Raw genomic sequence first — 64125 nt, 5'->3', positions numbered from 1 at the left:
CCCAAAGGTACAGCCCCACTTACCCCAGTACTGGTGTCAGTGTCCTAAGCACCAGAACCCACTTTTCCCACACTATACTTTGAGCCACGCATTCATTTCTGTAATCTTATTTGCCCATGGGGAATCATCATGGGTAATGATGGAGCAGAATCCTTGGAAATTAATCTTTAATTGTTCGAAACTCCAATGTGGAGTTGGGAGCAGAGAGATTCAACAAACACGATGCCTGTCTTCACAGTAGAAGACACAAGTGAGATAGAATACGAGATATAGAGGGTAACCTAGTGCTAAAAAGTGAGGATATTAAGGTAATTAATATCAGCAGAGAAAATGTACTGGAGAAAATTAAGTGGCTAACAGCTGACAAGTACCTGATGGCCTACAGCCTATGGTTCTAAAAGAGATAGCTATAGAAACAGTAGATGTGCTGGTTATGATTTTCCAAATTTCCCTAGATGGTGGAAAGGTCATAGCAGATTGGGAGTTAGAAAATGTAACATTGCTATTCAAGAAAGGAAGGAGAGAGAAAACCGGGAGTTACAGGCCAGTTAGCTTGACATCAATCATTGGGAAAGTACTGGAATCTATTATTAAGTACGTCTTAACAATGCACTTGGAAAACCATAGTATGAACAGAGTCATGGGCAGAAATTTCTGTGCCACTGGCAGCGGGTGTGATAAGTGGCATGCGCAAACAATATGGCACAATTGGTTTCACAATGGTGGGAAGGCAGGTCGTGATCATCTGATGGCAGGCCACATTTCCTGCCAACGGTCATCGGGGACCTCGTTGTAATACATCAGCATCTCATTAAAAGGCCATCCCGACAAGTTCAACCTCAGAGGCGACTGTTGTCGGGGTAGGGGGCAACTGCTGCCCAGGCTTGGAGGCAACTATTGCTATTGTCGGGGGGGAGAGGGGTTACTGCTGCCCTGGTGTTGGATCCCGCGCACATGAAATCAAGGCGGGGGGCAGGGCAGATGAGGGAAGTGACCACGCAGTAGGGGTACCTGTATATACTGACCATTCCTCTGCAACTAAGACAGATCAGGCGCAGCCACAGTGATATGATTGGGGTCGGGCTCCTAGTCTGCCCGCCCATGCAAGCAACATGGAGGCACCAAAGGGCCACCAACCGTGCCAAAACTTACCCGCGCCCCCCAACCCCCTGGGCACAGACTGCGAGTCCCTTGACAACGCTGGCCTTGTAGCAGTCACTGCTGGAGGTGCTCACAGCCCTTGCAATTTCAGCATCACGGTTAGGAGCTGTCTCCCCCATGTCGCAGGCTGACAGCGCACTCATCTGCGACCATCCGAGGGGTGGCTAGCACTCTCCGGGAAGCGTTAAGGGGCTGTCATACAGGTCTGGGAAAGATGCTAAGTACACCCAAGCTAACCACGTCTCTCTCTGTTTTATGCCGCAGGAGAACCATATCAAGGGCATGGAGCCTGGTGACCTAGCTGTACCTGATGGCCGACAGAAAGCGAAGAAGATGGAGGAGAGTGCGACTGAAGCATCTGGCCACGCAAAGGCAGGAGCAGCAACGTCAGGAAGAAGTAAAAAGGGTTGTCCAGGAGTGATAGCGAGCTGTGACTGGTCAGTGCTGCTAGATTTGTGGAGGATGATGACAACATGCATGAGGTGACCCCGTAGATCCTCACAGTGCACTTGTGAATGTTTGACTCCAGTCTGGCTTATGGCAGCACGAATACCCTCTGTGAAAATGCTCCTGTCATGGAGATGCAGTGGAGGCCCTAATAGTCGCTGGATTGCATGATGATGATGATGACACGCAATGAGGACACTCCATAAATCTTCACATAGCCTCTGAGAATGTCTGACTCCTGTCTGGCTGGAGGTAGCTCGCTTGCGCTCCGTGATCAGGGTCATATCATAGAGACGCAGTCATGAAACTTTAGAAGCATCTGAAGCTTTGTCTGCCTTCAGAACCTAGCCCTTCAAGAGCTGGAGCACAACATCAGTGGTCACAGATGCTGAAGATATAGGGGCCAGCCTCTCCTTAAAGGTGTAGAGCGCACATGGAGAGAATGAGAGACTTTATGGTGCCTGCCCATGACATTCTGGCAGCAATGACAAGCGCCGCTGAGGTGCAGGCATCAGTAACGTCTCCAGGGAATGTGAGGCCGGACCATCAATTTGGTTTGAAAGCTGCACACAGCACAGGAAAGAGGCCCTGGACTGAGACATCTGCCTTTATCTTGTGCAGGAACGTTTTACATCTGAGTGACAAAAACACTGCTCATCAGAACAAGGAACCATAGGCAGGGAGACATTCTTGAGAGTTTATTGACAATAGTGAACAATATGTACAGGTGATTAACACCTATGCACAGGCTGTGCAACTAATTCTCCTTTACTTTCCTAACACTGCACCTACATCTTGATGCTTCTGGACATCCACAGTGGAGGTGGAGGCAGCCTGCTGAGTGCGATGCCCTGTCTGTGACGACTTTGCTGTGTGTCCTCTGGAGGGCTGAGATTTGGTGGGCTCTGGCCTACTTTTGGGGTCCTGCTGTGTGGCAGTGGCACCCTCAGTGGCCTGTGAAGCTGGAGTTGTTGAGGTCACAGTAACAGGGGATCCAGGTGGGCCGGTCACTCCCGGAGTCACCTGGGTGGATGAGCCCAGAGTGTGTACCTGCTGATCCTCCTCCCAAAGGTGCCCACGGACCCCTGGCTGACTTCTTGAAGGGAAGGGGTAGCTGGAGTGAGATCGAGCTGCCCAGCACCCCTCTCACATACACAATGTTGTAGGCCAACTATGGCATTAGCGATGGAGTTGAGCCCGCGCAGCAGTGCAGGAGTGACGTCCTGAACCAAGGTTTTCATGGCGGCCGCCATTCTACTATTGTTGACCTCGGTGCGTTGGTGTGCCGGCGCTATCACCTCAGCCTGAATGTGGATGGACTCAGCCATCTTGCTTGCAATCTTAAGAGTGCAGCAGACATCCCTTCACGATGTTCCCTAGCTTGCCTTTGCAGCAGCAGCAACCGTAACATGACCGAGTCCAGAACTTATCATCTGACTCAGACTCTGGCTTCCAGCAGTCCTCCGAATGCTGGGGACCTGGGAAGTCCCTGCCGCTACCTGCAGTGGATAAGACAGTGTGATGTGCTCACCAAATTGTGGTCCCATGTCTATTCTAAAGCAAGGTCCCACCAAGGTGTGCGTCTTTGCGCTGGTGCAGGGTATGGGTGAGTGCTGTGACGGCACTTCGAAGAGGGTGCCTTGAGATTCCTCTTCAGAGGTTTCTTCAGGCACTGCACCTACATCTTGATGTTCCCGGACATCCACAGTGGAGGTGGAGACAGCCTGCTGAGTGCGATGCCCTGTCTGTGACGACTTTGCTGTGTGTCCTCTGGAGGGCTGAAATTTGGTGGGCTCTGGCCTACTTTTGGGGTCCTGCTGTGTGGTAGTGGCACCCTCTGTGGCCTGTGAAGCTGGAGTTGTTGAGGTCATAGTAATAGGGGATCCAGATGGGCCGTTCATTGGAGGCCCTGGGTCATGGACTCTGTCAGCTGTTTAGTAGATATGCCTGCAAAAGCAAAGAGAGATAATTAGTGAATGGCAATGGTCATTCACGGCATGGTTGTCTGATGAATGTTTCACTGCTGGATCCTGACTCGGTAGACCAGTGCCGAACTCACCTTTAGCACAGGACCGGTCTGGATTCTCGCCGGCCAGCTGGGTGACTGTTTTCAAAGTCCATGAAGACCTTGATTTTGGATATTCTGCCACCAGTCTGTGACCTCTTTCTTGTTGCGTGGCAGCTTGTCCTGCATGGATAGAGATGGAAAAAGTGTAAGCAGGATGCCTGCCGGGCCAGATGGATAAGTGTGCCTGGCCTGTGCGGTAGTGAGTTGTCCCATGGACGGGCTGAGGACAATGAAGGTGTATGTGAGAGAGTGAATGGTGATGTCCCTTGAACTGGCAGTGAGTGAGAGCCTTGTGCATGTGTGCTGGGTTTATGAGTATGTGAATTGAGACTGATGAAATGAGTGACTTACTCTGGGGGACCAGAGGAGGTCATAGACCCTCTTGTGGCACTGGATGACTGACTTTTCTGACCAATGCTGCCACTGCCTCCCAAGCCAGATTTGTCACATTGCTGCCCATTCTGTGGCCTGTGCGGGGGTACAGAACACCCCGGTGGTCCTCCATGATATCCAGCAGTCGCTCGAGGGACCCAGCATTAATCTGATGGGCTGTGGTGTTTTTTTCCTTTGCTGGCCATGTCACTCAAGCAGCGATGGTGAGCTGGTAGCAATGAGGGGTGTGCTGGTGGCTGCCTTTTAAACATGGTGGTCAGTGTGATGCAACAGTGGGATGATGGCGGGAGGGCAAATGCCAGCTCGCCTGCCATGGAAGCGGTGCGTTTCTCAGGAATGCATAAATAATGAGGTAGGTTTGGGATGATACGGCATGAAAAGCCCCCATCACAGCCGGTGCGTAAAACATCGTTTTACCTGCCTGCTACCGCACTTTGTACAAATCTGGGAAAATTCCCACCGTTATGGTTTTATGTAAAAAAAATGGTGTTTGACAAATATATTAAGAGTTTTTGCAGATATAACTAGTAGGGTAGATAAAGAGGAACTAGTGGATGTGGTATACTTGGATTTCCAAAAGGTATTCAATAAAGTGCTACATAAAAGGCTAATATGCAAGATAAGGGTTCATGGAGTTGGGGCTAATATATTAGCATGGATAGAGGATTAGTTAATGGACAGGAAACAAAGAGTAGGGACAAATGGAACATTTTCAAGTTGCAAGGCTGTGACTAGTGGAGTGACACAAGGATCAGTACTAGGACATGAGCTATTTGCAATCTATATTAGTGACTTAGGTGAAGAGTAATATATCTAAGCTTTCTGATGATACAAAGATAGATGGGAATGCAAGCTGTGACGTGGGCACAAAGACACTGCAAAGAGATATAGATAGTTTAACTGAATGGACGACAAGATGGCAGATGGAGTATAATGTGGCGAAGTATGAGGTCATTCACTTTGGTCATAAGAATAGAAAAGCAAAATATTTTTAAAAAGGAGTGAAACTTCTAAATGTTGATGTTCAGAGGAACTTGGGGGCACTTGTGCAAGGAACACAGAAAGTTAGCATGCACTTACAGCAAGCAATTAGGAAGGCAAATGACATGTTGGCCTTTATTACAAGGGGGTTTGGTGAGACCATACCTGAAAAAATCTGGCAGTTTGGTCTCCATACTTAAGGAAGGATATCTTGCATTGGAGGCAGTAGAGCAAATATAAAAACAAAAAAACTGCGGATGCTGGAAATCCAAAACAAAAACAAAAACAGAATTACCTGGAAAAACTCAGCAGGTCTGGCAGCATCGGCGGAGAAGAAAAGAGTTGACGTTTCGAGTCCTCATGACCCTTCGACAGAACTTGAGCAAATGTTCATTAGATTGGTCCCTGGGATGAGAAACTGAGTAAATTGGGTCTATAGTCTCTGGTGTTTAGAAGAATGAAAGGAGATCTCATTAAGACATACAAGATTCTGAAGGTGCTTGCCAGAGTAAAATTGGAGAGGTTGTTTCCCTAGGCTGGGGAATCTAGAACAAGGAGGCACTGTCTTAGGATGAGGGGACAATTGTTTAGGAATGAGATGAGAATTTTTTTCACTCAGAGGTTTGTGAATCTTTGGAACTCTCTACCCTGGAGGACTTGGTGTCCCATCATTGACCATATTTAAGGCTGAGATAGACAGATTTTTGCTCTTTTGGAGAATCAAGGGGTATGGGGATTGGCGGGAAAGTGGAGTTGAAGCCGAAGATTAGCCATGATCACATTAAATGGTCTACTCCAGCTCTTATTTCTTTGTTCTTTGTTCCACTTGGATGATAAAATGAGTAAACCATAGTTTATTTGGGAACTTCATCTTGGTAAAGTGTGCACTCAGCCTGTCTCGGCTTTACTACATTCGGCTGCAAGAGGATCATCCATTTTACCATCATCCAGCTGCAGAGTCAAGATGCTACTGTTTCGTGGCTGGCAAACGCATACTGTCATCTATCGTACACCTAAAATGTTTTAACTGAAGCAGATAGTTCATGAAAACTCAAGCTTATAATTTTTTTGAAATCGTACACGTTTTCTGTAAAAGCTTTATGTTTTGTGGTACGCAGTGACCTTAAATGCAGGAAAAAGCCTGTTTATGTGCAGTATTCTTTGTAAATACTTACATAAGACGATTTATTGCTCACATATTTAAAAATAAATACTCATCAATCAGACGCGCTCTATCAAGAAAGAAAAAGAGCTTGGAACCGTCACTAAGATTCCCGGATTCGGGTGTAAACCTGACCATTTCATCGATACAGCGTGAAGGGAGTGGGCGGGGCAAGGCAGCGGAGTGGGCGGGGCAAGGCAGCGGAGTGGGCGGAGTGGAGAGGGGGGTTGGATAGGGCGGGCCGATGACGTCACTGGCCAGGTTGCACGCATTGTGGAAGACCAGTAAGATGGAGGCGCGAGCTGGGCTTGGGGTGTCGGGGACGACGCGCGCTCTCACGCTCCTCTTCATCATCGTCACCGCCGTTGCTCTTGTCGTGCCCGAGACTGATCAGGGAGGCAACGGTGAGTGTGAGAGAGGGGAGGCTCGCGCTGCCAATTCAACGTCTTGGGGTTCGGACGTTAGACGGATGGTGGGGGTGGGGAGAGTTTGCTATGGTGTGGGTCGGGTCAGATCCTTTTTAAGGGCTGAATAGGTGGGGAAACCTGGACAATCACTTTTGCAGCCTGAAATCTCTGACTTGAAATGTTGAATCTTAAAAAGAAGAATTTTCTTTTTAACTCTTCCCAAACCGGATTATTTTGGGGGTTGTGTACATGTTAAATCAGTGCTGACTTTATGTGTTGACCCCCCGTTTGGTGGTAGAGGCAAATTATCTTTCAGTGAAATATGGGGTGAAAGCAAAATTCTGCAGATGCTGGAAATCTGAAATAAAAGCAGGAGATGGTGGAAATGTTCAGCAGGTCAGACAGTATCTGCGGAGAGAGAAACAGAGTTAACGTTCTGGGGATGTTCTGATGACGGGTCGTCAACCTAAAATGTCAGTTCTGTCCCACTGAGCATTTCCAGCATTTCTTGTTTTTATTATGGGGCGAAAGCAGATTGTTATGAGAACATTTGACAGCACATTGTTTCTTTCTTGTTTATGGGCACATTTACTGTGATGGTGTCACAATCAATCTTGTCAGCAATGACTGCAGGGAAAGAAATGAGACCAACAGCAAAAGATGGAGTGAAAACTGTGTGACCTCCACACAATATTGGAAAATAGCTCAAAGTCTACTCATTGAACCCTTGTCAACTTATGTATGTGCCAAAGCGCAAACAAGATTCAGGAGTGAAATTAATAACGTTTGTTCAGAAATGTTTTGTGCTGCAACATATGGTACTGCTAGAATTAAAATAATAGTCTTATTTGTATACAAGTGGAGTTGTTTCACATGTGGCCGCATGCTAATTTTGGCATACCAAAATTAATTGTTGACACTTCTTTAAAAGATAAAATAAACTGGGATGACTAATTACCGTCAGCATACCCAATTAAGAAAAAAGTATCTTGTTTTCAATGAGTGAACTGAGCTGGAGGATCCATTAATACAAAAGCAAAATACAGTGGATGCTGGAAATCGGAAATAAAAAAGATGCTGGCAATACTCGGGTCAGGCAGCATCTGTGGAGAGAGAAACACAGAGTTAACACTTTCATCGGAATAAGTCTGTAAATATTTGTCGTTTAAATGAAATAAAAAGATTTATAATGTTAACTATCTCAAATTTATTAGCGTATTTTAATTTTTTGATACCTATCAAATTCCAATTGGAGTTTTGTGTAGATGTGTTAATATATTGGTTTTTTAATATGACCTAAGCCAATAAGATTCTTTCTCCAAATTGTCTTTTTTAAAATCTGCTTACCATGTAGGGTAAATTGGCAGAACCAAGATTATTTTCCATCCTTACTCCCTTTTAAAAGGTGACAGTAGGTCAGTGTAAATCATTGTAACCATTGTGATGGTTTCTCCATAATAGTGTTGAATAGCACATTTTGGGATTTTGACCCAAGGCTGAAGAAGGAAGGTGATATATGTCTAACAATAGCTTGCATTTATAGAGTGCCTTTAATATAGTGAAACATTCCAAGGTATTTCACGGGGCAAAAATTGACACCGAGCCAAAGAAGGAAATGTTAGGATGGTTAATCATTCAAAACACTACTGCCTGTATCCTAACTCTCATTAATTAGAGTATGGCATCAAGGAGCCCTAGGAAAACTGGGGTCAGTGGGAATCAGGGGGAAAACACCCTGCTGGCTGGAGTCATACTTAGCACAAAGAGAGATGGTTGTGGTTGTTGGATGTCAATCATCTCAATTCCAGGACATCACTACAGGAGTTCCTCAGGTTAGTGTCCTAGGCCCAATCATCTTTAGCTGATTCAGCAATGACCTTCCTTCCATCATGAGGTAAGAAGTAGGGATGTTCGCTGATGGCTGCACAATGTTCAGCACCATTTGTGACTCCTCAGATACTGAAGCAGGTCATGCCCAAAAACAGCAAGACCTGGACAACATCCGGGCTTGGGCTGACAAGTGGCAAGTAACTTTTTGCTACACAAGTGCCAGACAATGACCATCTTCAATAAAAGAGAATCTAACCATCGCCCCTTGGCATTCAGTGACATTACCATCACTGAATCCCCCACTATCGGCGTCCTGGGGTTACCATTGACCAGAAACTGAACTGAACTAGCCATATAAATACCGTGGCTATAAGAGCAGGTCAGAGGCTAGGAATCCTGCGGCGAGTAACTCACCTCCTGACTCCCCAAAGTCTGTCCACCATCCACAAGGCACAAGTCAGGAGTGTGATGGAATACTCTCCACTTGCCTGGACGTGTGCAGCTCCAACAATACTCAAGAAGCTCGACACTGTCCAGGACATAGCCTGCTTGATTGGCACTCCCTCCACCACTGACACACTGGCAGCAGTGTGTACCATCTACAAGATGCACTGCAGGAATTCACCAAGGCTCCTTAGACAGCACCTTCCAAATCCATGACTGCTACCATCTAGTAGGACAAGGGCAGCATACATATTGGAACATCATCACCTGGCAGCTTGCCTCCAAGCCACTCGCCATCCTGACTTTGAAATATATTGCTGTTCCTTCTCTGTTGCTGGGTCAAAATCCTGGATCTCCCTCCTTAACCGTACTGTGGATGTACCTACACCATGTGGCCTGCAGCGGTTCAAGAAGGGAGCTCACTGCCATCTTCTCAAGGGCCATTAGGTATGGACAATAAATGCTGGCCTAGCCAGTGGCACCCACATCCCATGAATGAATTAAAAAAATTACGTCCCATCCACTCATCAACCTTGTGTTCGCTGATCTAGGTTATCTTCCAGATCAGCAAAGCCTCAATTTAAAATCCTCATCTTGTTTTTAAATCTTTCCATGGACATGCTCCCATCTTATCTCTTGAACCTCCTCCAATCGAACGCCCTTCTGAGATCTCTGCATTCCTCCTATGATGGCCAATGATTTTAATCATTTCATCATTGGCATCCGTGCCTTCAGCTGTCTAGGTCCTAAGTTCTGGAATTCCCTCTGCAAACCTTTCTGTCCCCTTTAACTCTCTCCACCTCTCTCTCTCCTTTTACAGTTGCTCCTCAAAAATCTACTACTTTGACTGTGTTTTTGGACACTTGTCTTAATATCTTATGTGGCCCTGTCAAATTTTGTTTGATAAAGTTCCAGTGAATATGTTTTGACATTTTACTATATTAAAAATACTATTTAGGGTTTAGGGAGGGATTTAAGAGTTTGGCTGACATGGCTGTATTGCCCTTGTTGGAGTGAAGGATGCAGAACAGAGTTGGCACGCACACGGCTTTTGAAAGGTTGCAGAGTCAGAGGAGTTTACAGCGACATGTAAAGGGGAGACTTTGGGCGCATTTCAACATGTGGATGAGAATTTTAAAGTCAAGGCCTTGGACCAGGAACCAGTGTGGGTCAATGAGCATGGGTGATGGGTTCACAGAACCTGGTGAGAATTTGGATAAAGTTAGCAGAATTTTGGATGAAATTAAGTTTGTGGGGAGTGCAAGATAGTAGGTCAGCCTAAAATAGTTGAATCTGGAGGTAACAAAAGATTGGGTGAGAGAGCACTTGGACTGAAGCAGGGGTGAGATGGGAAATCTTACAGACTGGAAGTGGATGATCTTGTTGCTGGGGAAGCTGTGGTGTTGGAAGTTCAGCTTGGAGTCAGATATGACTTTGAGGTTCCAAATAGTCTGGTTCAGCCTGAGACAGATACAGTCTGAGGGAACAGAGTTTGTGACGAGGGCTAAAGACAATAGCTGCAGTCACCCCATTGTTTAATTGGAGGAAATTTTGCCTCATCTGGGATTGGATGTCGAACATGCAGTCCGAGAACACAAGTGGTAGAAGGGTCAAGAGGTGTTGGTGAGGTAGAGCAGGAGGTCATCAGCATCCTGTGGAACCTGGTACTGTGTTTGACTGACTTCATTGAGGGGCCAGCATGTAGATGAGATATAGGAAGGGGGCCAAAGCGGCGGGGGGAGAAACTATTGCAGGAAATTCTCTAGCTATGATTAGGTAGTGAAGAGTGAAAATAGAGAAGGGCATTCACACTCATTTAGACAAAGAAGGAGAGACATTCAAAGAGGATAGTATGGTCAAATGTGTCAAAGGCTGTAGACAGCTTGAGAAGAATGAAATGGGACAGTGCACCACTGTAATAGTTGCACAGGATGTCATTTGTTAATTAGGATTAGAGCCTATCATGTGGTGTGGGACGGCCGAAACCTAATTAGAAAGGTTCAATCTTGGACTTGTGGGAAAGATGGGCATGCATTTGGGAGGTGACAATATATTCAAGGACTTTGTGGAAACTTTGAAAGGAAATTTAGAGATGGAGTGTTTGCAAAACCAGAATGGTCAACATTTTTTAGGGGAGGGGATTAGAAAGGGAGGGGAATTAATACCTGAGGAGCCGGAGCCATTCAATATCTGACAGTATGGGGACCAGAAGGAAAGTTGGGTAGACAGCCATCAGAATAGTGTGTCTGGTCCGCAGCATCGAGAATGCAAGGATTATTTTGTTAACCATCTTGGGTCTTTTTTTGTTTGCTGAGTATCCTGTATTTGTTTATGTTTTAACAAGTACATTGTGTAATGGGACCGAAGCCAATCACTCTTTAAACCATCAGTACAACTCATTTATCTAGTGCTGTGCTGCAGAGAAATCTCCTGTCGCATATCTCAAGAAAATCTAAATTCAAAAGTAGATGTGGTGGAGGGGGGATATTTTTGTTCTGACTTTTATGTTAGTGAAGTCAAGTTTTAGTCTTTCTGACCTAAAGCCAATAATCTCCCAGTGGTAAACTTTTAGAATGTTCTTACCAGGCCAACATTGGAGCACACATTTCTTAATGTCATGATATATAGTTATCCAACTGGGTTCTCAATATTTGAAATCTGAGAGTCTGTTACCATTTTGCAAAGATCCATCTTCCAGTTGACCTAGGTATAAGCTTGTATGTTCTGAAGATCTACAATAGAAATGTGTGTTTCCCATTAATTGGCACTTTATTCTTTACATAACCATAAAATACAGGTACAATATAGGCATTAGAGTTCTGAAATATCAATACTGTGAATATAAGTTTAATAAAGCCACTGGAATGTGCACTTTGATTTCTTTCTATTGTTTGTGTAACTATTGTTTGAACTCTATCCACTTGTTTGTAGTACTTTTATAGGCTTAGAATTTGATGGGAAAAGCTGAGCTTAATGTCCGTGCTGTTGTTAATGTGTAAATTGTTGAGCAATTTGTGGGGAGGGAGAGACAACATAGAAAGACTCCCATTTCTGGAGCACCTTTCATGACCTTGGGACATCGCAAAGTGCCTTACAGTCAATGACATAGTTTTGAATTGTTGTCATGTGAGAAATGTGGCAGCCAATTTATGCACAAGATCCCATTAACAGCAACGTGATAATGATGGAATAATTTATTTTTTAGTGAAGTTTGTTGTAGGATAAATATTAGCCAAGGCACAGAGGAGAACTCCTCTGTCCTTTGAAATAGTACCATGGAATCTTTTACATCTATCTATGAGATCAGACAGGAACTTGGTTTTTGCATCTAATTTGACTCATTTACTTCAATGCCTTCTCTGTCCCACTGTTTCTTTCTCCATCCTTAAATCTCCTTGTTTGAGATGGACTGTTGGTCCCATGATTCACTGCGGTGCCGGGTGTCCTATTCCCGACACTCAATCCCAGTCACTTGCAGCATTTTTCGAGCTGAGCAGTGAGGGAAAAGTCTAATTAATGTGGCAACATAAGAGGTGCCACACTCCAGCAAAATCTGGGCCATTATGTACTCTTTGGAAATACCAAATGACAGAATGTACGCATATTGGGGGTGAAGTTATAGGAGTCCTGATCTTTTCTAAAACATTCCACTTACATTTCTTCTCGACTTTAGAGAATTGATGACTTACTCAAAAAGTCGATCTGCTTAATGGCTTGTGTTTATTTGTACCCGGAATGCCAGGTTTAAAAAGGGCACAGATTTCAAATGATTGCAGAAAGTTAAAATGCTTACAGAAAATGATTACCAATTTAACAGACTGAGAAAAGAAGAGGACAGATAATAAAAACAAAGATAGCAACTGCTTTGTTACTTTACTTCCAGCACTCTGATATCTCATATCAGAATGTTCGAATATGTTATATACTCCCAGCATGTAAATACTTTGTCAATATTGAGCTCAAATATGCTATTAACTGTGGTCATACAATCATCCAACGTGACCAGCTCCTCTGGTTGTGGACTCTTCTCCTAGTCAGGCCCTCTTTTTGAGATCTCCTTCTGATGATTAGTGGAAACCCCTGTCTTCGACTGCAGTAAAATTCTCTGATGTGTTCAATCGTTTATACCCTTCTTCATGGGATGAGGTTAGTTTACTATGTTGACAAGCTACACTGTCCATTGAAACATTACCCAGTTATATTCTGCAGCCTTTGTTTAAAACGTAATTTGAATCTGCCCAGAAAATTGCCCATGTTTCTTTCGCTTTCTGAGGTAATTTCCCATTATGTGTAATGCCAAATAGTCAATTTTCCAGGTAAAGTTGTTTGTATTTGCTGGAACACTATGTTTCATCTTGTCTCGATTCAAGGCCGAGACTTCATATACTAAAGCATTAGTGTTTTTAGCTGGTCTGTATTATCTGTTGTTTCCCTGATGGCACTTGTTTCAAGTCATGGTAAATTCATCAAGTTTAATTTTGAAAGACGAATAAACAAGCAGCTCTTCATCAGCACTTTTCCCATCTTCCAAGGCATGCGGGTTGAATGCCAAGTTGAAAATTATTTCAAAAGTTTTTTTTTGTCCTACAGGTTCATAATCAAGCCCTTTGAGCTATCTATACCTTGCTCGTCCTGCTTTCTACCCTTAATGTCACCTATTAGCACATTCCTTAGATAATATCACCACCATCAACACCTCTTTGTCCTTTTGTCTATGATATCTTTTGGCTATCTCCACCTATCACTGGCCCTCTATCCAGCTATACCTGTCCCCCCCTTAAACCAGCTTATATTTCACCCCTTTTCTATTTTTCCTTAGTTCTATTGAATAGTTATACAGACTCGAAACATTAACTGTGTTCCTCTCCGCAGATGCTGTCAGACCTGCTGGGTTTTTCCAGGTATTTTTATTTTTTCCTTTGTGTGCCTTGTTTGGTAACAGTGCAGACTATAGAATTATTGTTACAACTGAATTAAACACTGGAGTTAATGTTATTCCCATGCTTAAAAGTCTTGTAACACAAATATCTTTGTTGTGCATTGTTAAAGTTAGAGGAAAAAGAAAGACTTGCTTTTGGGCATTTCATGGCCTCCAGACATCCCAGAGCACTTTACAGCCAATGACGTATTTTTGATGTGCAGTCACTGTTGTATTTTAGGAAATATTAATAGAAACCATGAATTGATATTGTATGTTACTTTATGTCTCAAGTTAAAGGCACTTTTGGTTGTGTGATCTCTAGCGACCCAAAGAAGAGGAAATTTAATTGAGGTTTTTATAAGAATAAATAAGAATAAACTGGCAGGCAGGTCAGTAACCGGAAGACACAGATTTAAGATACTTGGCAAAAGAACCAGAGGGGGGATGAGAATTATTTTACTCAGCAGGTTATGATGATGGAGTGATTAAAATCATATATGCACAAAATATCAGAGTTGGAGGCGCATAGTGATTCTGAAGGATTGTAGGATTTGAGGAGGTTGCAAGGTTAGGGTGGGCAAGGTTATGGAAGGATTTAAAAACCAGAATGAGGATTTTAAAATTGAAGGATGGGGAGCCAGTGAATGTCAGCAAGCATAGTGAATGAGATCTGGAATTAAAATATGGTTAATATGATTAATAAGTTAATATACTTGAAAAGGAAACATTTGCAGGGCTAAGAGGGAAGGGTGTGAACGTAAGACTATTTAGATAACTCTTTCAAAGAGTGGGCTCAGGCGTGATTGGTTAAATGGTCTCTTTTCTGTGCCACATGATTCTATAAAGACATTCTATTCAGTCTTTTTAAAATTAATTTGTTTTAAAAATCAAGACAATCCTTGGGCTTAGTCATGTAACATTACAAAATTAGAAGCTTAAAGAACTTTCAGCAGGGTGAACCAGCAAGGCTTGAAAGTTGAATTCAGTGCTGATTTGTGTTTTTTTTACTGCAGTTGTTGAAGCATAATGACCATTCTAAAATATTCTAATTCCTATATGTTTGTTTCTGGGCATGTGATTCTTGGAATTTTAGACTCCCTGTGCCAGCATTGTGCTCTGGCAAAGGAATCTATTCTTGGCCCCCTTCTATTTCTCCTGACATGCTGCTCTTCATGATATCATCAGAAAATATAGCAATGCACGCTGAAGACTGCCAGCTCTACCTTGCCACCATCTCCCTTGACTCGTCCGCTGTCTCTAAATTATTAGGCTGCTTGCCCAACATCCAGTATTGGATGCTCAGAAATTTCTTCCAATTGAATATTGGGAAGACTGAAGCCATTGGCTTTGGTCCCCACTGTAAAGTCCACTTCCAAGCCACCAACTCCACCGTCTCCCTGGTAAATGTCTGAGGCTGAATCAGACTGTTTTCAACCTTGGTGTTATATTTGACCCTAAGATGAGTTTCCAACCACTTACTTGCATCATCACGACAACCTCCTATTTCCACCTCTGTAACATTTTTCTAAACCATTCCTGCCTCAGTTTATCTGCTGAAACCTTCATATTTGTTGCCTCCTAGATTGGACTATCCGAACCCACTCCTGGCCACCCTCCCATGACCTACCCTCTGTAATGCCTCGATTTTCAAATCCACATCCTTGTTTTCGGTCTTATCTCTCCCTATCTCTTTAATTTCCTTCAGATATGCCTGCAGATACACTTGCGCTCCTCTAATTCTGGCCTCTTCATCATGCCCAATCTTAATTGCTCCACTATTGGTGGCTGTACCTTCAGCTGATAGGCCTAATCTCTGGAATTCCCCCCTTAAGCTTCTCTGCCTCGCTATATCCCTTTCCTTTAATACGCTCTTTAAAACCCAGCTCTTTGACTAAGTTTTTAGTCATCTTCTGTAATAGTATATCTCATGTGGCTCAGTGTCAAATTTTGCTTCATAAGGCTGCTGTGAAGTGCATTGGGACATTTTGTTATGTTAAAAACACTATATAAATACAAGTTGTTCCTGTTTCCCCAAGTGTCAGTCTGCCTCACCCCAACATTTTTATTTCTGTAGCCCTGTTCAGTTACTCACTGACCTGGCAGCATTTCTAGCTGTTTGTGTTTTGAACTACAAAGAATCCAGAGAATGATTGTTGTGCAGTTCTGCTCAGAGCTCATTAGTACTTGAACAGCTGAGCAGCATCCACAAAAAGAAGCAAGCACAAAATATAGACACTCACATCCTGATCGGCATACAAAGTAGGAGGGGCTGAGTAGTTCTTAGTGTCATTCACACTTTATAGGCCATGAGGTCAACTATGCACAACAGCAGATATTGCTATCTTCTTGTATATTTAGCATTTTATAATATATTATTTGGGCTGCTGGCAAAATTTCACTTTAAGTGAACTCCACAGCATTAGTAATTCTATTAAGTAAGCTGAATTGCTCTTTTAAACTTATTTGTGCCTTATGCAGTTTATTAAACTGTAGGCCAGTTGTTTTATAGTCCATCTCCCTTCCAATCATTTGGTTCTAAAAGGTGCTTTTTTGAAAGTGAGTTGTTTAATGTGATTGTGGGCCATTCTGCATGTTTCTGTAATACAAGGCCAGAATTGTGGAAGATGATTAAGCTAGCACAAGCACAGATGATTCAGAGTGAAAATATAGGGTTACATATTTGCCACTAATTTTAATGGTTTATGTTTTGTGAAAGACAGGGGAGAGAGGCAAACTGAACTCTTTTATTTTTCTTGCCATCTGTCCGTAAGCAAAAGTGTTTTAATTTTTGAAATAGGCTGTGGTGTGTTTCCCCAAACCTTCTGTTTGTGAAGTCAATTTTGAAGTGATTCACAGCAAATTGGGGATGGTTGTCGCAACTACATACACACACCCAAGCACACGCGAAGGAAATAAGAAAGAAAAGATTTTTACAACTAGGAATAACTTTATAAAAAAAACCAAAGATATGGATGTCAATTCACCTGAATATCAGAATCCAGAATGTTGGGGTCCAGTGAGTGTTCCTTCGTGTAGGAGTTGAGGTTCAGGCGGGTTCAGCTAGCTAAAAGCAAGAGTTGCAGAATTCTTTTAATGTTGATGACGACGCAGCATGGTGAGGTTGGTATACAGAGACTTGGTCCACTCCACAGGTGATGGCAGGAATCTTCCAGAGATCCAGGTTTAGAGGAGGTTTAGACTTGAGGCAGGCTTTGTTACCAGCCTGTCTTGCTTTGGTGTTGACAGGCTGGGTGTTAACAACAGACTACCCTGGGAGTCCAGGAATATAACTTTTAAACTTTCCAAAGGCCAGAGGAGCTTAAGTCATGTGGTGTTGCCTATTGATAAGGTTAACAATCAGTTTCTATGTCTCTGGTCAAAATTTATTGTCACCTCAGGAGTTAGATGATGGTTCTTAGTATCTCCGCAGGTATAATGTGTTTCAACGGCTGTCAGTTTGCTATATGTTGAGACTGGGGAGACAGACCATCTGCTGTTCCCTTGTTTCATATAATGGGTCCATACAATAATATGTGAGATATTCCACAAGGATGAAGGTTGAGCTTTGTTCCAACGTTACTGTTGGAAGTTTGCAGAACTGTAGCCAATTTGCAAATCACGTGACCTGTAGCAATCACGTGTTTAGTCCAGCAAAGTCAATTTTTAAATAAGCAGAAAGTAAGGTTTGAGTCAGTTGTGATCTTTTTCATGTCTTATGGACATGACAGTTTAAAATGTTGTAATACAGTTGTATGGATTATGATGATTTTATAAATTGCTGGAAGAAAACAATATTGTGCAGGGCATTGATGAGATCACATCTAGCGTACTGTGTTCAGGTTTGGTCTCCTTATTTAAGAAAGGATAGAAATGTGTTAGAAGCAGTGCAGAGAAGCTTCACTCAACTGATACCTGGGATGGGATGGGAGGGAAAGGATGGATGCTGAAAGGATGTTTCCCCAGACAGAGAAGAGGAGAATTTTTTTCTCTGAGGGTTGTGGATCTTTGGAACTCTCTTTCCCAGAGAGCGGTGGAGGCAGGGTCAATTAATATTTTTAAGGCAGAGGTAGGTAGATTCTTGACTAACAAGGGAGTCAATGGTTATTAGGGTTAGGCAGAATGTGGAGTTGAGGCTACAATCAGATCAGCAATGATTTTATTGAATGGCGGAGCAGGCTGAAGTGGCCAAATGGCCTACCTCGGCTTTTAATTTGTATGTTCGTATTTTTGCTAGTTTTGTGTGGGGAAGGGTTAGGAAAGTAGATTTAGGTAGCTTGAACACTACTTTTCTGTATTGAAATGGTAGTCTGTCACTGGATATGTTCAGCCATTAGTGCTGTTGAAATAGGCTCAAATATCATGCAGTCTGTCTCAAGCCATACTGTTACATAAATAGGGATGTTTTCATAAAAGGCATGAAGTAAATAGTTGTGGTCTATACCAAGGTCTAAAACTTATTGGCAATGCATGAATGAGTTTATTCAGCTCGAGCAGTAATATACTGTGCTATGTGTGAATAGCTGTGTAATGCCAATTTTTTACTGCACTGGGGAATAATCCTGTATAGCGCTAAAAGGCGCCAGCAAGCCTTACTTGTCAGTGTCTGAACATTTGGTGTACTGTAAAAGCTGAGGTAATGCAAGGAAAAAAACCTTGATACGCACAGTCCTGAATCAAGCATTATGGAAATGGATTGCTCAGTAGTGTATGCTTATTGAAATCAATCTCCTCACTTTACAACAGTTTCAAAGAAAACTGAATGCACTAATCTCTCACAAAGGACTAGACGGATTCCATTACAAGTCAGTCACTTCTTTTGCTGACTATCTTGGATAAAAAGGAATGCTTTGCATCAGAAATGTTTCTGGTAGTGCCTTGTTGATCTGCTTTTGTAAGCTGAAAGAGTTATTTAATGAGCTGGCGTTGATATAGTAATAAGGCGTGCCAAGGATCATTTGACGAAGCTTTTGGTCATCTGCCCTAATATGTCCTTATGTGATTCCGTATCAAATTTTGTTTGTTAACACCCTTGTGAAGCATCTTGGGGCAGTTCACTCAGTAAAAGCTGCTATAAGCAAGTAGTTGCAGTTTGATTGAAAGGGTTTCTTTCCTTCTAGCTCCCATCCCTTAGGATAGGGGAAAAGAAGAGTTTGTCATATGAATAAATGCTGGAAATGCAGGAATGCTTCTTTGGGTCACATACCCTAACCTATTCTCCTATTCACACATTTTTTTCTTTCTCTGTCCAGGATTAATTGCTTTACATCTTTTAGCTTTCCCTGTACCTGACTGTTATGCTAGTCTTTGCTTTGGAATTATTATTTATACTAATTTTTCCACTTGAGCCCTCCATGCCATTTACTAGTTCAAAAACCTCATGACAGTCCTATTTATCCTTCTCAATAGGATTCAGACCCAGCCTGGTTCAGGTAGAGCCTGTTCCAACAGTACAATGTCCCATGAAATGGAATCTCTCTTTAACACACCACTCTTTCAGGCACCTCCTTTATTGCATGTCCCTGTTGTTATGATCGGGATGGGAGAAGTGCGCAGAGTATCTAGCTCTACTACTTCTTGGGTCGCACTATTATTTTAAAAGTTAAATTCACTCTCCAAAATGGCCAATTTATTCACCCTCACTATTGTTAGACACAGAATAATAGAGAATTTAACCAGGCTTATTTCAATGAACTCAGAATAATTGATCAATTACAAAACAAAACTTCAAACAAGTTGCAAGAACTGGTTAATACACAATTGTAATCTGCAAGTATAACTATCGTATTTAAAATTCTCCAGCGCGCGCATGCGCACGCACACATACAAACAACAAAAAAATAGGGGTCTCTGCAGAGATGGATGGTTAAAGAGTAGACTTTATAAAAAAAAAGATAAAGTTTGCAGGGTTTTGCACTGTCGTCTTGGTGTTTTCTCGTGTGAAGGCAGATCGCTAAGTCCTAGCAGAAGCCTGGAGGTTCTCACCAATAGAGCTTCGGCGTGGAGGGAAAATAGACCAGGATGAATCCTTCTCGTCTTGATCTCTCAGATTTCCAAAGGTAGACAAGTTCCACTAAGATGAGGATTTTTAGCTGGATACTGACAGTCTCACAGTTTCAGGCAAGGCAAAGAGTTTGAGCTGGGCAGCTTTTCTCTTTCTCAGTTGATTCCCAACTAAATTCAAAAAGGCAAGCTCAAAACTTAAAGCTCATCTCTGTCATGTGATTTCCAGTAAATCACTTACCTTTGCATTTAAACCAGTTTTATTCCCATTGCTTAAAATAATCGCAGTGCAAGCAAGCAAACAGCTCCCCCCCATCAAGTACCATGCTGATCAGGAGATTTCTTGGAAAAGACATGCTTGCTCCCAGTCCATAGGTGAACTTAATGACCTTTTTTTAAACAAATATTGCAAGTGTCTAAATAAGGCAATGTTGTTCCATAGCTTTCAGGACAATATTTTCTTTTAAAATATGATTCTAACATTGTGCCAGTTTGCACATGGCAATTATAACCCTTGAGCTCCTGTTTTTTTATTGAGCTCCTAGTTTTTGGTACTCACCAGATAGGACCTCTTGCCTATGTTGTTGGACTACCGCAACTGGATCCTCTCCCTCCCTATCCAATGTCCTTTCAGGCCAGCTTGAAATGGCCCCCCCCACCCGGCATCAGGTAGGGAACAAACCACATGGGACTACAGATCCTGCTTACAAAGGATGCTATCTGTTCTCCTACTAATTGAACCCCTAACAACTATTCCCTTGGGCTTCTCCATCTCCCCCTGCACCAAGGTGCCATGGCTGTGCATTCTGACTGCTCTTCTGACAGTCTTTATCCTTATCTTTTCAGGTTGCAAATACTTAGCAGAAAATTCCCACTTGCACCAAGTTCCCAACTTCAGTACTCTGTTAACACTGTGCTCTTCATGATGTCTCTGTGTGATACACCTTTGTGATGAAATTGATTTTTGTGTGTTAAATTAGATTTTGTGAAGTGGAATGTTTTGCAAGAGGTTGCAGCAACATCCTGAATGCACCAGTTCAATTCAAGTAGTTTACCAGCCACCTTTACCCCAAGCTGTGTTGTTTTCATATTCCATTTTATTTCTGGATAAATATATATAGATGGATCTTTGGAAAAAGGTGTATTCCCGGTATATATTTTTTTGCAGTCAGATTTAATGTGGAAAGTGATGCATAGCAAACTCGGGAAATTACATCGTGATTTGGACAATTTGCTAAAAAGATTAGCATGCCTTTTATGTACTACAGCTGTTAAATGTTGATTGTTTGTCATTGCATTGGTTAGGCTGGATGCTATATATAAGCTTGAAATGTTGAAAAGTATGCAGAACTGCTTTGTGATCATTACTGTGGTGACCAGTCTAATTTACTTTTGTTGTATTTTGTGACCTTTTCACAGCGACCAGTAACAGCACACCTTTAGGAAACTTAACAGTAATTACTGAAAATGAACAAGCCAATATTCCCATCGATGTGACGTCACAACGACTTGAAAGTAAAAAGACAAATCCAAGCATGACTACTACATCTCCGACCACTAACAGTACACCTGCAACCACTCCGAAACCTGCTCCAACGAAAATAGTGGGAATTGCAACCAAGAGTACTGTACACTTTACAAACACAACACACAAAGTAACTGCTGGCCAAAGTACTGACCAAGTGAGACCACCCTTAAAAGATGCATCAATAGTGAAAGATAACATGAATGGAGATGGACAAGATTCAGAAATAATGGTAATTGACACAGATATTGAAGGGGATGAAACCATAACTTCTAATACAGATCCAGAGAGGATGGATGAAATGACAGATAACCAATTGCTGCTTGTTGAACAAGGTAATTCTCCATCCTATTATGAATCAGATGACGACAAAGCGGCAGAGGAGTATTTTGATATGAACCAAGAAGATGAGAATGATCTGGAAAGTGAAGATGTGGGCGAACCTCCTGAGCTCCCTGATCAACCAATATACTCCTCTGCGCCTGAAGAAGATAGTCACTTCTTTTTCTACCTGGTTGCTGCTGCTTTTCTGATTGCTATTGTTTACATTACATATCACAACAAAAGAAAGGTGAGTTTCTGCAAAAATATACAGGGTAAAACTATCAACTTCTTCAACTCGAAAGATTAATTCTTCTGTTCTTTTCACAGAGGCTGTTTTATCTTCTGGGTGTTTCTTGTATTTTTGTTTTTGTTACACTTATAGTACTGTTTGATGAAGAATAAAGCTCCCTCTACACTGCAGCACCATTGTGCTTCAGTTCCAATGTCATAAAAACACTCATTCCCAAACCGGCCACCCCATGATTGGGAACTAGTGCTGAATTAGGGCTAGTTTGGTGCTGAGGGCCCTTGCTCTCTAGCAATAGGAGCAGCACAGCCAGACTTTTCTGTTACTTAACACTCATAGTCAGGAGCATGTGGAGTTTTATTTGTCATTATGGATTAGATTTCAATCCAGGCATCAGATTAAACAGCCAGTGTCTAACCCACTGCACTACCTAGTCTCTCCTTTTTACTGCGACCCATCCTGATACCATTTGTATTTTCTTCCAGATCTGTATTATCTGCAGTGAACTAATGCAGAAATTTAACATAGCCCATGACAACCTGGTAAATATTTGAGGCTGATTTCTAATGGAAGTTCCTGGCTGCATTAATTTAAAGAGAACTGACTAATTTCTTCTGAGAGGTGAAATGGCTTCACACAGAGACATTCAATGTGTTGTTGAGAATGAATCACTGAAGGAATAACTCTGCAAATCCTGTTGCTGTTTCAAAAAAAATCTTTTCTGCTGTAGAAATTCCTCTGTGATAAACTGATCCATTAAAAAAAACACTACATGAGCAGTTGTTTTGAAGTCACAGGAGGTGACCTTCCTGTCAGCCAAGAGTTCCAAAACCACTTGTTGGTCTGTATTGGGTAATCATGAAGTGGCTCATTCACTCATCAATCTGGTAGTTTAAATAATGTGACTGCTTTTGGTAAGCTGCTTTGGATTTTTGTTACGGAAGGCCTTTGGAGGCATGGGCAGACTGCCTCTGACAGCAAAACTGTAATTTCCTTTATAATGGCTTGCCTCTTACGCAAGAGCTGTTATTGATGGTAACACAGTAATGTATACATTTGGATATTAAAACTTCTGATAACAATATTCTTAACTGAAATCAAATTCCAAAAGCAAGGTACTTTATCATCATTAAATGGAATATTTACTGAAATTGCTGAAATTAAAGTTTAGTTCACTAATAAATGGGACATGTGACACATGTAAGTTTTTGGGGGAGGCTTCATTATTCATGGTTAAACTTCAGTTTGACTTATCACAGAATCATAGAAATTTACCATACAGAAGGAGGCCATTCGGCCCATTTAGCCTATCCTGGCGGAGAAACAGCTATCCAGCCTAATCCCACTTTCCAGCTCTTGGTCCACGGCCTCTTAGGTTGAAACACTGTTGGTGAATATTCTCTATGCAAAGGTTTAGAATCTTGAATTTAGGAATAAATTACTTAACTTTGGCTTGTGAAATCATTGATATTCATTGGTAGTTCTCCTTTCCTTGCCCCATCTCTCCAAATTTTCTCCCTTCCTCTGGAAGGTGATGACTTATCCAAGAGTATGTACGAGTTAGTCTTGCCTATCTTTATCTAAATAGTTATTGATTTGAGCTCAGTGAATGCTAGATGGCTATTCCACTGTGGGATTATCATAGCTCAGCCTTGCCCTCATTCAGTAATTACATGTGTAATTCCTACTTGAACCTGAACCTCTGTAGAAGATCTGTGAAGCCCAGCGAATGGCTTTTTCTTTTGTGATGCAATGGCTGAGATTACAGCTGCCTTTTTCTGTTCTCTCTAATATACAGAAAGTATATATTTAAGTGTTTAACCATAAATGTTCTATTTTTATAACTACTTTTGCTGATCCTTTCAACCCACTATGAAAAGGCTGCTGAAAATCAATATTTATACTTCCCATATTACTTCCTTCTTTACTGTAATGAAAATGAAGACTTGTTTGCAAATCTTTGATAATTGTGTTCTTTTCTCCCTTTTAGATTTACATTCTCTTAGTTCAAAGCAGACGATGGAAGGATAGTCTGTGCTCAAGGACAATTGAATACCAGCGGTTGGACCAAAACATACATGATGCTATGCCATCACTTAAGATTACAAAGGACTACATTTTCTAAATGCATTATTTCCAACTTTATATTAAAAAGTCACTGCAGTTGCATTTGTTTCATTTTTTAAAATAGTTTTGCTGAAGGAACAATGCAAATCTAAACTAAAATATAGATTATGCATGCTCCCCTCTTTAGCATTAAAAAATTCTTCACACTTTCAAAAAAAGTCAAATCCAAAAATAATGAAATTGCTAGTCTTTAAGAACACACCTAAAAGAATAGTTTCTGAAATGGTTCTCTGAATCATTGTACCTATTGTCATTGCATCAAAAATGCTTTGGATGGTGGCTGCTGAGATCAGAGTGGTTAGGAAAAACAATCTACCTTAAGTTGCCGATAAATGAATCATATCTGAACTATATTTTAAATCAAATGCTTTGTTTTTTGCCTTTTAGGATTTAAACGTTCATAAACTCTAGTGTCTGAAAACTGGACAGCTGACTGTCACCAGCTAGCTTAGTAGAATTTTACACATGATTAGTATTTACATCCAATTCAGTTTTCTTAAAAAAAGGTTCAATGGGTAGAAGTTACATACCTACTTTTTAGTAATGGGCTGTTGATTGTTTAGTAAATTTAAAAGGTTTCGACTAAAATTGGTACATAGTCATGAAAAGTGATGACAAAAGTGAATTCTTTGGGTGTCATATCACTGTTTGTCTTAATACCCTTTGCTATTAAAATATTACCTGTAGCGTTAAATGATACACCAGCCAATACCAGGGTAATATATATATTATAATATCTAAAATATATATATTACCTGGAGCCTTAGCAAAATGCCTCAATTTGAAAATGCTTATTGCCCCTCCCCATCATTCCAAAGTACCTATGTATTGAAATGTGAAAAACATTTTATTAGCTTTTTAGAATATATCGTTAGCAGCATGGTACTTTAGTTTGCAATATTCAGTACATTCTCTTAAATTGTGTACTTAATTTTTAGTTTACAAAGTTTTTTTTTCCTTGTGTAGATACGTGTTTCAATGCAAGAAGTATGAAACGGTTAACTCAGTACACTATCTGTTTGGTTCAGAAAACTTTTTTTTACTGAAAATGATTTCTGGGATAGGCTACTATTACCCATGTGACATTGTAAGTTTTCATTTTGAAAAATATATGATTCAGTTAACTAAATGTGTATTTAAGAAATTGTCAAATTTTTGATGTAAGATCAACATGGCAGTAAAATTGGTTGGCTTAAAATGATTGCAGTGGGTGATTGGGAGGTGATGGTTGCTGAAGTGTTTAGTCTGCTTTGATCAGTGTTTACATGCACATTTGACCTTTTGGTGTTTGTGAGAAGCATTGAGAAAAGAAGCACAATGAATCATAAGTTGTTGAAATATGGTAGCCTTTTTGTACCTAACTTCTGTATGGTTTAATAAAGTTTCTGAATTATTGCTATGATGTTTGGTGGTTTAATACTTAATTACTTAAGAAGCAATTCAGGATCCCATCAAGAAATCAGGTCCTAGATTTGGGGACTAGGTTAGGATTTATAGTTGGGAACATACAACTCTGTTCATTGGTATTTTTTTGGGCATACCAATGGGATTGGTTTCGGATTTTACTACCAAAAATCCAGCACAGCCACGTTTGACCAAATGGTGTTTCCTGCATTGTTTAACTTCTAAGGTTTTGGGTTACTTCATGATGTACCATTGACCTTCACTTTACTTTCCTTCTACTGTTCATTTTCTTGCCCTATAAACAGTTGACATAGAAGTTATATAAGTTAATGTTTTGGATTTATTCTCTTACTGTCTCTACTTTTCACTGCAAGAGAGAGGCTCTGTGCAGGAGATTGCTGATCCATCTCATAAAAAGATAAGTTATGAGGAAACCTAAGAAACTTGGGATTTTTAGTCTGGATGGGAGGCTAATAAGGAGTGATCTTTTTGGCATACATGACATAGTAATGGTATGGAAAAGTTCTGTCGAAGGGTCATGAGGACTCGAAACGTCAACTCTTCTTCTCCGCCGATGCTGCCAGACCTACTGAGTTTTTCCAGGTAATTCTGTTTTTGTTTTGTATTTCCAGCATCCGCAGTTTTTTGTTTTTTGTTCTTTAAATATACTCTGGTAAATCTAACTAACTTTGGTACCAAACACAAAAAAACTTAAATGTTTTTAAATTTTAAATATAAACCAATAGAATTGCTTAAGTTTTACTTGTCTAATGTTTGGAATTTATTCACTTTTTACCCCTGATTTAATTCCTGGATGGCATTGGACCTCCTATGCATCTTTTATAAATACATTTTTAGGCTTTGACCGATGGCCTTACAGGATGCCGTCAAGCAACTCTGGCCTAGAAGGCTTGGCTTTGGACTGCACCACCTCGGCATAGGAGACAGTAGTTTTGGCTGGCTAGCTGGCAAGTTACAGCAAGGGCAGTGGCAGTGCTGGGAGGACAAATGCTATCATCCTGAGAGAGGACAGTAGGTTCATGACCCATGAAACAATTGTCACTGTCACTCACCTGGGGTGGCGCCTCAGCAATCCTAGTAATCTGTTGGAGGCTGGATTGCTAGACTGCTAAGAGTCTGCAAAGCCCTTTGAGCAGTGGTATATGCAGCCAAGATAGCAGCTATCTAGGACTGCCTGGCACCAAGCTGAAATTGCGCAACCTCATTCTGAGCTTTCACTGCAGCCCTCATTGGGTGACTCCTTGTACTACAATGGAAACCGACATTGGCCATCAGATGCTGTCATTGTGGGTGTGCAGGTGTTATAGAGTCATGAAGTCATGATTATGGCAAAGAAAGGTGTCGTTTGGCCCATAGAGTCCATGCCAGCTCTCGGTAGAATATCCCAGTCAGTCCCTATTTCCTGAAAAGAGCTGAATACCTGCCCCCTCTATGTTGTTGGTACCAATGCGTACCACCACTTTTGGCCCACTTCCCCTACAGAATATTCTACACCATCTCTGTAACATCTCTTATCCTGGCACCAGGAAGGCAATATGCCATGGAGGACTTAGGGTGATAGTATGGAAATGCCTGTCTGTTCCCTTAATGATGGAATCACCTGTAACAACCGCAATTCTCTCTTTGCTGTTCCTTCCTGTGCAGTCCCTTGTCAATGGTCTGATTAGCACTCCTTTAATGTGTTGTCACTCCCAAGAGTCTCCAATGCTGAATGTTGGTTTGAGAGCAGCACGCATTCCAAAGACTTGTACACTTCCTGCCTCTTCCCATTTGCTATCCTGAACACTCTCTGCCTATGGTTAGACACCCTAATATTTGCTCCCTTGTTTCCCTTAGCTTGGGATACATTTCATCTGGGCCTGGTAATTTATCTTTCAAAGATGTTAAACCCCTTAATGTTTCCTCTCTTATTATGTTCATCCCATCCAATACTTTATGCTCCTCTCCCTTAACTATAATTTCTGCATTGTCTACTTTTGTGAGGACAGATGTAAGTATTCAACATTCCTCCACATATTGGTCTTTAATAGCTCCTACTCTTTCCTTAGTTATCCTCTTGCCCTTTATGCATTTATAAAACACCTTTGTATTTTTGTTCATTTTACTTGCCAATATTTTTTCATGCCCTCTCCTTGCTTACCTAATGTTCTTTTAAATTTGACCTCTGCACTTTCTATGCTCCTCCAGGCTTTCTACAGCATTGATATCTCAGTATCTGACATAAGCTCCCCCTTTTTTTTCGCCTTATCTCACCCTGACAATCAGTGGGGCTTAGAGTAAGGAGTCCCGCCCTTTTTTTTGTAGCATCATCTTTGCTTTGAAATCTCACTATACATGCTTCCACTGCTCTGACATTGATTTATCTTCAAGTAGTGCTTCCAGTCCACTTTGGCTAAGTCACATCTCAGCTTGATAATAAATTAAGCTATTCCGCAGAGTCTAAGGCAGCAAGCGGAGCTGCATTGATCACTGGATATTCCTATGTTGACCCAGGTTAGTGTGGTCATCCTTCCAGATGGAAGTAGCTGCAGTGACATTATACAAAGCAAGTATTGTCCTTTGTGATATATTTTAGATCTGCTTCTGTTCTCTCAGCTTACTCAATGGACCCATGTCTCTTACAATCATAAGCTTTTGCTACTCAATATTTAAAATCTTCATTGCATTGCATCAGGGAGGTGGTGACATATGATGAAATTTTAATCTAATAAAAATCTGGAATTAAATGTCTGATGATGACCACAAAACCATTGCTGATTGTTGTAAAAACCCATGTGATTCACAAATGCCTTTTAGGGAAAGAAATCTGCTGTCCTTACCTAGTCTAGCTTACATGTGACTCCAGGCCCACAGCAATATTGTTGACTCTTAAGTGCCCTTTGAACAAGGGCAATTAGGGATGAGCAATAACTGCCCGCTTAACCAGCGCCACCCACATCCCATGAACAAAAAATAATAATAAAAACCTGAGCGTGTACAATGAGACCTACTTGTTATTGGAACAGGGTATCGTGATCCATGCACTTCATCTTCTGAATGGCACACTGATAAATATCTTAGATGACCCCAGATACAACACATTAAGATATTTTATTTTACGTCGCTAAGTGAATAAATAATCGCAAATTGCACTCATTTCAACTTATCTTTAGTCTTGCCACACTGACCCTTTCAGCATGCTAAAAATCATTTGATATTCTTGGACGGTGTTTTTCCATTGAATCCTCAGTTGATTTTTAAGTTTAGGCCGGCTTTCTTCTTAAAGGGCTATAAGTAACAGGAGAAAGAGTAAACCATTTGGTCCCTCGAGCCTGCTCCATATTAAATGGATCCAAGCCAGATGTTGAATTATGAAACAAGACACTGATCTCTTTCCTCGTTGTAGGTTTATTCACAGTATGCTGCATTATAGATCTCTACCTCCTATTGTCACAGCTAAATCTCTTTATATGCGCCCTCAGTCCTTAATCAACATTGCCCACCACCCGTGTATATTTAACAACGTAATCGACCATCCACTAACAGATTCCCTTTTGTTTTATCAAAAGTTTTATAACATACTTAAATAAACATTATGCAATCAAAGGAAAAAAATGGTTTTCCATATTTCTTACAACTTGTAACATACAATGTCCCTCTTCAAGGACTTCTAACAATTTCTTGAAGCAAGCATTACTCTTTGGAAAACAGTATGATAGTTCGTGACTTACATCTACCCATTTTAATCTAGAGATATCTTCTGTCCAACATTTCCTTCATACTGGTAAGGTCAATCCTCAACTTTTTCTCAGTGACACTCTTTGTTGAAGGAATATTATCCCAAAGAGGATGGTTATCCACAAAGAGGATGGTTATCCACATGATTTTCAATAGGCAAACAAAACAATTTCCTTCAGAATGTTAAATAAGTACAACCCCATATCTATTGCTTCCACCAGTGCCAATATTTCTGCAGAGAGGGTACTTCTAACCACCATTTTTATTTTCTTGGCATCCCAGACCAAGGGGCAATGTTTTCCATTTTCACCCACCAAGAATATGATAAACCGAGCTGTACTCAAATACCCATTCGGAAGATTGCCATGGGAAGCATCATGAGAAGGGAATGTAAGATGTCAGGATCTTGACCATTCTGAAAACCACAGGGTTCAGACACTGAATGATTTGATGATCAAAATGAGTTTATTAACATGCACAAGTTGTACTTAATAAATGGCAGTAGTCTATCATCAGCCTCCGGCTCTTGCTTCCTAGAGTCACTGGGGTGCTATGTTCTTCTGCATCTTGTCCAGCCTTGGGACTCATCTTCAAATCTTGCCAACAAAGCCTAAAGCTTTTCCTCTTTTATCCTCTCAAAGAGCCACTAGCCTTGCCATCAGGTAATTTAATTGGTTGACACTAACTTCGTCATTAACCCAAATATCATCAACAGTGCAACACGTACACCTGGCAGATGTTCCCTGCTTTTCATCTTAGCAACAACCTTAGAGTCTGCATTTTGACCTTGGCCATCCGGTTTTCGCTTACATTGTAACAAAGTTTCAAAACAAGGTTCATAACAAACATTACAGAAGGTCACATCAAAAGCTTAATTCACTCTATTTTAAGAGCTTATTTCATGATATAATAAGTACAGTAAGAAAGCACTTTTGAGATCTTAACGCTTTCTGAAAGCTTACTTCACTATGCCTTACAGGACCAACTTCATGTCTTTCGGATCACCCAAGACTGGAAACTTGAGTTCACATTTCTCTGAATTTAATTTCTTTAATGTTTTATTTGCCTTCAGAACCTTCTCAACTCTAGCATCTTTCATCATAGTATTAAGTTCTAATATGTCATAACTGGCATCAGGTCTTAACTGACAATCAAGCTTCTTAACTGCTCTGTTCATCTTTGGATGTAGGATCATCTTTCTGTGAAGACTTGGCCCAATTTATTGGTATATGATTAATACTTTCTAGGTTTGATTGTTGACTCAAGGTTACGCCTGACCTATTTTGCTTAATGTCTAACCCTATAAGGTTTATTTAAAGGCCCTCGAAGCCTGACTTCCAATCTTAAATTCCCCTTTTACCTTACCTATAACAAATTGCTCAAATTCTGCAACATATAGAAAATCATTGATGTACATCATAAAGATACCTGTGCCTTCCTCTTTGTGATACCAATAGAACGTTGCTGGGTCTGCTTTCAGCTGAAAACAACCCACTTTCAACAAAACAGACCTAGCTGGGAGATAACATACCACTGATGCATCATTCAATTATAAACACATTTGTTTAATTTCCGCAGATTCCATTCTACATCACTCACTTTTTTAGGTGGTTTCAAAAACATCTCTGAAGTTTTTCACCCTACTAAAATGAGGCTTTTATATTGATCGACCTATATTTCCATGAATATATGGCTATGAGAGCTAAGAAAATCTTTAGAATCACTTTTCCTGCTGTGGGGCGATCCACTCTAACATCTCAATCACCAAGTGTTTTTTAAAACTCCCAGCCATTGGTCTTGCTTTAGTTTTATATGTTCCTCCTGGAGTACTTTTTCCTTACATATCCACTTGTGTGATAAGGCTGGCTGTCCCCTATCTAACACTGCAGAGTAGACACCAAATTCTTTCCAACTATCCAACTCTTTTCATTTTTCCTCTCTTATTTATTTTTCTTCTAATTTGTTTGTGGCTGCCAAAACTTCCCAATCATAAGGGTTTTTGCTTCAAGTGGTGTTTCTCCTTTGTTCTATAGTCCTTGTTCTAGTCAAACAATGACCTCTATTTGATCTTCTATCTCTTTCTGGATGACTGCTTTATGACCTCTCCCTCCCATATTCAGAGGTTCTGTTGCCAATATGTGATCATTTCCAAGGGCCAGAGTCACTTTCAGATTCAAATATGGGAACTTACACTGTGTTTTCCGGCTTTCCACAAGTTTACCTCATTTTATCAGTCCATAGAGCTTACCTCTTGTCCATCATCTTGAACATTTAGCCAATGTTTGAATTTGCTGGTGGCTTCCCATGTTTTCCCTACAGTAATCATATCCCTCCATTCACTAGACTGTTCTGGTATGTATGTTACGCTAATACCTACTGTTGACAGTTGTCCTTTGGGAAAAAATAGCCCTATCCCGTGCATCTGTATCACTTGTCTCTCGCCATTCAGCCTTTAGTTATCGTATTCTGTTCCTTATAACTCTCAAACATCTGAGTATATGAGATGCAGGGCACCTCATCACCTTCTACTAATTGCACAGATTCTGTAAGCTTATAATCAATCCCAATTAACCCAGACGAATGTACCCTAACAATCTGACCACCATGTGGGAGAATTACTCTCTTTCCATCACACCACATCACTTTATCCAGACCTTTCCACTCTCACTGACCCTCTCTTTTGTAGTATACTAAATCCCCAGGATTAAAGTTAATCTCTGACAGTTTTATACAATGCTATAAGGCTTGCTGAATTTTCACTGAGACTTCTGCCTTTCTCCCTGCAATGTAGGTCACTGAAGGGTACAGAAAAGGTGGGATTTATTGTAGTTCCTTACAAGGCCAGGGAAGATCACACATCACGAAAGATATTTTTGGATTCCTCCCATAGACCAATTGGTACTGATTATAGCCTGCAACTATATGAAGTAAGTTCTTTGCATGGACTACCCATGCCACGGCACATGTTAGTTTTCAATTTGGTTGGTCAGGTGATTTCTTTCACAAAGCCCGTTACTAAAGGAACTTTCAGCTGCAGTGTTCATCACCACAATGTTTATATTTTTGCACGTCTCTAAATTTGTCATTGGCAAATTTCTGCTCATCGTCAGTTCCTAATTTAGCTGGTGCTCTCAGGCCTGTCACTATCAATTTTTCCATGATTTTATCTACAATCACTCTTTTGCCTTTACCATGTATTATTGTATTCAGTTTGAATCTTGCTGTCATGCTTATGAAATGTACAATGAAAATGTTTTATCCTTGCCCCAAACCTTTAAATCTATAGCTACTACTTCATTAAAGTCTCATATTAATAGGAGACTTACAATATGCCATGATGGTATCCGCTGATATTTTTTGCTTATATCACATTTTTCACTAACTTTTTCCATAAGCTTTGTGTACTAATTATCAACTACGCCTGCATCATTTAGGAGGATTTTTAATCTGTGACAAGAGAGATGAGTAAATTGTTGATGTAGCTTTAAGACAATTTGCTTTTTTTTCTCTCAAATTCCTGTCCCCTGATGCTATTATCACACTTTTTAAACATTCTGATTAGAGGTGTTAGGCTTTGGATGCAATAATGTCCAGAATGAGTAAAGTGCAAATCTACTGACTTCCAAAGTCATTTGCTTTATCATGTTCCATGTCAAATCCCATTTGCGCCTTCTTCATGGATGGCTTGCTTGGCAGCAAGTGTCTCTCACTAGATATTACATCTGTACTAATAAAGTGGCTTAACCATTCTATAGAATCACCATTCTTTTCAGTGACTTTAATGTGTTAACATCCCTGAACCTGAAGCAATTAGAACTTTCATATTCCTTGACATTACTTTGATCTTTAGTACTGACTGAGGCCAAATATCATTTCAATCACTCCATTCCACATACTCTGGATATGCAATCAGTGTCCAATGTGGCTCCATTAAATGAATACATGACTGGTCCACACATTACTGGACTGAAGCTTCTTGTGACCAGTACAATTCTCTCAGATTGATCAATATCATCATCTTCCCCTTTTGAAACTTCCATGCTTTACATCGCCTCGAAAAGCCTGTTGTTCCATTCTGGATAATTTACCACATAATGAAATTTTGAATCACATCTGAAACTCCTGTTTATAATTCCCCAGGCAGTCCTGGGGTTCATTCTTGTGTTATTATTACTCTATTCCTGTTGTCCGCCGGGTCTGCCAAAAAGGTATCCATCCTCAATTCTTTTGCCTATGATTCCTGTTTTATATTGGTGTCTGTGTGTCATATCTGAACAGTCTTGAAATGCCACAGGCATTGAATCCTCCGTCTTTTGTGATACCACTGAATGTCCAAGTTGTGCCACGAAGGCCACAGGAAATGACTGCTTTCAAAGGAATTTTTTAAAATCCTCTGTCGTTGTACCAAAAGCATGTCTCTTTCTGCAAATTTAACTCCAGTTAAGACCAGGAGCCACCTGCAACACTTTAGCACAGTGCAACAATTTGAAAGCAAGCACTGAGCCAGGAACTTCCAAATAGAATTTCTGCAATCTTTTGCAGAGTCTGTTAAATCCTATGGTATGTTACTCAGTGGAATAACTGTCCGTCTTCCTAAATTTATTAAAGTCTGACCAAACCCCATATACATTTAATAGATCATCTTTCTTACAAATTTCATCCATAAATTTTAACAGATTATCCAACAGATTGTCAGTGTCCAACTGACAAGCCTCTATACCTGAAAATACTTTGATCCTGCTTTTGTTAGGGAGCAACAGTGTCAAGGCCACACCTTGTTTTCTCTTCAGGAAGGATGCAACTCATATCCATATGTCTACTTCATTTTTCCATTGGTCATAAAGTTCAGATTCAGAGAACATTGATGGGAAATCATACCCTGACAATTTACACTTGGCTTCAGCCATTCTTCACAAAAGTAATTCCGATTACAACTTTTTGCCTGAAAAGAAAATTTTTTAACTCCCACTCTTCACCTTTAGGCAACCATTCTCTGCAACTGTGTTAAATGGACCCAAGCCAGATGGTAAATTATGAAACAAGACACAGATCTTTTTCCTTACTAGTGTGTTTATTCACAGGACATTCATCCAACAGTGGTGACCTTCTGGAAAGTACATTTGCATCTATCCATCCACCAAAAGTGGCCATCAAGAATACTAGCAGCCAAAGGAATCAAGAACCAGACATGGAACCAAGCCACATAAAGTCAGTCCTTTCTATGTGGGAAGAAAGTGAACTTATTGATATACCAGTTCCGCTGAATTGTGAGGGAAACCAAGACATTGATCAGGTGGAATTCCTCACAGCTTCCCATCCTACCCAAAGAATTACCTCCAGGACTAGAAGTCCAGGAATATCTGAGAGTTCAAGAATGAAAGACTGCAAAGGGTCAATGTTCCAGAAGTAAGAAAGGACAGAAAATGACCAAACAAAAAGAGGTCAAACTCAAGAAGCAAGGATAAGGAGCATCTGAAATGCAAAGAAACGGATAATCCTGAAAATCAAATAAAATGAGAGGAAAATGTGATCGAGAAAAGTATAACAGTAAAGAGAGGAAGAAATGGATCAAGTCCAGATCCAGAAGTCAGATCAAGGGAAAGGAAGAGTAATGTGCAAGAGAGATGACAATCAACAGAGACCTTATTTAGTACTACTTCAGAAGGTACTGTATGTAGAAACTGGAGGAATCTTATTTCTATTCAGCAAAGATGACAATCAGTCATGCCAGAAGTTGAGCCAGAAATTAATAAAGAACCAGATGCTTCAAGGCTCAATGAAGACTATCCAAGTCAAGAAAAAGGAGCTCAGAGAGAGACTATTGATTTTCCAAGTCTGACAGGAACACAATCAGGGAGGGTTGTGAAACCACCTTTCACTTTGCATCTGCATTGTCAAAGACTTGGGGGGAGATGGAGTAGCATATAAATATATATGTAAAAAATATGGACAAAGATTTGGGGGAGATGTAGTATTTGGAATTAATGTGTAGGCCTGTGTAAATTGCACATCCAAAAGTGATGACGTAGGAAAACACATGTCTAGGAGAGGAGGAAGAATGTTCATGGCTTCAGCAGTGTAACACCTATATATGGATAGCTGTACATAGTTCCATTGTATAAATAAACCAGTTATTGTTTGAACATACAAACACCTCAATAATCATTCCGAAGCTGGACTAACCAACATACAACAAGAGCTCACTCTGAACCCTCAGCTCTCTGAGCTCACTCTGAACCCTCAGCTCTCTGAGCTCACTCTGAACCCTCAGCTCTCTGAGCTCACTCTGAACCCTCAGCTCTCTGAGCTCACTCTGAATCCTCAGCTCTCAGAGGTCACTCTCAGTTCTCGGCTCTGTGAGGTCACTCTGAGTCCTCAGCTCTGTGAGGTCACTCTGAGTCCTCAGCTCTCTGAGGTCACTCTGAGTCCTCAGCTCTCTGAGGTCACTCTGAACCCTCAGCTCTCTGAGGTCACTCTGAACCCTCAGCTCTCTGAGGTCACTCTGAACCCTCAGCTCTCTGAGGTCACTCTGAACCCTCAGCTCTCTGAGGTCACTCTGAACACTCAGCTCTCTGAGGTCACTCTGAACACTCAGCTCTCTGAGGTCACCCTGAACCCTGAGCACTCTGGGGTCACTCTGAATACTCAACTCTCTAGGGTCACTCTGAACCCTCAGCTGTGGGGAGGATCATGCCAAAACATCAGTTCTATACCTGTTGGTAGCTCTACATCGCTGCTGCATTTGCTCCAGAGATTCTTGGTGTCAATCTGCTGGAGGCCATTGATATCAATGAGATGCTCTGCCCATTTCTGTGCTTGCATGGAGAGTTCAGAGTTCAACATCAGTGGCTCTGACTTGTGTAGGGCTCATAAACTGTTGTTTCTTGAAGCAGTTCAGCACATAAAGCTTTATCCTCCTTGTCTGCAAAACACCAGATGTTAATTGATATCTTTCGCAGAGCATTACTGAGGCTGCTATGTGACATAATGTCCATATTGCTATGTCATGGGCCTGAATATTTCAGTCGGCGGGCGGGCTGGCGGGAGCAGGCGGTGGTGGTTGGGAACCCAACCGACACCCACAATCGGGGGCGCAACATTATTTTACACGGGCGGGCCAATTAAGGCCCGCCCACAGTAATGCGCATCTCCCGAGAACAACAGGAAGGGGCTGGGGGGGATGTGGGAGGCCAATGTCTGCAGGGTCCAATGGCGACTCGGCAGCCTATTCAAAAATGGTGCATCCTAAGGCTGCCATTGACTTCGCAGATCAGTAATGCAGAAAGTCATCGGCGAACAGGGCAGGCAGGAGGGCAGGTTGGCAGGGCAATCGGCACTGAGGTTTTCCAATGAGTGCCTCGCTGCCTTCCTCGAGGAGGTGGCAGCACGCGGGATATCCTTGTCCCAAGGGACGGGAGGAGGAGCCCCCCCCCCCCACAACCTAACCAAACATGCCTGGGAGGAGGTGGCAGCCAGGATCAGCTCTCATGATGTGGTGAGTTGCACATGGGTGCAGTGCCACAAGCGCTTTAATGACCTCCTGCAATCGGGAAAAGTGAGTGCCACGTTGGCATGGGTCACTTAGCACAGCAGTTGGGAGCTGCTCACCCCTGAGGGCACGGATGATCTGGACGCACCAGTGTCATACCCTCTCAGCCAGGCAGGCACCAGCGCAGATACCAGCGCCTCGGTGGGAATAAGATCATCGGCTAATATTTTGATGCACAGCAGTAAGGGCACTTCACACTTGCTTGAGGTGCAGGGGGAGGCAGGGAGTGCCCAGGGCACTGGCAGTCGGAAGACTGCAAGGGACCAGGAACATGCTCAGTCGATGGCTGATGATGTGTCTCTGGAGTCGTTCCTGAGGCAGCAGACGCTGGAAGTCCAGCAAGGTGTGCGGGAGGATCTATCCGAAATACACAAGGGAATGCATGTTATTAGGGGGAAATTAAAATGCTAAATGAGAACACTGTAAGAATTTACTGAAGAACACTTAAAATCTCCAAGCAGCCCTGGATGCTAAACCTAATGACAGTTGAGGGTAAGCCGATGTATATTGCACACAAAGGGACCTTGAGTTTGTGTGATTTACACAGTTCCAAGAGATGAGCTAATGTCCAATCACAGGCAGAACCATTCAAGTGGTGCAACGATGTGGTGAAGCCTTGAGAGCTGGACTGGAGATAAAACATAACATAAAGTTAGACTAGGTATACTCTCTCAGATAGGGACAGGGCAGATGGTTTAATTTAGATATGGAAGGACATACAAAGACAAGAGAGGTCTTTGATGAAACACAAACAGTTCTGAGTTATGAGAATCAAGGTCTTCGCGTACGTGTTTTAATTTTGATTGGATAATATAATTATTTATACACCCTTTAGAATAAACGGTTAGCAGAATCACATGTTTATGTAATCAATAGGATAGTTTTAACATGGTACCTGTGTGTAGGTTACCGATTGGATATATTCAAATGTACTCAAATGTATTGTGATAAGAAAAAGTACAAAAGTAGTGAAATGTAATCAATCAGGGAGCTGCTGGGTCTTCCTTCTTAGGGAGGATTGCGGCTCCCTTGAATATGCTGAATAAAACTGATAAAAGAAGCCTGAGTCTCTGTGGTCGTTGTGTGATCGGGGATTGTAGTTTCACCTCTTCAACTGGCCTATGTGGTAGTTGCTGGATGGGAGGAAATACCCTCTTCAATGTCATGGTCTCCATAATGGAGGAGTCCATGCAGAGCACAAGCAATGCAATGACCCTCATGGCCGAGGGCACTGCTTCCGCCATGGAAAGAGTGGCGACTCTCATGGAGAGGGTCCTCCAGGAGGTCAATCAGGGCTTCCTGGGGATGAGCTCGGACCTGCAATCCCTCACACTGGCAATGACCTCAGGTGGTGTGGGAGATGGATTGGGCACCCAGTACCCCAGCTAGGTGACCATCCCCATCAATGGTGAGCAGGGAAGTCCAAAGCGACCTGATGTAGGCGCACGAGCTGCTTGTCATCTCTGTCGATTCCCCACAGGGCACTCCAGATGATGGCAGAAGCTCCTCCGCCCCTCTGCCAGTGACCGTGGCATCCGATGAGGCCATCCATCCCTCCCTGGCGGGGCCAGCAATGGCTCCATGAATCAGAGGACTCCTGCCAAGGTATCAAGGCCAACAGGCCAACTGGACAGCAGAGTGAGCAGGCTGTCTCCAATGCCCGTACCAGTGAGGGAGGAGTGCATAAACATAGGACCTGCAAATGTAAATGTAAATCGCCTTAGGCGCATCATGGCCTAATCACTGGTGTTTTACTTTTGCCCTACTTTTGTGTTGTTTTTAAGTTGGTGTGATGTTGAATACCTTTTCATTTATTTTGATTTATGTATGTCAGGCTGCAAGGCAGTAAATGTGTTTGTTCTCAACAACCTTCTGGGTGCTTCATTAGTTCCGCAGGCAAAGGAAAACCCATGATGTTGTAAGTGACTTGTTTGTCATTGAGCTTTATTGAAATGACACATAGATCATGTTGCTGATCAAGCACATGTTGCTCTCAGGTATCGCCTGTGGAGCCTGCAGCCCTGGCATGTGGTGGTGGTTCATCTTTGGTAGGCTAGCTGAAGGAACGTAGGATCAAAGCCTCCCGGGTGTCCCTCCCTGGTCAGTGTCTGTCCCCTCAGCATTCTCGTGTGCTTGCTTGTCCTCGGACTCACTGCTGGACTAATCGTCTGCAGCCAGAGCAGCTGCGTACTGATCTTCTCACCCGCTGTGGCCCCCCTTTCCGGAGAGTGCTGCATGCAACCACCATCAGTGACACACGATCTGGGGGTTATTGCAGTGCGCCCCCTGAATGGTCCAGGCATCGGAAGCACATCGTGAGGAGGCTGATGGTTCCCTCTACCACCATCCTTGTGGAGGCATGGCTCCTATTGTACTGCTGCTCGGCCTCTGTTCTTGGATGGCAGAGAGGAGTCATGAGCCACCTTTTGAGGGGATAGTCCTTGTCACCCAGCAGCCATCCATCCAGCCGGGCTGGAGCACTGAAAAGCCTCGGCATCTGGGAGTGCCTCAGGATGTAAGCGTCATGGAAGCTGCCTGGGTACCTTGCACAGACTTGCAGAATCTGCATCCTCTGGCACATACTATCTGCATGTTCATGGAGTGGAATCCCTTCCTGTTGGTGAAGGCTCCTGGCTCACCCGCTGGCGCCTTGAAGGCCACATGTGTGCAGCCATTTACACCCTGGATGCGGGGGAACCCAGCAATCGCAGCAAAGCCTCTGGCTCGCTCTGCCTGGCTGGCGTCATTCATGTGATAGTGAATGAAAGTCAATGCATGCCTGAGCAGAACATCTGTCACCAGCTTGACACAACTGTGGACGGCTGATTGGGACACTCCACAAAGATCACCCACCAACCCCTGGAAAGTGTCGGAGGCACAGAAGTTGAGGGCCACCGTGACCTTCAGCGCCACTGGCATGGGGTGTCCACCCACACTGTTGGAGCTGATCTAAGGGCCAATCATCTGACAGCTGGAGGTCACTGTCTTCCTTGAGAGATGGAGCCTCCTTCAGCATTGCACCTCAGACACATTGAGGTAGCTGCATCGCCGCCTGTAAACCCTGGCAGCAGGATAGTAGCGTCTTCTGCGGCCCCTTCTGCCTTGGACTTGCTGTTTGCCCTACGCACCTTGTGCCTGCGCCTGTCTTCCCACAGGTGGCTTCCCTGGAGGCTGAATAGGGACACCTGGCCACCTCCCCCTTCTGGCACTCTCTTCCTCCTCAGAGGAGGTGCCTCCGGCAGAGACCACAATCTCCATTCCTGGGGTAAGGGTAGGCTGCCTGATACCTGGAAGGTCCCAAGTGTTATGACTCCTTCAGAGTCCTGAACTGAAGCCTGTTATTTCTGTTAAAGCAGCTCTGAAGTGAAATGAAGTTGTCCTCTTCACACAAGCAAGTAGCAGTAAGTAATAATCTAAAGTTCTAACAACTCGCATTAGTGAGCCCACTCACCCCTCTTATCCTGCCCACGGATGGGGTTTTAAAAAATGTGACCTACCCGCCTGCCTGTTGCACCTGCGCAAAATTGATTTCAATTGCTGCCTCAAGGGCCTTAACTGGCCCGTTAATTAATGGTGGGCACGCTATCATAGCATGTCCGCCTTCCAAAATATCGTGATGGCATTCAGTGACATTGGGATGCACGCCCGACATTATCACGCGTCATTTTACGCTCGTGTGTCGGGCCTGTCCCCGCACGCCAACTGTGAAATTCTGCCCATGGATTGACATCACTAAGAATGCTACTGAAACTTAAATTCAGCATTTACATATGTAGAATTGCCCCACATTTACAGCACAGAAACAGGCTATTCAACACAACAAATCTGTGCCAGTTTTTGTGCTCCACAGAAGCCTCCTCCCACCTTGCTTCATCTAACCTGATCAGCATACCCTCCTTTCTTCCTCATGTACTTATCTAGTTTCCCCTTGAAGGCATCTATGTGATTTGCCTCAATCACTCCTTGTGATAGCGAGTTTCACATTCTTACCATTCTCTGGGCAAAGAAGTTTCTCCAGAAGTCATCAAACAGAGAACCATTGAAGGTCTGCTAACGTTGTACCTTAGTTTAAAAGGGGAACAAGGGACAGGTTGAATAATCACAGGCCAGTCAGTCTAACCTCGGTAGTCAGCAAATGATCAGAATCAATTATGAGGAACAGGATAAGCACTTTCCCTGAACAAACTCATGCTGGATGTCCTTGATTAACCCTTGCCTTTCTAAGTAACTGCTTATCCTGTTCCTCATAATTGATTCTGATCATTTGCTCACTATCAAGGTTAGACTGACTGGCCTGTGATTATTCGACCTATCCCTTGTATCCTTTTTAAACAAAGGTACATCGTTAGTTTGTTCAGGGTAGGTCGTGTCTGACTAAGTTGATTGATTTTTTTTTAGAGAAAGTAACAAGGAGGATTGATGAGGGTGGTGTAATTGATGTGGTCTACATTGGATTTAACAAGGCTTTTGAGGCGGTCCCACATAGGAACATCGGAGCAGGAGTACCTGCTTAATGTGGGAATAATCAAGAAGTTTGCAGACAACACAAAAATTGGCCATGCAGTAGATAGCAAGGAGGATTGCTGTAGACTGCAGGAAGATACCAATGGACTGGTCAGGTGGGCAGAAGAGTGGCAAATGGAATTCAACCCAGAGAAGTGTGAGGTGATGCATTTGGGGAGGTCAAACAAGGCAAAAGATTGCACAAGAAATGGGAGGATACTGAGGGGAGTCGAGGAAGTGAGAGACCTTAGAGTAAATGTCCAGAGATCCCTGAAGATAGCAGGACAGGTTGATATGGTGGTTAAGAAGGCATATAGAATCTTTTCATTTATTAGCCAGAGTGTAGCATATAAGAGCAGGGAGGTTATGCTGGAAGTATATAAAACATTAGTTAGGCCACAACTTGAGGACTGTGTGCGGTTGGTCACCTCATTACAGAAAGGATGTATTTGCGTTAGAGAGGGTACAAAGGAGATTTACGAGGGTGTTGCCAGGACTGGAAAATTGCAGCTATGAGGAAAGATTGGATAGTCTGGGGTTGTTCACCTTGGAACAGAGGAGGCTGAGAGGAGATTTGATTGAGATGTACAAAATTGTGAGGATAGAGTGGATGGGAAGGGCCTATTTACTTTAGCAGAGAGGTCAGTGACTGGGCAGCACAGATTTTAAGTAATTGGTAAAAAGAATAGAGGGGAGATGAGGGAAATCTTTTCACCCAGCTGGTTGTTGGGGTGTGAACCTCACTGCCTGAAAGGTTAGTAGAGGCAGAAATCCTCAACTCATTTAAAAGGTGTCTAAATATGCACCTGAAGTGCTATAACCTGCAGGGCTACGGACCTAATGCTGGAAAGCGGGGTTAGGCTGGGTGGTTCGTTTCTCGGCTGGTGCAGAGGTTATGGGCCAAGTGGCCTCTTTCTGTGCCATTCATTTTCTATGATTCCATGATGCAGCATTACAGATCTCTGCTTCCTAATAACCAACACAGTGTCCCAGCTGATTCTCTTTATATGTGCTCTCAGTCCTTAATCAAATAATGCCCATTACCTGTGCATCTTTGACAATACAATCAACCAACCACTAACACCCTGCCATGCAATAAGACCTTGGGTGATCTGATTGTGGCCTTAACTCTGCTTACCTGCCTGCTCTCTATAACTCTTGACTCTCTTGGTAATCAAAAAATTGTCTAACTCAGTTTTGAATATATTCAATAACCCCGCCTCCACTGCTCGCTGTAGAAGAGAATCCCAAAAGACTAACTATCCTCTGAGTGAAAAAAAGTCTTCTCATCTCAGTCTTATTTTTCCTTTTAGCTGTGCCTCCTAGGCCTAGATTTCCCCATGGTGGCGGTCGGGGGGGTGGTGGGTGGGGGGAAACATCCTTTCAACATCTATCCTATCAAGCCCTCTTAGAGTCTTATATGTTTCAATAAGATCGCTTCTCATCCTTCTAAACTCCAATGAGTTAAAACCCCAGCCTGCTCAACCTTTCCTCATACGACAACCCTTTCATCCCAAGAATCAGCCATTTCGGAATTGCTTCCAATGCAAATATGTCCTTCCTTAAGTAAGGAGACTTCACACAATATTCCAGGTTTGGTCTTACCAATACCCTGTACACTATTAGCAAGACCTCCCCATTTTTGTACTCCACTCCCCTTTCAATAAAGGCCAACATTCCATTTGCTTTCCTAATTATACGTACCTGCCGCGTGCCCCATTCGGAAGCATTTGTTGGATTGTGCTTGAACATATGTTTCATGTTTCTTTTATTCCCTGTCTTCACAGGAAGTTGAGGGTTTTAATTATGAGACTTGCTTTTGTCCAAAGTTTGGTCATTAAAGTTGCCAGCTAATGCGGGATGTGGATTTCTTCAAAACCAGAATCTGGAAAATCTAAAATGATGTCACGTTCCAATCTTGAATGTGTAAATATTTGCTGCAAAGTTTTTATTTGACAGTCCAATATTTGAAGCCATGTGGACAGACCCTTTGCCTAACATTTGTTGCAACCTGAGCACATGAATGCCCTGAGAATTTAACGCCTTCAAGGAAGGCTTTAATTTAAAATGTTAATCTAAATTAGACAAAACTGCTTCTCCTGTGATTAAAGAACTGAAAATCTCAAAATGATTGGCAAGTATTAGATCCACACCACATGTACATGATTATATGGGATTGGGTTATTAGAGATGCCTCCACAAACTGAGATGAATCCCAGAATGTAATTCAGGCCAAGTCATTGAGAATATTCTTATGACTCAGGAGAGGATTGCTGACATCATTTAACTAATGGCAGGCCAGCAAGAAAAGACAGTATTCATGATGAATTGTTAAAAGGATATGATACTTAGCAATGGATTCTGTTTGAAGTGTGCGTGATATTAATTTTCTTGTTCTTGTTTAATTTAAAAATGCAATTTTAAATACCACAGAAAAATGAAATTTCCACTGTCATTAGTTATCAGTTAGTACAATTCTCCTCACAGAGTTTTGGAGGAAAGGTATTTGGGCTATCTTGGGATCACGTTGATTAAGAGTTGTGATCCTTAGCGATGAAAGGTTGGCACTAAGTCAATCTTCCATTCTTGGTAATCCACGAACCAGCAGTCAAGACTTCAGCACTTCACACACTATTGATTGATTGGTCAGCCAGTTGAGTTCATTGAGGGACCTAATGGGATGTTACAGATTGCAAATTTGTTCAATATTCGTTCAAGCCCAGCAGTGTTGATTAAGTGGCTCACTTTCAGGACTGTGCCCAATATGTAATTAAAAAAAATTTCCTGGGATGTGAGAATTGCAGGCAAGTCAACATTTATTGTGTTATGATCCCCATGGGGGAACTGAAAACCAAAATAACCAAATTTACTGAATGACCACCATATGAAGAAATTACCAAAAGATTCCTCTTTTTGTAGCTTTTACCTTAACATGAGTAATTGTTAACACAAGCGTATTGTAATAGTCAATACAACAAAGATATGTCTTACATAACCACAAGCATTCCACTTCAGCATGCATGCATTGTGTAGTGTAAGATTTAGGGTTTCGAGGTATAAAACCCTTTTAATTAAAATCTCTAAGTTCTGAATTCTTAATTTCTAACACTAGGGTCCTCTGTTGTGTCTGACCTGACAAGGTACGAATAACCTGTATTTATGAATAAAGTATAATTTGATAAACAAGATTTTACATATACTTAACAAAAACAGTGAAGGCAACATGGAAGTTCCTTATTCCTTAAGTTCCGAAGATTCTTTCAACATTGCTAGCACAGGCAATGTCTTTCTCTTCTTCTATCTCTGAAGTGGTGTTGAAGTGTATCCAGAAGCCCTGATAACATTGTGCCAACAAAGACTCCAATTTTCCATCTTTTTTCCCCACTTCTCATTATTCTGGAATCCCTTATTTGGAAATGGTCCAAATTCACCTCTTCCTATTGGCAGGGGGTGCGAGCCATCTCATGTCACCCCATCTCTGTAACTAGAGTGATGTAGGCTAAAGATAAATGTCCATCCCTTGTTTCCCTTTGGCCTTTAGAGTTTACATTCCATTGTGAACAAATGATACGTTTCCCTTAGTTACAACAATGTCACATTCTCTTGCCAATATGATACCTATTGTAAACATTCACATCAATGTGCTCTAATCCATTCCCACAAATACTAAAGCCATTAAGAACAAATGTTTAAAACGTTTCCTGTCATAATGCCAGAAAATAAAGTTTCTCTCTAATACAAATGTTCTGCCCTACAGATATGGTTAATCAATTAAATCAATGCATGGATTTTATTTAAAGATCATATCAACATAAGTAAACTGCCTTTCAGCCATTTCTTCAAACATACAGCTGCTAAACCCAGGCTCTCAGGCAACTTAAAGTCATAAAACCATTAAGTGAATTTTCTCACAAACTACAACAGTAGTTTGTACAACAGTAAAGTATCCCAACTGCCCTGTCTGCCCATTGTCTCACGAACAGAAATTCAAACTAAACCATTTAACTTAAAAAGTGGTTAACAATAAAAACCATAGATGTTACAAATCAACACCCAAACAAATCCTAAAAATTGGTAGTATTATCAAAATTTTACAGGAGCTACACAGTTTCATAATATACTGTTCTTTATTCATGTAGGGTGGGCCAGGAATCCTATCCAACAACAACTTTCACCTCCAAGCTTCATGGGGACGATTATCATCGGCAAAGCACACCTCTACAAACCCTTTCTCCCTTAGGTCACAACAATCCTGATGGTGCAGTTGCCAGAGTTCCTTGTCAATCAGCTAACCAATAACACCCAGTTCACAGCTTGGCCAATTCTAGGAAAACACCTAGCTCTTCAGTGTCTCTGAGTTATGAACAGAGCTTTCCAGGTTTTAGACCTTTTTTAGCCAGCTCACAATAAAACTACAAATTCTGGAAATCTGAAAGCAACATAAACGCAGAAAATATAAACTTGGTTCCTTTTCTGCTGAACAGAAAAATTGAGCTCTTTGAAAGAGATTTGCTTCTTCTTCTTTAAAGAATTTGTTGTGTTCCTCTTTCTATCTCTGTTTTCTTTCTCTTTATGTCTGTATCTGGGCCTTCACTCTCCAGCTTCCCTGCTTGTAGCTCTCCTTTGTGTCTGCAGCTCTCCTTTGTGTCTGGCCACATGGTGTCTATATCTTAATTTGCTTCCTGTTGGTATTGCTTCCAGGTCAAAGGGTGCCAGGTCACATAAGAACATAAGAACTAGGAGCAGGAGTAGGCACTTCAGCCTCTCGAGCCTGCCCCGCCATTCATTACGATCATGGCTGATCTCATTTCGGCTTCAACTCTAATTCCCTTTCGTTCCCCATAACCCTTCAACCCATTACTAATTAAAAATCTGTCTATCTCATCCTTAAATTTATTCAGCGTCCCGGCATCCACTGCACTCTGAGATAGTGAATTCCACAGCTTCATGACCCTTTGAGAAAAGTAATTCCTCTTCATCTCTGATTTAAATCTACCACCCTTTAGCCTAAAACTATGGCCTCTCATTCTAGAATGCCCCACAAGGGGAAACATCTGCTCCATGTCTACTTTGTCTATCCCTTTTAGCATCTTATATACCTCAATTAGATCTCCTCTCATCCTTCTAAACTCTAGCAAGTGTAGGCCTAAACTGCTCAATCTCTCCTCATAAGACAAGTCCTGCATCTCTGGATTCAATCTAGTGAACCTCCTCTGAACTGACTCCAGTGCAACTACACCCTTCCTCGAGTAAGGGGACCAAAACTGTGCACAGTACTCCAGGCACGGTCTCACCAATGCCTTGTACAGTTGCAACAACACTTCCCTATTTTTATACTCTATTCCTTTAGCAATAAATGCCAAAATTCCATTTGCCTTCCTTATTACCTGCTGTACCTGCATACTAGCTTTCAGCAATTCATGCACAAGGACACCCAGATCCCTCTGCACTGAAGCATTCTGAAGTTTCTCTCCATTTAAATAATAAGTCACCTTTTTATTCTTCTGACCAAAATGGATAACCTCACACTTATCCACATTAAACTCCATCTGCCAAATTTTGGCCCATTCACCTAACCTGTCCAAATCCATTTGTAAATTTCTTATTTCGTCATTGCAACTTACTTTCCCACCTATTCTGATGTCTTCTGCAAAGTTAGCCATAGTACCTTCCATCCCTGAATCCAAGTCATTAATATAGATTGTAAACAGTTGGGGCCCAAGGACCGAACCCTGTGGCACCCCACTAGTTACAGCTTGCCATTCAGAAAAAGACCCATTTATCCCAATTCTCTGCCTTCTATTGGTTAGCCAAAACTCTATCCAAGCTAATATATTACCCCTAACACCGTATGATATTATCTTGTGTATTAATCTTTTGTGCGGCATCTTATCAAAGGCCTTCTGGAAGTCCAGATATACTACATCTACAGGATCCCCATTATCCACTTTGCTTGTCACATCTTCAAAGAACTCTAGCAAATTAGTCAAATACAATTTACTCATCATAAAACCATGCTGACTCTGATGGATTGCATTTTGACTTTCCAAATGCCCCATTACTACTTCCTTAGTAATGGATTCCAACAATTTCCCAATGACAAACGCCTAACTAACTGGTCTATAGTTTCCTACTTTCTGCCTCCCCCCCTTTTTGAATAAAGGTGTTATATTAGCATTTTTCCAATCCACTGGAACCTTTCCAGAATCCAGGGAATTTTGGAATATTATAGCCAATGCATCCACTATCTTAGCTGCCACTTCCTTTAAGACCCTGGGATGTAGGCCATCAGGTCCTGGGGATTTATCACCCTTTAATCCCAATAGTTAGCTCAATACTTTTTCTCTGGTGATAGTGATTGTTCTAAGTTCCTCCTTCTCTATATCCTCTGCACTACCTGTTACTATTGGGGTGGTACTAGTGTCCTTCACTGTGAAAACTGAGACAAAATATTGATTAAGCATCACTGCCATTTCTGCGTTCCCCACTATTAACTCCCCAGTCTCATCCTCCAAGTGACCAACATTCACTTTAGTTACTCTCTTTCCTTTTATATACTTGTAGAAACATTTACTATCAGTTTTTACATTTTGCACTAGTTCTCTTTCATAATTTACCTTTGCTCTTTTTATTATTTTTTTAGTAACCCTTTGTTGATCTTTAAAAATTTCCCAATCTTCCAGCCTGCCACTGACCTTTGCAATTTGGTATGCCTTAGTTTTTGCCTTTAAGTTATCTTTAACTTCCTTGCTTGGCCATGGATGCTTTTCCCCCTCTTACCATTTTTCTTCCTCATTGGTACTTGGGAGGAATTGAATATTTCCTTAAATATCTGCCACTGTTCATCAACTGTCCTACCTTGTAGTCTTCCTGCCCAGTCCACTCGGGCCAAATCTGCCCTCATGCCTATGTAGTTACCTTTGTTTAACTGCAGAAAACTAGTATGGGACTCAAGTTTCTCGCTCTCAAACTGAACTTGAAACTCTAGCATGCTATGATCACTCTTCCCTAGAGGATCCTTTACTATGAGATCATTAATTAATCCCATCTCATTATACAAAACCAAATCCAGAATAGGCTGCTTTGTCCTTGGTGGTGTCAAGCTTCATGAGTGTTTTGGAGCCACACTTGCCCTTTTATGTGGTGAATGTTCTATTACCCTCCTGACTTGTGCCCTGTAGTTGGTGATTAGCATTTGGGGAGTCTTGGGGAGTGCCCAGAATATCCAACCTCTGACCTGTTCTGTATTTATATGGCTGGTCCAGTCAAGTTTCTAGTAAATGATGACCTCCAGGATGCTAATGGTCTGAGACTTGATGATTCTGTCAAAGGGAAGTGGTTAGAGTCTCTTCTGTTGAACTTTGTCATTGCCTGGTACTTGTGCAACACAGATCTTACTTGGCATTTATTAGCCCAAGCTTGGATGCTGTTCAGGTCTTGCCTGTGAGCAGGATTTCTTCAATATCTGAAGAGACATGAACGGTACTAAACACTGCGCAATCAACAGCAAACATCCACACCTTTGACCTGATGTCATAGAGAGGCCATTGAAGCATCTGAAGATGGTGGAACCTCTGATATTGCACTGAAAAACTTCTGCAGTGGTGTTCTAGGGCTGACACGATTGACATCCAACAACAACATCCATGTTCCTTTGTGCTAGATATTACTCCAAACAGTGGAGTGTTTTCTCACTGGTTCCTATTGACTTCAATTTTGCTGGGAATTCTTGGTGCTGCACTCGATCAAGTGCTTCATTGCTATCAAAGGCAATCACTCTGACCTCACCTCTGGAATTCAGTTGTTTTTTGTTTATGTTTTAACCAAATCTGGAGCCAAGTGGCAAAATTCCAACAACATTGGTGAGCACCTTACTGATGAGTAAATGCTGCTGGATAGCACTATCAATGACCCCTTCGATCACTTAGCTGTTGACCAACAGTAGACTGATAAGCAGTAATTGGGCAGATTGGATTTCTCCTGAGTTATGTCTAGCGTACCTGAGCAACTTTCCACATTGTCAGATAGATATCAGTGTTGCAGCTGTACTGTAACAACTTGGTTAGATCCTTGACTATTTCTGGAGTAGAATTCTACAACACTATAGCTGGGATGTTGCCAGGCCTCATAGCTTTAGCTGTATCAGGTGTGATCGGCTGCTCCTTGTTACCACGCGGAATGAAGTGAATTGGCCGAAGACTGTCTTCTGTGATGCTGGGGACCTGGGGAGAAGGCCAGAATGACAGTTGGGACTTTTGGCTAAAAATGACTTCAAATAGCCAACCTTGGGCGGATCATCCACTCCCGTTGGCGCCAGGCGTGCTTGGTGGCATGAGTGGACAATATAGCTTCCAACATTGGGGATGTAATTTTAATGCATTTGCATCTCATCATCCTGCTGGCCTGCCAGAATCATTCCCCCACGCTGGATTGTCCAGGCACATCGGTGTGATTGCACGCTGACGTGTTTCACAATTGAACATAAGCGACGTGCACCTGGCGAGCTGCACGTCACTCGGGACTTTGAGATTTGTTTGTCTACCTTGTTTTGGGCAGCACTCGTGATCATCAGCGCCAGGCTTCCCAGGCAGCACCACATCACTTTTAGGGGGGCTCATGGGCAGGTCTCTACCTCCCAGACCAGCCGTAAGTCTGCTGGCTGCAAGCTAGGTCTTGCTTGGGGAAGGGGGAGAAGTTGCTTCAGGCAAGGGAAGACACTTCAGGGCAAGCACAGTACTGAGGAATGGAGGGTATCCCAGGATGTCTGTGGGGACCCATGTGCAAGTGGCCTCAAGAGGGTGAGAGCTGAGGAGGCAGACTCCAGAGGAGGTGTGGCCAGATGGAGATGTGAAGGTGTGTGAGAGCGTGAGTGGTGATGACCCTTGGTCTGGCAGTGAGTGAGATTACAGTAAATGGGTGATGGCCTTGTGAGTGTGTGGGTTAAGTGTGATGAGATGGTTACCTTACTCTGGTGGCACAGATGAGATCATTCATTCTCTTTCTGCACTGGATAGCCAACCTCTTCTGTGCAACTTTGGCACCGGTCACCGTTGCCACTGCCTCCCAAGCCGGGGTGGTGACACTGCTGAGCCTCCTGTGGCGAGAGTGGGAGGAGAGGACATCACATCAGCCCTCCACAGCTTCCAAAAGGTGTTCCAAGGGTGTGTCAGAAAAATGGTGGGCTGCAGACCTCTTGCCTTTCAGGGCCATGCCTTCTGTACAGGAGCCCTGGGCTGCAAGAACTGACGTGGCTGCAATTCTAATATGGCGCCTGGCTTGAGGTAGCAACAAAGTGACAGCATGGCGGGCGAATTGGAGGAAGCTCGCTAGCGAATCAGCATGTTTCCCATGATGCATAAATAATGAGGTGGGAAGGGGATTTTAGGGCACCAAAACTTGCCATTGCGGCCAGTGGGTTGTTTTACACGCCCGCTACCGCACTTAGCGCAATTCTGGGACGATTCCGCCCCTTGTCTTTTGCATTGACATGTTGGGGTCCATGATCAAGGATGAGAATTTTCATGGAGCTGCCTTCTTCCATTAGTTGTTTAATTATTTACCACCATTCACGACTGAATGTGGCAAAGCTGCAGACCTTTGATCAGATCTGTTAATTGTGAGATCATTTAGCTCTGTTAATCAGGATTGTTCAGTTGCTTTGTTTTACAGATTGCAAGCTAACAGAGTAACAGTTAAAGCAAATCTCAACATTCTTCTGTCCTTGAAAAAGTAACAAACCATAGCCCTTATTCCATTTGTGCAATCGATTTTCTTGTTTTTGGCATTACTTTTTTCCAGATAACTTTTATTTCATACATTGGTCTTCTACATCTTGCAAACCCAGTGTCAGGCATGTACCTTGCAGTCTCCTATTTAAAAACTCATTGACTGTGCAAATGCCCCACTTCCAGCCAACACACAACCAAACATTTCTCCTTGTGTGAGGACTGCTCTCCTTCGGCATTTAGGGATTCTTCAGTTGGCCTGACAACCAACCCAATAACTTGCAGTCCCGAGGATTCATAGCAGATCCCTCATTCTTATTATCTCATCATTTCCCTGTGGCTGTTTTGACAGACTATGGAATCAAAGGGGTAGATGTTTCCGACCGGGCGATAACTAGTGTTCTAGATTGCCTACTTGTTATAGGAATTGTCCAGTGAAATCAATGAAATGTAAATTGAATGATTTTATAAGAGGCAGCTAGTTCACAATGCCAATTTTATGCCCATGCAGCAAGTTGAAAATCTACCACCAGATAATGAATTGATTAACATCCCTATCAGCACTGACAACAATGAGGATAGTTAGTTTATCACACCATTCAATCCTCTGTGGGTGGAATCGTCCCAAATTTGCACCAAGTGCAGTAACGGGTGGGTGAAACATTTTACTGGCTAGCCACGATGGTGGGTTTTCATGCAGTATCATCCCAAACCTGCTGTATCACTTACGCACTCCCAGGAAACACACCATTCCCACGCCTGCCAGGCCATCACCGTGTTGCTGCTTTACGCCGGGCACCATATTTAAAGTTCAGCCACACATACACACTTTTCAATGCTTCCAGCCCACGACTACTGGAGAGAAGATGTCCATGAAAGGCACAAAGACTGCAGCCCCCAGGTTTAATGACATGTCACTGGAATGCCATTTGGATGTCATGGAGGCTCACTGTGATGTCCTCTACCCCCACTCTGGCCGCAGGATGGGCAGCGGCATCACCAATCCAGCATGGGAGGCGGTGGCAGTGGTAGTCGGCGTCAATGCCCTGCAAAAGAGGACAGCCACCCAGTGCCGCTGCAGGATAAATGGTCTCATCTGTTCCACCAGGGCAACTCCTACTTCTCATCACTCTCAACTCACACACCTCACAAACCCATCACACATCCACACCTCAAGGGACAACACGACTAACTCTAAAACACATCCCCACATCTCCAACAGGCTCTTATCCTCTCAAACTCACATCCTCATTCCTGTCCGCTCACCACACAAACATTCTATGCAGAGCCATGTGTCCTGCTCACACTTTTTCCATCTGTTCCCATGAAGGAGAAGCTGGCTCACAACAGCAGGGAGAGGTCCCAAACTGGGGTGGAGTGGCCCATGTTAAACCCCTCACTCATTTTGAGGAGCGTGGCATTGCGCTGACTAGTGAGGACGTGGACCCTGCCTGCGGTGATGGTGAGGTCAGTGACAAATACCCGCCTGAGATCCTGCACCACATCATCCCTCTCTCAATGCAACTGTGAGTGCTCTCTCTCCTGCTTTTGACTCTGCTGCCATGCACTCATTAACTTTTCTTTGGTTCATAGGGAGATCTGGCAAGTGACCGACACCCTCAGCCAACCAGTCCCTCAGCTCCACCCACATCCTCATTGCAGTCTAGAGGACTCCTCCTCCATTGAAGAGCTGGAAATTAGCCGCCCGGAAGACCCATCACAAAGCTTACCCACACCTTCCACCAGCGCAGAGACACATACTTCAGAGGGATCTAGATCTAGAGCAGGCTCGGGTTCACAACCTGGTGGTCACTGAAGGGACATGTGTCCACAGCAGGAGGCAGGTTCAGCTAAGCTCCCCAGCACTCAGGGGACAGCTGGGGAGGAGACATCTGTGAGGTCCGAGTCAGATGATGAACCTCTGGATTTGGCCTTCCAACTCATCCTGGAGAGTCAGCAGAAAGCAGGGGAACATCATGCAGAGCTGTTGGAAGCCCTCAACAGAGTGGCACACGAGTCAGAGGAGTGTGTCTGTCTGCTCTCTGATGCACTGGTGCCCACATTTGCATGCAGGGGCGTCTCCAAGGGGAGGATGGTGGGTGCCATGGAGAGCTGGTCCAGCAGAACGCAGAGATGTGCGCAGACCTGTACTCTATCCTGGTGGCCATGGATGAATTTCTACCTAGGCAACGTGAGAGGGAAAGGGGGCACCTCAGCATTCCTCCAGGTGCTTCTTCCCCTTAAGGAGACAGGCCAGGGTCCCCGAGCCTCCGAGGAAAGAAGGAACAACACTGGAGACCCCTGGGTCATCAGAGGCTGTCCACTCCCTCTGAGCGTCCTTTGCCTTTGACCCCCTCAACCTCATTCTCTGTATCACACTCACCTCAATGTCCTGAGCATTTTGAATGCTGCCTGCTGGGCTTCACTTTCAGTTGTCCATCTGAGCTGACCTGCATCTCCGCCTACCCAATGATCACACTCCCATGCAGCACCTGATCTCACCCACCACAACTCTCATTTCACTTTTGATTTGGATAGCATGGTCTGGATTTGCTTTTTCGTGTGCTCCCCTGTCCTTTCCCCTCCCCCAGTCGCCCATTTCCTTTCCCCCATCACAGTTGACCTCCCCCGGCATCACTTTTCACCTCCCCTCCATGACTTACCAGCCACAACCCTTTTCCTTCGAGGGTGTCCTGGTGAACGTGCACGTTACCTTCATTCCTGAAAATTCCACCCCCATCCAAATTCAGCTCACTAAGCTCGTCCTTCCCACCCCCTGGGTCCACGTCTGCCTCTGGGTCCCCGACAATTACCCTCGCTGTCCCTTCAATTGCTACCTCCAATCCTCGCCCTCCCACCCTACCGCCTCACTCTGCCCTCGGTCATTCTCACCCTTCCTCCATACCACATCCACCCTCAGTTTGCTCCCCAGGAGGCAGACAAGGACCTATCTGACCCCCCCTCTGTGCATGTTTACCTGCACATCTCCCCCTTTGCACCCCTTCTCCCCATTGTACCCCTCCCCACCCTGCGCAACCCTTCATACCCCTTCCCCCCTTGTACTCCTTCTCCCCGGAGCCCCTACCCCCCAGGAACCCATTGCCCCCCAGCCCTCCTCCCCCCCACCCCCCTCGCACCCCCGTCCCACCCCACCACCCACCTTTGGCTTAGTCCCTCCCCTTCCCTGACTCCTTCCTCCACACTTACCTCTTCTGTAACCCTTAGTTCGTCCCCCTCCTGACTTTTTTATCTCTTCCTCCAGCCACACTTCTTCCTCCAGCTTTACTCACCCCCTTCCTGACTCCTTCCTCCTTTCCACATCTTCTTCAACTCTTACCCCCTCCCCTCTCTGCACCCTTTCCTCCCCCTGGACAGCCTCCCTTCTCTGCTTCCCCCTCCACACTCCTTCCCTCACACCTTCCACCCTCCGTTACACTTACCTCCCCAGCTGTCATCTTCTCCCCGTTACCCCCTCCTCCATCGTTCTCCCTCCTCACCTCCCAACCTCTCCTGACATCTTCATTCCCTCCCCTCCCAACCTCAAACCCCCTCACGCATTCATTTCCTGCCTCCCAACCTCACCCTGCCAACAACTCTTCCTCTCCCAGCTGGTCCTAGACCTTCCTCTCCCACCCCCTTTGACCATCATCCGTTGTGAACATCAACAGTGACCATCCAACTTTTGTGAGCTGCTTCGCAGCAGAGCCATGTCCATGAGAATCCACCCAGCGTGCCATGGACATTCCCCATGTGTGCCGCTGGTGCTGGGCTCCAGCACCTTCTGCTCCTCGGATATCTGCGATGTGAGCAAGGCCCTGCCTGGTAAGTCCCGTCTTCTGCACGTCACATTTGTCAAGATGTGTGCCACACTGGTGCGTTTTCCCATGGTTGTGAGTGGACGATCTGGGGGATGGGGGGGTACGATTCCGGTGGGCAGGCCTAACAATGATGTATTACAACAAAGTTCCCGACATCCAATGGCGGGGAACGTGGCCCGCTATCGGCGGGCTGAGTGGATGGCCATGAACTGGTTTCACGCTGTCGTGAAACCGATAGCGCCATATTGTCTGCTCTGGCCGCTGAACACGCCTGACATTGGCGGGCATGGAAAATCCCCGCCTTTGGCTCAGTAGCTGCAGTGTATGGCTTTTTAAGACTTTGTAAATACTCCTTCTTTTAAACCACAGCACTTTAACAACAATTACTCCTAAATCTTCACTCTGAACAAATCAGATGATCATGAACCACAAAACGTGGCAAGGAGTAAAGCTGTTATGGGAGGCTGGGGTTCTTCTCACTTGGCTCCATTTGGCTGGAAGCCAATTCATGGTTTTGGCTGGCTGAACTCTAATAATGTCACTGTAATCACCTCTAATCCACAGCCACTACCAATCAACATTTATGCTGTATGGATTTAGGTAAATTGAGGATTGTCTAGGTTTTATTTATATTAAAAATGGTGGCCTGGGCAAGCTACTGAGATTACCAGAACTGTATCTCAGCAAGTGTTGTTAAAATTGAGCAGTGGGTGGGCAATGGTGTAGAAACATCAATGCATTGCCGCACAGCTTAGAGGGATGCATATTCGATCCCCTGCTCTGCTGATTTCCTTGTTTCAGTTGTACTGCTGTGGAGAGAATTCTTGCACGTACTAAATAATGCCAGAAAATAATTAAAAGGAATGCCTCTGATCTCATGCATCTTCTAGTTCCTGGGATAAGCAGAGGCCCAGAAAATAGTTGCCTCCGCCTTAGGAGATTTGTGGCTCAGGAAGATGAAAGGGGGCTTAAATTAAATGCATAATACTCTTAAAAACAAAATGAAAAATATGTAAGCATATTTACATGCTTAACATTAACAATTACAATTCTGTAATTGTTCACTAGATGGCAGTCTAACAACAGCAAACTGAGCAGTCTTCAATAATGAATTTACATCCCTTATTGTAACTTAGTCAATTTAAATAAGTAAAAGTTATTTTTTGTTGAATAAATTACAGAGTAAAGAGCTTGCAAGCTTTCTCAAGACACGGTATGGTTCTAGCAGATGCATGGACTGAGGATGTTACATAATTCTGTATTCTTCAGTGACACTACACATTGGCAGGTCTCAGCATCCAATTTTGGCAGATGTTTTAAATGAGATACTATTTGAAAGAAAGAAAATTATTGTATTTCAGTAGTACCGTTACATCCTCCAGATGGTCCCAATGTGTTTCAGAAGCAATTAATTAATTTTGAAAAGTAACTGTTATGAAGGCAACAACCGCAGTTGATTTGTGCCACAAATTTCTACAGTCAGCAAATGAGAAGTACCAACTTAATCTGTTGTTGGTGATTTTGATTGAGGAGAAATCTCAGGTAGCACAATAGGATAATTTCCTCCTCCTCTTTGAACAATGCAATTGGATCTTTCTATGTACACTTGAACGGACAGATAGTACCCTGGTTTCACTCCTCATCTGAATTACAGCATTTTGAACAATGCAGCCTTCTCTCAGTACTGCACTGAAACATGTATAAACTATATATTCTCAAATCCTGAAGCGAGCTGTGAGAGTACTATCAGATGAAGCAAATTGACATTTATCATGGCATTTGGTTGGTGTTGGACTGCTTCTCTGTTCTATTTTGTTTTGTTACTTTAAACACAGACATCAGTTATAACAACCACAATTTCAGACCTATGTTTTTAATAAGCTCATGTAACACAATCCAGCATGAATGCTCAGTCAAACAAAACAACACAATTCCAGAATTATGATATGATTCTTTGTTAATGAGCTCACAATTCACTGTAAAAACACAGGTATCATGCTTCACAATTTCCACCAAAATGTATACAGCAATTGTGCCTTTTAACCTCTACATTCCATGCATACCAAAATAGAATACATACAAAGATACACAGTCCAGATATACCATGTGCAACATGGAGTGAAGAAGATACACTTATGTCCTCAATCTCTCCCAATGGTTCTGTTACCATGGTTATATGGTCCACTCTAGCTCTTTAATTAATCTCTTACTAGAAACTTTGACCAAACAAAACTTCTTAGGTATGAATGAGATATGACCTTCAACTTCTCACGCTTGTCTTAGGCCTGCTCACAAAGCATCCATGTTCAGCAGAAATCAGTTTTAACTCATCGAGTACTGATCACATAAACAGTCTAAGGCATTGTGATGCATGAGTAGTGTGAGCCCACAGACCCACAGTTGGAACCATAGTCCTTATGGGTGCTTAGATGGACAGAAAGGTGCTATTTTAAAGTATGTGTTTTATCTCAGTGTTTTAAAGGAAACTTTAACCCTGCATCACTGGTAAACATACAGGCCATCTGGCAGTTAAACCAATGGGACTCACTCATTGGCTTTCCTCACTGATTCTGCAGGCTATAATTTTAACCTGCAGGTGTAAGGAACACCCATCAGAAACTTGCGAGTCCTACTTTAAATTTGCAGATTATGCTCCAGCGCATCACTGGGGCTAATCTGCCTTTTTAATTGTAGGAATGTGCACTGAAGCAGTTGTGACTTTCCCACCAGTTCAGTGGAGTCAGTGCCAGAAGGAATCCCAAAAGATGAGGTGTTTAACCTCCTTTTCATTGTTCTTGTGGGACATGGAGGAACAGGAGTGTTGAAAGATAGCAAGGCCACCCTTGGCCTCCCCCCCAAGTCAAAGGCAGTGGTGAGATCAAGGGCAATGATAATGTATGGTGGTCCATCACAGAGAATATTGCTCATGACTTTGCTTAGGGCAACGGGAGGGACTGGAGAAACCTAAAGACGAACAAGAGCCTCGATGAGCCCTTGGGAAAATGCTGAGAGAAGCTCAAAGAGCAGCCGCAACTGAAGGAAAATTCTGGCTTAGGAAGTGGTTGGCAAACATGGAATACAGGGGGAGAATAGAAAAGTAGGGAAGCAGAAGAGGCTTTGGTAGAAATCAGAACAGAAAATAGAAAAAGGCCTGAGTGGGAGAAATGAAATCTGGCCTGGTCAGGTGACAGGAAAGGGAAGAGAGTTGGGGAAACAAGAGAAAAACGTTGCTGTAGTCTTCAAAGGGCCAAGTTGAACATTCAAAGGTAAAAGCAAAATACTGCGGGTGTTGGAAATCTGAAACAAAAACTCAGCAGGTCTGGCAGCATCTGTGGAGAGAGAAACAGAGTTAATGTTTTGAGCCTGTTTGACCCTTAAGAAGGGTCATACGGACTCGAAACATCAACTCTGTTTATCTCTCCACAGATGCTGCCAGACCTGCTGAATGTTTCCAGCATTTTCTGTTTTTGTTGTTGAACATTCAAAGGGTTAAGAGTAGAAGAAATTGCATACAGGTCAGCCCCAGATTCATACAGATTTATGTATGACACCAGCTCTTTCACAGTTCTGTGAGTTGTTTAGCATAATACATCTTAGCTAGTGAAGGAATTCATCTGGGTAAATCTGTTAATGAATGAGATTCTCCCTATCTGAAATAATTACACAGCTCACACTTCATCCACATGCAGCTTCTTCAAGATTGAATAATAACATGTTTGTTACACTATGCTATTTCTCAAAAAAAGAATTTAAAATCTGCACATTACAGACAGGCCTAAACGCACACTATAATTTACTTCACAATAAATCAAAGCCTACCCTCTGGTTTTGGACACATCTGTCAAACAAAAGACAATGAGATTTGACATTGTAAATTGATAACCAGCAACTTGAAGGCAATTCTTAAAAGTCTACATAAAGTAGGTGTGAAGTTATTCACACCAGGGGGATGAATGTTTGATTTTTTTTGAAGAAAGTAACTTAAACCTCACATATGCACTGGGAATTGTTTTTTATTTCATTCATTTTCTTCAGTGCATACATTTGTAAGTTAATCATGGACAAAGTGTGGAGAATATTGAAGACCTCCACAGATCACTGCAACAGCATGAATTGTCTTAATCCCTGGCTTTGGCTCTATGAAGCCATCCTCTCAATTTTGGGATCTGGGTTCAAGTTCAGCTTGAGTTGATGGTACGAAAGTAATAAAAGGATCACTCCTGGACATCCCATCTCCAGTTAGGCAAGTATTTTTTTTAAACTCTTACCTTTTTGATGGCAACTTACAGAGTAAACCATGTTTCCTTAAATGCAGCTGGTTTTTAGTTGGTCTTGAGGAGGTGGTGGTGGGCCTTCTTCTTAAACCGCTGCCATGGTGAAGCTACTCCTGCAATCTTGCTTGGTAGCAAGGCCCAGGATTTCAACCCAATGCCAATGAAAATATGGTGATATATGTGCAACTCAGGTTGGTGTCTGAGTTGGGAGGGGAACTTGGTGGTGGTGATGATGTGCCCATTGCACCTGTTTCCCTTGTCCTGCTAGGTAACGGTGGTATTGGTTGTGGGTTTGGGAAGTGCTACTTGAAGAGGCTGTTTTGAGTAACTGTAACATATTCTGTAAATAGTCCACAGTGCAGCGACCAAATGCCGATGGTAGAGGGAGTGGATGTTGGGGCTATTAAATTCAACTTTGAGAAAGTAACCAAGATTATTCAATGTAATAAAAGCAAAATACTGTGGATGCTGGAAATCTGAAATAAAAACAAGAACAAAAAGTGCTGAAGAAACACAAAAGGTCTGGCAGCATCTGTGGAGAGAGAAATAGAATTAAAGTTTCGAGTCTAATCTGACTCTTCATCAGAACCGCTTCACCAATTCTGATGAAGAGTCATATTAGGCTCGAAACGTTAACTCTGTTTCTCTCTCCACAGATTATTCAAAGTAAAATGGACGTGTCAGATGATTTGCAGTAATTTAAAATTTGAATCATAATTAGCAAAGCTTCTGAATAATAAAATGATGGGGCTGGAGGTTGGCTAATCAAAGAAACTTTGTTTTGCAACAAACATACATCAGTGCCTCATTTGTGTGATCATGTCTGGAGAATAAAATGTGTTGAGCTAATCCACCCCATTTGCCTTGAAGAGGTAGCTACAAAAAAGCTTGGCTGCAGTTTTATTTTACATTCACCTCACAGCTCAAAACCCCAGAGGAAGGCTGAAGTTATTCCACCATGCTGACACAGGCTGTTTGGCGTTCACTGGTGCATGTGTACATCTGATACAACCATAATCTACAATGTATTGCCATCACACAACTAGATCACTTTGTTCTTAGACAGTTCAATGTGAATCAGAGACACCTGAAAAGGCAAGAGGTTAATTGGGGATCAAATTTGTCTAACCTGACTCACTGCCGTGCAAACAGGGCACATTGTGACTTAACTAGGTCAAGCTTTTAATCAAAGCACATTTTCAACACAAGATAGCAGTCGCAGAGTATAGTGCTTCTTTCAAATAAATAATTCCATTTCTACAGTAGTGGGATGGGAGAGCTGCTAGACTCCTACTAAATTTCCTGGAGGCAAACTGGGCGTAGGAGACCCACTACCTAACTCAGTAGCATGATAGATTCCAACCTGTTTATTCAGTGGAGGCACCTATTGTGCTAGAATTATTCATTTTATTTAATTTTTCCTCCCATTTTCTCCGTCCCTCCCCTTTCCTGATATGTTGCTCTTGCTGCTTCAAAGACACTGGTTCTGTTGTCCAAAAGGCCATTCTTTGTTTGTGAATCTAGCCTATCCGTAAGTGTTGCCAGTCGTTTAAATGTGGGGTAGCACTGTGAATTTAACCCTGTTAACACCATATACTCGCATTCTTATTTCCAACCATTGGACTGATTTCCCCCTCAATAGCCCAGCGACACTGAAATCAGCTAACTTAGCATCGATCAGGTATTGAACCTCTGTCCGCCCTTGTCTGTATCAAGCAGCACACTTTGTCACCAATTTATTGACAGAGCTAATGGAAGTGCTGACTTTAATCCCTCAAATGATAGATTGTATATTTGTTAGCTGAGAACTGTACAAGTGCCTGCTCAGAGTTTTAGGGAGGGAACATACTTGGGATATTATTGGCTGGATTTTCAAATGCCTGCAGGACACGGGACCTGGTGGTGGTTTGAAAATCACATCCCAGAAAGTCGCCTCAGGATCCTGATGCTTCTGTGTCACTTCAAATTTTCAAATGGCTGGTGGTTGGGAGGATAGGAGGGAGTGTGGTGGGGTAAGGGAGCAGGGAACTTACTCACCTCCAATTAATGGCCCATTAAGCTTCTTTAGGAACTTGTTAAGGGGAAAGGCATTTGGAAGTCAGGTTTCAAATCTGATTTCAACAAACCCTGTTAGGCAAGGGATGGGAATGTGGAATTCAAAACACAAACAGATCAGCCATGATCTTATTGAATATCGGAGCAGGTTTGAGGGGCTGAATGGCCTACTTCTGCTCCTTGTTCGTATGTTTGTAACCCGAAGAGCATGATGTCTGTTAGTGCGCAGCCATCAGGGCAAAAGAAAAGTTCTTGTGTTGTAAAAGATATTGGGTTCTCAGTTAATCTGCACCAGAATGTGCACATTACTTCACTTTGGCCGCTTTGCCCTCAGGGAGGTGATGGCGTAGTGGTATTATCATTGGACTAGTAATCCAGAGACCCAGGGTAACGCTCTGGGACCTGGGTTTGAATCCCATCATGGCAGGTGGTGGAATTTGAAATCAATAAAAATTTGGAATTAAAAGTCCATGGTGACCAAAAAACCATTGTCAATTGTTGTAAAAACCCATCTGGTTCACTCATGCCCTTTAGGGAATGAAGTCTGTCCTACATGTGACTCCACATCACAGCAATGTGCTTGACTCTGAAATGACCTAGCAAGCCACTCAGTTGTATCAAACTACTACAAATACCCAAAAAAGGAATGAAACCGGACAGACCACCTGGCATTGACCTAGGCACCGGAAATCACAAAGGCAATCTCAGCCCTGTTGACCCTGCAAAGTCCTCCTTGCTAACATCTGGGGGCTAGTGCCAAAATTGGGAGAGCTTTCTCACGCCCTAGTCAAGCTACAGCCTGACATAGTCATCATCATGGAATCATACCTTACAAATAATGTCCCAGACACCACCATCACCAGCCCTGGGTATGTCCTGTCCCACCAGCAGGACAGAGGTGGCAGCACAGTGGTATACAGTCAGGAGGAAGTTGCCATGGGAGTCCTCAACATCAACTCCAGACCCCATGAAGTCTCATGACATAGGCCAAACATGGGCAAGGAAACCCCCTGCTGATTACCATGCACTGCCCTCCCTCAGCTGATGAATCAGTGCTCTGCTATGCTGAACATCACTTGGAGGAAGCATTGAGGGTGGCAAGGGCACAGAATATTCTCTGTGTTGGGGACATCAATGTCCATCAGCAAAAGTGGCTTGGTAGCACCACTGCTCACTGAGTCCTAAATGACGTAGCTGCTAGACTGGGTCTGCAGCAGGTGGGGAGGGAACCAACAAGAAGGAAAAAATTACTTGACTTCATCCTCACCAACCTGCCTGCTGCAGATGCATCTATCCATGACAATATCAGTAGGAGTGACCACCACACAGTCATTGTGGAGACGAAGTCCCACCTTCACATTGAGGATACCCTCCATTGTGTTGTGTGGCACTACCACTGTGTTAAATGGGATAGATTTTGAACAGATCTAGCAACTCAAGACTGGGTATCCATGAGGCACTGTGGGCCATCAGCAGCAGCAGAATTGTACTCGAACACAATCTGTAACCTCATGGCCCAACATATCGCCCACTCTACCATTACCATCAAGCCAGGGGATCAACCCTGGTTCAATGAAGAGTGCAGGAGGGCATGCCAGGAGCAGCACCAGGCATACCTAAAAATAAGATGTCAACCTGGTGAAGCTATAACACAGGACTACTTGCATGCCAAACAGCATAAGCAGCAAGTGATAGACAGAGCTAAGCGATCCCACAAACAACACATCAGATCTAAGCTCTGCAGTCCTGCCACATCCAGTCATGAATGGTGGTGGACAATTAAAAAACTCACTGGAGGAGGAGGGTCCACAAATATCCCGATCCTCAATAATGGAGGAGCCCAGCACAGCAGTGCAAAAGATAAGGCTGAAGCTTCCGCAACAATCTTCAGCCAGAAGTGCTGAGTGGATGATTCATCTTGGCCTCCTCCGGAGGTCTCCAGCATCACAGATGCCAGTCGTCAGCCAATTCGATTTGCTCCACTAGTTATCAAGAAACGGCTGAAGGATCTGGATACTGCAAAGGCTATGGGCCTTGACAATATTCCGCCAATAGTACTGAAGACTTGTGCTCCAGTACTTGCTGCGCCCCTAGCCAAGCTGTTCTAGTACAGCTGCCATCTACCCGGCTATGTGGAAAATTGCCCAGGTATGTCCTGTACATAAAAAGCAGGACAAATCCAATCCGGCCAATTACCACCCATCAGTCTACTCTCGATCATCAGTAAAGTAATGGAAGGGGTCATCAACAGTGCTATCAAGTGGCACTTGCTTAGCAATAACCTGCTCACTGACACCCAGTTTAGGTTCCGCCAGGGGCACTCAGCTCCTGACGTCTTTACAGCCTTTGTTCAAACATGGACAAAAGAGCTGAACTCCCGATGTGAGGTGAGAGTGACTGCCCTTGACATAACGCAGCATTTAACTGAAAGTGGCATCAAGGAGCCCTGGCAAAACGGGAACCGGGGGAAAATTCTCCGCTGGTTAGAGTCAACCTAGCACAAAGGAAGATGGTTGTTGTTGTTGGAGGTCAGTCAACTCAGTTCCAGGGCATCACTGCGGGAGTTCTTCAGGGTAGTGTCCTAGGCCCAACCATCTTCAGTTGATTCATCAATGACCTTCCTTCTATTATAAGGTCAGAAGTGGGGATGTTCGCTGATGACTGCACAATGTTCAGCACCATTCACGAATCCTCAGCTACTGAAGCAGTCCATGTCCAAATGTAGCAAGACCTGGACAATATCCAGGCTTGGGCTGAAAAGTGGCAAGTAATATTCGCGCCACGCAAGTGTCAGACAATGATCATATCTGACAAGAACAAATCCAACCATCACCCCTTGATGCTCAATGGCATTACCATCACTGAATCCTCCACTATCAACATCCTGGAGGTTACCATTGACCAGAACCTGAATTGGACTAGCCATATAAATACTATGGCTACAAGAGCACATCAGAGGCTAGGAATCCTGCGGTGGGTAACTTGCCTCCTGACTCCCCAAAGCCTGTCCACCATCTACAAG

General features: G+C 43.0%; 1 protein-coding gene across 1 annotated transcript; it reads left to right on the top strand.

The window, feature by feature from the left end:
* Positions 1-6462: 6462 nt before the first annotated feature.
* Positions 6463-25432, top strand: c8h5orf15 (chromosome 8 C5orf15 homolog). Its single transcript, XM_041194576.1, has 3 exons — positions 6463-6616; positions 21234-21910; positions 23901-25432. The coding sequence occupies exons 1-3, from the start codon at positions 6502-6504 to the stop codon at positions 24033-24035; spliced, it is 927 nt and encodes a 308-aa protein (XP_041050510.1). The 5' UTR covers positions 6463-6501; the 3' UTR covers positions 24036-25432.
* Positions 25433-64125: the final 38693 nt, after the last annotated feature.

Source organism: Carcharodon carcharias, chromosome 8 (assembly GCF_017639515.1).
Source record: "Carcharodon carcharias isolate sCarCar2 chromosome 8, sCarCar2.pri, whole genome shotgun sequence".
NCBI lineage: Eukaryota > Metazoa > Chordata > Chondrichthyes > Lamniformes > Lamnidae > Carcharodon > Carcharodon carcharias.
The sequence above is the reverse complement of the archived record's forward strand: the minus strand, read 5'-3'. Positions and strand labels throughout refer to the sequence as shown.

What these genes read in the sequence shown, in the direction of transcription:
- c8h5orf15 (XM_041194576.1), top strand. Translation starts at nt 6,502, where the DNA reads ATGGAGGCGCGAGCTGGGCTTGGGGTGTCGGGGACGACGCGCGCTCTC. An exon ending in GACTGATCAGGGAGGCAACG is followed by an intron (nt 6,617 to 21,233) that starts GTGAGTGTGAGA and finishes ACCTTTTCACAG; the next exon opens with CGACCAGTAACAGCACACCT. An exon ending in CATATCACAACAAAAGAAAG is followed by an intron (nt 21,911 to 23,900) that starts GTGAGTTTCTGC and finishes TCTCCCTTTTAG; the next exon opens with ATTTACATTCTCTTAGTTCA.